Below are 61,491 nucleotides of genomic sequence, written 5' to 3'. Positions count from 1 at the left end.
ATATACAAACCCACAAAGATTAATAAAAGAACCGGAGTTACACAACTATTATATAACAGGAGTAATAGATCAAAGAAAATACCTAATAATGATAAATATTGGACAAGAAGACAATTATATAACTAAAGAACTAGTTAAAGAAAGTGAAATAATAACTACAGAAACAATATGCCCAGGATTACCTAAAAATTTGGTAGGAACAGAAGAAATAACAAAGAAGGAACTAATTATTGGAGGAATCCCAGTAGAAATAGAATTTAATATTTACCAAGGAAATGAAAATATTACCTTAGGAATAAAATGGTTAGAAACAGTTAAACCATATAACCTAGGAGATAGACATCTTATAATAACATATAAAAATAAGAAAATAACAATTGAAAGAACCTTAACATGACAAAAATATATATACTAGCAAAAATAATAATAGAAGGATATTACAGCAGATATTATACACCCATGATAGATACAGGAGCAGGAGTAAATGTATGCAGACATAACTGTTTACCTGAAGATAAATGGGAAAAATTATTAACACCTATTGTGGTAACAGGATTTAACAATGAAGGAAGCTTGATAACGCAAAAAGCAAAAAATATAAAAATACAAATATGGGATAAAATACTAACTATGGATGAAATATATAGTTATGAATTTACAAATAAAGATATATTAATAGGAATGCCCTTTTTAGATAAATTATACCCACATATAATAACAAAAACTCATTGGTGGTTTACTACACCATGCAAACAAAAAATAGGAGCAAAAAGAGTAAGAAATAAAATAAGAAAAACAACACCGTGGATTAAAGGAAGTGAAAAGGTAACCCAAAAATTAGAAAATGAAAAAATAAATGAGCAACAAATAGAATTAATAATATTTGCTATAAATAAGATAAAAATAATTCAAGACAAATTAGAATCATTATATAATGAAAATCCCCTTCAAGGATGGGATAAACATAAAACGAAAGTAAAAATAGAATTAATAGATGAAAATAGTATAATAACACAGAAACCATTAAAATATAATTTTAATGATCTAGAAGAATTCAAAATGCATATAAAAGAACTATTAAAAAATAATTATATACAGGAAAGTAATAGTAAACATAATAGCCCAGCATTTATAGTAAATAAACATAATGAGCAAAAAAGAGGTAAAAGTAGAATGGTAATAGATTATAGGAATTTAAATGCAAAAACAAAAACATATAATTACCCGATACCAAATAAAATATTAAAAATAAGGCAAGTACAAGGATATAATTACTTCAGTAAATTCGATTGTAAATCAGGATTTTATCACCTAAAATTAGAAGAAGAATCTAAAAAATTAACAGCTTTTACAGTACCACAAGGATTTTATGAATGGAACGTTTTACCATTTGGATATAAAAATGCACCAGGAAGATACCAACATTTTATGGATAGCTATTTTAATCAATTAGAAAACTGTATAATCTACATAGACGATATACTACTATACTCAAGGACACAAGATCAACATATAAAATTATTAGAAAAATTCATACATATAATAGAATCCTCAGGAATTAGCCTTAGTAAAAATAAGGCAGAAATACTTAAAAATCAGGTGGAATTCTTAGGAATTCAAATAGATAAAAATGGAATTAAAATGCAAACACATATAGTACAAAAAATAATAAATTTAAATGAAACCCTAGATACAAAAAAGAAATTACAATCATTCTTAGGATTAGTTAACCAAGTTAGAGAATAGATATATTAATAGCATTGTTAATCCAAGAGATTATATAGCACAAATGTAACAAGTATAACTTTTAACAAGACTTTTAAGGGAAAGTTAAGGACATGGCTTAAACTAGGCTAGTAAACATAGTAGTAGCTGACAGAATACACATAGAATCACCACAGCCTTTAAACTTACAACAGAAATTCATTAAAACTTAGGTTAATCACTTTAGGAAACGTTTATCTAGTGGGGTTCATGAGTGTAGCTAAGCAAACACATAAATATGAGGATTAACATAAAACCATTACATAAGGATATTTTTGGGAGTTACAATATTACAGAATATATTTGAAGAGTAGGCAACCTAACAACATAAGCTGGTGAGTTTAGACTTATAATAAGAAGCTTGCATTGGACCCTTAAGTGTACACAACAACCATGATTCTAACATTATCATGGCAAACAAGTCAAGTATATGACATGGATCAGCAGGTAGCATTTCTAATCTAAGGTTAATGTAAGACTAGTGCAGCAGACATGAACTCTCATTAGGATATCAGAAAAGGTCTAAGATCATAATTTAAGCACAATAGACAACTTGAGAGAACATATGTAGAATCATTAAAATCCCTTAATTAACTGTAGAAGTTCAACAAGGCATAGATTGTTCATTTTTAAGAAGCATTTATCTGGTGAAAATTATTAAGTTCACAGAATAATCGACCAACATTAAAATAGTTTCAGATCATCAGGAAAATAGTTGGCTCAAACAACGAGGATAACATACAATATCAAGGCGTGATAATCAGTCATAGACCAATAACATACATCATAAACAAAGATAATCAGCAAAAGAAAACATGGTAAACATGATTACAACTTAAACAATCAAAGAAAGGGAGGGTCTTTCATTTCAAAGATGAAAGCTTTTGTTTAGCCGTTAAGAATTCAAACTCAAGCTCGGACAGTAAAGAAACTCAGAACCGGAGAAAGAAAAGAAAAATTAGTGAGAAATCTAAAGCCTTTTAATTCTTTTAAGTGTTTTTCTTGTTTGCTATATTGATTCTTGGTGGTGTTAGGTGAGAGCAATTAAGCCACTATTTATAGTGCCATTGAATGCCTAGGATTCCAGCCGATTTGAGATTTTAGTGGAAGATCACGATGGGGTTGATGACGATGGGGAGGGAGTAAAAATCAGTGAAGAACAGGGGAAAAGTACAAAATGATTTATCTGGGCACGAGGGAGGCCTTTGAAGACGGAAAACCATCGAACAAAATCTTAATGTCCAGAGGTCACTACGTTTGACCTCTGGACAAAGAATAATGATGATGATGATGATGCTGAAGAGATGACCATGCATGCCATGGATTTGAAATATCACAACGACGAAGCATATGATTTGAAGTTTCACTTTAGGTCTAGGGTGTTTGGATTTGGGATTTCGAACTTTGGTGATGATAATAGAAATATACCGGCGGGATTCACGGCTTAGGGGGCAAACTGGATTATTTGAGGTGGAATCTTGTGACCTTGGACAAATTTGTGCAAGGTTTGATGATTGATGGTTCATGGTGTATGAGAGATAGTAGAGAGGAAAGGGAAAGAGAGGCGGTCGGGCAGGGGAAAATGATTTAGGGTTTAGGGGCTGTCTATGAGCTAAAAATTAGAGACGGAATGCGAGCCGTTGGATCGTTTGATCAACGGCTCTGATTTTTTGGTGGATTAATATTGATAAAAAGATTAATATGTGAAAAACATTGATCATAGGATTAGTGTAATCCAACGGCTGGGATGAGATCTGGTAGGCGTTAGAAATAAAAAGAAAAACAGAGATTAAATATAGATCGTCGATCAATTGGATCAACGGTTCAGATGCATGTGTGTTTCTTGTGTGAATGACATTGGAGAGCTTACGTGGAGGGTTTTGGTTAGTTTGCATGGGCGGGGGAGGATTGCCAACATGAAAGGAGAGGGGTGGATCTGGACCGGGTCAAAGGGTGTATTGGGTTGGTAATTGGGCCGCTTTTGATTTAACAAATGGCCATATTCTGCTTAATTGGGTCTTTTGCAATTACAGTGTTTTAAACTTTAAACCCTCTTAAAATTAATTTAATTAAGCTTAATAAATCCTAATTGAATGTGATAAAAATATAATCATCAAATGCTTTATATATTAAAATAATTATTTTATAAGATACTTAAATTATCCAAATTATAAAATTAATTTCAGATTATTTAAACAATGAACGAATTGATTAAAAACAAGGATTAATTTATTGAATTGGTTATAAAACTTGTGTATCAAAATATAGAAATTATTTTAATAATTCCAAAATAGTAAGAATAATGTGTTGTACGATTGTTTATTACCAAATCATTTATTTAACACCATTAATTACTAATTTATATTATATTTTTATAAAAATATGTATTATTGATAAGAAAATATTTTTAACATGTTTATTATAAATTATTTTATTTTAAAAAGGGAGTGTCAAAATTGGTCGTCAACAGCTTCCCCTCTTTGACCGGAGACGATGAAAGAGTTTCCGGGCAAAGAAATTGACCCAAGACCAATTTTGTCCCTACTTTAGGCATGTATTGTATGAATGGCATATGGATTTGAGAAAGATTATGCGTTGTAGGATTAAGGAAAGATTATGGAAGATTTCATGGGAATTTAAGGAAATTGGGGCCGAATTCTAGCTTTGAATCGCCTACATACATCGGGCTTAATAAGGATAAGGCCTCATGTAGTTCTGGAATGATGATTTAGGGAGGGTGATGCTTGCAGGAGGTACCCCAGTGTCGTGTTATGGCGATACTGTAGGACGAGAAGATCTTGGAACCCAGAATGATTTTACGGATTGTAGCTTGATTATAAGACTTAAAAGATTCGATGATTTGGAGTTCTACTGATTGGACCCGCTTATGAGTTTGTTGTCCCTCATAGAGTTGTAGCCTGTTTTGCTGCTTAGAAGAAGTTAAACGTCGTAATGTTCGATCCTGCAAAAGTAAAGTACACACATACCCATATATCGTAATGCAGATATGTTAAGATATGATGTAAATAATGCAGGAATGATGATGCCTATCTACTGGCTAGCCGTTATTTGGGGTCGGCGGAGAATATTTGAATATGAAGTCTCCGAGCTCTGGAGCATTATTTGGGATGCCAGGGATGGGCCTTTGAATTTGACTTGATTGTTAGGCAGGCTGTGTACCGTTCCGCAGTTGTCAGAGCATTAAGTCTCCACATGATGGGAGTCGTAGACTTGAAAATGTAAAATATCTTCGCATGATGGGAGTAGTTATCTTTGAATGTAAAATATATCCGCACGGTGGGAATGCCTCCACGCGATGGGAGTAGTTGACTTTGAATGTAAAATATCTCCGCACGATGGGAGTATATGACTCGAAATATAAGGTGCATGTAAGCTGCATAAGTGAAACGTCAAAACATTCAAGATAAAACAAAGAAATAAAGGAGCATGCCCAAAAGATACTCTTGACTGCAAAACTAAATTGCAGACGTCGATTGGCGGAACGTATGGCAGAATGGAATGGTCCATCCTTTTATTGGCGAATATGGAAACGAAATTTTCAACTATCTACTTGGAATCTCCGATTTGGCGGAGTGACGATGCGACCTGTGCAAAGTGCTCTAGTTGACGAAGCGAACAATTTGCTATATACAGGGCTTCGATTGGCAAAGTCGATGACTCGATATTTACAAGGCGCTCTAATTGGTTGAGCAGACCATTTGCTATATACATGGCTCCGATTGGCGGGGCCGGTGGCTCGTTATGTACAAGGCTCTCCTCTTGGTTGAGTAGAAAGTTTGCTATATACAGCATGCTCCGATTGTATCAAAGACTTGGTTCCAGAATACCTGCAAAGAATTTGGAGTTAGTCCTTAACCATATGAGAAAATGAATTGAATAATAAATGAGAGATAAGGGCTTGTGAGATTGTATCAGGTCTGTCATTGTTCCGAGTGTGCCCCAGCATTATTTGTTTCCTGTTGGTCCTGATTCAAAGAAAAATTCTTAGTAGAGGGGGGTGTCATTTTGTGTTGATCGCAGGCCTGGCCTTGCCCCAGATCTGGAGAATTATGCCACGAAGTTTTGTAGGTGGAATGATAGAGTTTTCTAAAACATTTTGAAAATTATTTGTTTTTATAGCAAGTGTCGTCGTTCCGAATTATGACATGTTTAGAAGTTTCCTATGTCACGAATGTTGTTTCTGGATGGCTATGTCCTATTGGTGATGATTTTCGGAGATGCCTCTGATGACGTAGCTTCTTGCTGTCATGACTGCATCCTAATCTAAAAAAATACATTACAAAGGCTTTCATATTGTTATGACAACCTTTTCATCTTGACTATGTATCCAAACGGAATCAGGTCTGAACGTAGTTCGAGGGTAATAAAATGAAATGAATTATAATGATAACCGAGCTTGACTCAGACAGCCTACGTGTGCAAATGGAATTAGGTCAAAACATAGTTCGATTACAATATATGCAAAGTGATAAAAAATTGAAATGAAGTGGCCGAGTCTGACTTAGACTACCTACGTATCCAAATGGAATCAGGCCAAAACATAGTTTAATTACAATAGATGACTGAACACGATGTGGATTGCCTACGTATTATTACCAAAGGAAATCAAGTCGTGGCATAGTTTCTAATACATACAAGAATGATATTTGGATTTTCTATTAAAAAGGGGAGAAGGAGAGAAAGGAGACTGGACCCTATATGGGTTGCCTACGTATCCCACCGTGGGAAGTCAGGTCTGGCGTAGTTCTATTATAACCAAACCTTAATTCTACTGTCGTCAAATGCAATATCTCTTTATTATGTCTGAGTTGATGGGCTTCGTGCTGACTCTACCGTCCATTTTGTCTAGGATCAATGCTCCTCCCAACAACACTCGATGGACCACATAAGGGCCTTGCCAATTTGGTGCGAAATTTCCTTTGGCTTATTCTTGATGAGGGAATATCTTCTTCTAAACCAACTGCCCCACTGTGAATTACCGAAGTTTCACCTTTTTGTTGAATGCGCTGGCCATCCTATTTTGATATAACTGACCATGGCATACTGCGTCTATTCTCTTTTCATCGATGAGCATGAGTTTCTCCTATCTGGCCCGTATCCATTTTGCGTCATCTAACTTGGCTTCTTGAATGACCCTTAAAGATGATATCTCGACCTCTGCGGGTATCACATCTTCAATACAATATACCAACATGTATGGCGTTTCCCCTGTGGACATTCTCATAGTGGTATGGTAACCCATTAAAGCATAGGATAGCTTTTCGTGTCATTGTCTGCGATTGTCCACTATCTTTCGTAAGATCATTTTGATGTTTCTATTGGCTTCTTCAACTACTCCATTCATTTGTGGCCTGAAATCTGTGGAATTACGATGGATGATTCTGAACTTATCGCAAATCTCCCTCGTGAGATCGTTGTTGTTCGGATGCATTGTCAGTGATGATTGACTATGGATCTCGAATCTGCAGAATATGTTACGGACGAAATATGCCACCACCTTCTTCATGAAGGCTTTGTATGTAGAGGCTTTGACCTATTTGGTTAAGTAGTCGATGGCTACTAGGATGAAGTGATGACCATTTGATGTGGAGGGCTCTATAGGTCCAATCGCGTCCATGCCCCAAGCAGCGAATGGCCAAGGAGAACCCAGTACATTTAGCTCATTAGGTGGAACCCATATGAAATCCACGTGAATCTGACACTAGTGAAACTTCTGCATATAACGGATACTATCACTTTCCATAGTGATCCAAAAGTATTCGGCTCTTAAAATCTTCTTGGCTAAAGTGAAACCATTCATGTGAGGTCCGCATGTTCCTGTGTATATCTCTTCCAGTAATCTGGTCGCTTCAGAGGCATCCACATACCTTAACAGACCCAAGTCGGGGGTCCGCCTATACAGGACTTCCCCGTTAAGGAAAAAGTGATTTTCTAGCCTTCTGAGTGCTCGCTTCTAACCATTGGTGGCATTCTCTGGGTACTCTATTTCTTCGAGGAACCTTTTGATGTCGTAGTACCACAGCTTACCGTCTGGCTCTTCATCTACATAAAAGCAGTGCGCATGCTGATCTCGAACCTCTATCTCGATGGGGTCAATGTAATTCTTGTCTGGATGATGGATCATGGATGACAAGGTTGCAAGAGCATCGGCAAACTCATTTTGGATTATAGGAACATGTTTGAACTCGATCTTGGTGAAATTCTTGCACAATTCTTTCACGCAGTGCAAGTATGAAAGAATCTTGACATTCTTGGTACTCCACTTGCCCTGAACTTGGTGTATTAGCAAATCAAAATCTCCTATGACCAAAAGTTCCTTGATGGTTATGTCGACGACCATCCTAATCCCGAGGATGCATGCTTCATACTCTGCCATATTATTGGTGCAAAGAAACTGTATCTTAGATGAAGCCGGGTAATGCTGTCCTTACTCAGAAATTAGGACTGCCCCAATCCCTACACCTTTGAAGTTTGTTGCTCCGTCGAAAATTATTCTCCACCCTGGGTATGACTCTGCAATGTCCTCCCCTGCGAACAACACTTCTTCATCTGGGAAGTATGTGGTGAGTGGCTCGTAATCCTTTTCCACTGGGTTCTCTACAGGATTGTCGGTTAATGCTTGTCCCTTGATAGCTTTCTGCATCACGTACACAATATTGAACTCAGTGAGAAGAATCTGCAATTTGGCCAATTTTCCTATGGGCATTGGCTTATGGAAGAAGTAATTGAGCGAGTCGAGTCGAGATATAAGATGTGTGGTGTATGCTGACATGTAGTGCCTTAACTTCTGAGCGATCTAAGTCAAAGTGCAACAGGTCCTCTCTAACAAGGTGTATCTAGCCTTATACGGTGTAAACTTCTTTCTCATGTAATAGATAGCTTGTTCTTTCCTTCCAGTCGAGTTGTGTTGTCCCAACACACATCCGAATGCGTTATCCAGAACGGACAAGTATAGCAACATCGGTTTCTTGAGTTCGGGAAGAACTAACACCAGTGGATTTGACAAATATTCCTTAATTATGTCAAAAGATTTCTGACATTCTTCTATCCATTGTGTAGCAGAATTCTTCTTTAACAACTTGAAAATAGGCTCGCAGATTACCTTTTATTGGGTGATGAACCTGCTGATGTAGTTCAATCTTCCAAGGAAGATCATCACGTCCTTCTTGATCTTAGGCGGTGACAGGTCGTGAATGGCTTTGATCTTTGAAGGATCCAACTCTATCCCTTTCTTGCTAACGATGAAACCTAACACTTTTCCAGCGGGGACTCCGAATGCACATTTCACAGGATTCAACTTCAAATTGTACCTCCGCAAACGTTCAAAGAACTTCTTCAAGTTGCTCAAATGATTCGCACTTCTATGAGAATTGATTATGACATCATCCATATATACCTCAATTTCCTTGTGGATCTTTTCGTGAAAGAGGGTCGGCATGGCCCTCATATAGGTAGCACCGACATTCTTGAGGCCAAATGGCATGACCCTATAGCAATAAACTCCCTATGGCATGGTGAACGTTGTCTTCTCCGCACTTCAGGATCTTGTGGTACCCAGCAAAACAATCCACGAATGACTGCAACTTATGCTTCACACAATTGTCAATAAGGATATGGATGTTTGGTAGAGGAAAATCATCCTTTGAACTAGCCTTGTTGAGATCTAGATAGTCCACACATATACTAATCTTACCATCCTTCTTTGGTACCGGTACGATGTTTGCCAACCATGTAGGATAATTGGTGACTTTCACCACATTTGCCTCTATCTGCTTGGTGACTTCTTCTTTTATCCTCAAACTTAAATCTGCTTGAATTTTCTGGGTTTTTGCTTAGCTGGTGGTCTGGCAGGATCGGTGGGCAGTCGGTGCAAGACAATGTCTGTATAATCCAGGCATGTCGTCATATGACCAAGCGAACACATCTATGTATTGTCGGAGGAGATCGACCAAACTCCTCTTTATGGTCATCCTCTATATGGATGTTGATTCGAGTTTCTTTCACATCTTCTTCGCTTCCCAAGTTGATTAATTCTGTTTCTTCAAGGTTGGGATTTTCTTGGCTCTCTAACTGCTCGATCTCTTCTGGGAGGTTTTCAGGCATCATGCTCTCATTGTACTCCTCATAGTCTGGATTATTTTGCTCGAGGGTTTCGTTACATGTCATAATCGCGGAACGCGGGTTTTTATCGATTTGATTACTGAAAAGAAAAACTGAGTATAAATAAGAGCTAAAAATGAATTTACAATGACTTCAAAAAAGATGATTTTATTTCATCAAAAGGAACGTCTTAGCGTTCAAAAAGGCAATTGACGAAAAAGTATAGGCACGGTTCCGGCCTCAATTGACCATTCCTTTTTTCAAAATTACTACAATTCCACACTACCAAGACTCCCGGTGAACTAGAGACAGCCTAGCGGTCTAATTCTGCAAAGCGTCTCCTAGTTCGACGTCCCGAATAGCCTGTGTCTTGATATCAGCTTCATCTCGGCATTCCTCGATCATAGTCACAAACAATCTTCCCATTCCATCAACAATTTTATCCTCTGGTGCTGAGCTCTGACCTTGACCTGGAACACGCTTTGGTACAAAAGCCTTCTTCCCAAGGCTACCAGTATAAGTCTTCCCAATTGTAGGTTGATATCCTAAGCCAGCGGTGCCCTTATGCCATTTTGGTTCAATAAGCTCTGTTATCCCGTCTGATCGGGCTCCCAACCCGGTCCCTGGACGGTACCCATACTTCATCATCTCTCTCATTGCCATCTTTGACCCGTATGACGACTGCATGTCCGGATTCTGTTCATTCATCTCCATCTCCGTGGTCTGCATGATCTCGACTTCATGAAAGGCAACCACATCCAATCCTTCTATGAAGGGGACTGCATGCTCTAGGTAAGCTAACTGGCTCCATTCACTTTGAATTACAATCTCTTGGCAATCCCACTCGAACTTCATACACTTATGAAGGGTGGATGAAACTGCCCCTGCCATGTGTAACTAGGGCCTTCCTAGCAACAGTTTGTATGAGGACGAAATGTCCATGACTTGAAACAATATTGGGAACTTAGCTACTCCAATCTGAAGGTCTAAGTAGATCTCTCCAATGACGTCCTTCTATGATCCATCGAAAGCTCTCACTCTTACATGGCTTTCCTTCACCTCTCTCAAATGGATACCCAATTCTCGTAGAGTAGAGAATAGGAAGATATTAACTCTAAATCCTCAATCAACAAGCACTCGAGACACCACTTTATCCCCACACTTGATTGTGATGTGCAGGGCTCTGTTATGATCCACACCCTCTACGGGAAGCTCGTCTCTTCAGAAGGAAATCATGTTTGCTTTGACCATCTTTCTAGTGGTTTCTGCTAACGCCTCGCTGGTAGTATTGCTTGGCACACCCACTCACTTAACACCTTTATCAAGGCATATTTATGATTGTTGAAACTCATCAGCAAATCTATGATCGATATGTGTGCAGGGGTCTTCCTCAACTGTTCCTCCACGGAGTACTCTTTAATTGGAATATTCCTCCAAAACTCTACCGCCTCGCCATCCGTTATGTTTCTCTTCTGATTTTGTTCTGTGCTTGGATTTCCTCGGTTTATCTCCTCTGGGGCGTAATACCTTCCTGACCTGGTACCGTGAGCAACTGCGGAATCTGTCATTTTACCCTTTCCTTTCTGCTGGTGCATCCATGGACCTATTTTGTACTCTCGAATTTCCTCATTCTTTACAACAGTGGTGGACCATTATTGGTATGTTTGGACCATCACCGGAGGTTTCAACTGTATAGTAATCAATGGATTTTTTTAGGGTGGAACTCTTGCGGCCTCGGCATTCCCAATCATGACGATGGTCACCTTCAGATCATAATCTGTGTCCAAAGCAATCATACTAGCTCCTTGATTTCTATGGTTCGGCGGTGGGTTACGATTCACATTCGGTGGAGCTGGAGTACATTGGATGGCTCCACTCTTGATCAGCAATTCAATCTCATTCTTCAGCCTGAAGCAGTCCTCAGTATCATGCCCATGAACACCTGAATGGTAGGCACAATGCTTGGTTGAGAGAAAGTATTTGGAAGGTTGGTCGGTAATTCTCTCTTCCATCGGGTATATCAAACCGGCTCTCCTCAGCCTTTAAAACAATTGGGCTAAGGGTTCAGCAATTGGGGTGTAGTTCCTGGGTTCCTTTCTTCAAAATTTGGGTATGGGCGTGGTGCATAGGTGGGTCGATTTTGATGGGTGGTGGTTTGGACTGAAGCATATGATCGTGGTGGGTTTGAATTTGTATGGGCGCGAGGTGGGTTGTATTGAGGTTGGGTGTTATAGTATGGTTATGTGTTGTATATTGGAGCGTAGGTAGGTTAGTGTGAAGGATGGGTGTTCATGGGGTAAGAGTTGTTTCTACAGGGTGGACTGGACTGGTAGTCAGGAAAAATTGCTGATAATTCTTTATTCTTCTTCCCACTGCTAATAGAACCGGATTGAATTGCCTTGCTGGTAGCTTGCAGTTCGGCCATTGACTGTATCTTGCCTGTTTTGACGCCTTCTTCCAAAAAGTCTCCCATCTTAACCAGTTCGGGGAACTTCTGGCCCATCATGCCCATCATCATTTCAAAGTAAATTCCCTCTTGGGCCTTGACGAAATACTTGGTCAGCTCATTATCGTCTAGTAGGGGTTGGGTCCTGGCAGCCTCCGACCTCCAGCGGTGGGCATACTCTTGAAATGACACTGATGGTTTCTTCTACAAATTCATTAGGGCGAACATGTCTGGAGTGATCTCGGTATTAAACCAAAAACGGTTCATGAAGTCCTCTGCCATGTGTTGCCACTCTATCGAATTCTTGGGATCTTGGCGGGTGTACCAAGTGAGCGCCTCTCCTTTCAAACTCCTTATAAATATATTCATCCTCGGCTTTTCATTTCTTCCTACCCCGACCAACTTGTCGCAGTAGGACCTCAAGTGTTCTTGGGGATCACCCGTTCCATCGAAGATGTCGAACTTCGGAGGCTTATACCATACGGGCATGTCTACATCAGGATTTATACACAAGTCTTCATAATCCAGACTCTTGCTCCCTCAAGCAACCTGGAGATTCTTCATCTTCTTTCTCAATACTTGCAACTGCTCTGACACTGACTCTTCTTCCATGTACTTTGCTTCTCACTCCATCTCAGCATATTGATCAATATCGTAATGCACTCTGACCCTGACGGGTGCTGTAAAGGTAGGTTTTGAGGTGTCATATACATGTGGAACATATCGCTCATGTGTAGCGGTGTGTGCCGCAGGTATGTGCTGAGTCTGATTGTTGGAAAAAGTGACATTGTCACGAGAAGGGGTGTGAACTGAGTTAGTTATGACTGGTGGATTTTGCGGCGTTTGGACATAGTTTGGGACATAAGAGGTATGTATAGGAGGATTTTACGGATTTGCGGGGGTTACTGGTGGTATAACTTGGGTTGTAGGACTTGAATGACTGTGGTTGGGTTACTGTTTGTTTGTCGGGTAGTTGAAAGGGAGTGATCGTGGATTGATTCTAATAAAGGGAAACGGGGTAGTTGCGGAAGCATCTTCACGGCCAAGTGCGCCAGCTCCCGAATATGTTGTACTTCTTCTCTCAGTGACTCCATTTCATGTGCCATTCTAGCAACGTTCTCATTATTTCTAGTATCATTCTTTACCCCCCAATTGCCATGGGTTGTCGGCTATTACTAGAGCATTTTCGGTCGGGTCGTCAGTTACAGACATCTTCCCTTTTGATCTCAGGTTGTATGGTGGTTCAGCCAGTTTTACGTATCAACACAAACCAACCTCTATTTTTGGGGAATAATAATAAAGTAATGCAAAAATAAAAAGGAACGAAGAGTAGAAGTTAGTTTTAGTGATTGCACAAATATAAACACATAGAGCAGTTAGTTCACGTATTCAAATAAGTGTGATTCCTAATATGCGAGGGACCTCTCTTTGCCGGAGGTAGGCCTATTTCGTGAATGTTTGACAAACAATCATATTTTGACACATTTAGATCCGAAACAAACTTTGTTTTTTCATTAATAATCTTTGGATTACAATAGGCGGGAGCGATGGTTAGAACATTGTTTCTCAACATCCACAAAGGTTACATGGGCTCATAGGCTTTCCCTTAGGAAAATGAAAAGGGGTACAAGATAAAGGGTGCAAGATAGAGGGAAATCAACCAGCCACTAATAATCATCCCCGGAGTCATCTCCTAAACATTCTTCTTCAGGCTCCTCCTCAGGGTCCTCTTCAAATTCTTCTTCCTCCTCATCGTTGTTGTACTCAGGCTCTTCTTCAGGATTCTCTTCCAGCTCTGTTTCTGATTCAATATGTATGTACTCAATCACTCGATCATCGTCCTCCGGAGGTGGCAGCATGTGGTCGACCGACCCTGGAACCACTTGCCGATGCATGGCGATGGTAACGAGATAGTGAGGCAAAATCTCTCAGCTCGGTCGAGCCAACTAATCCTCCTCATTGATCAATATGAAGTATTCAGGAGTACACCAGGAATTCTGACCCAACGGCATCATGATCAAATCATTCCATTCATCTTGAAGTCTCCTCACCCTGGGATCAGGATTTGTCCATTGTAGTCATCTTCATATGGAGTTGTCCTCGACCACTTGGATCATACCAAACTGCCTTAGAACGCGCAGAGGCGCATATGGATGAATACCTTCAAGTCCCACTAGCTCGATGAAATATTTTGTAGGGCTCCTTAGGATTGCTCTGCCACTTAACCATGAAAGCTTCCAGTTCACCCATTCTCCACTCAGATGTGTCAACATATCTCTCCACACTTCTTGTCCGTGCAATGAGACCTGGTGCCTCATTCTCTTTTTGTGGCTCCTAATCATGATTCTGACTCTCACAAAATAGTCAATGGTGGCCTCCCTCTATAAGAAATGTTCCGTGGCCTATATCTAGAGTAGCGGGTTGCAGCCTTTGAAAAGGCCATACTCTCTGGAACATGCTGACAATGCTCGGAGTGTTTCTGCTAATATCATGGGAACTAGGGTGACTTGGAGATTTCCCCGAAAATTTGCCAAGACCACGGGCAGCAAGTTGATGTTGATTCACCCTTTCCTTTGTGGGAAGACCAGTAATCATAACAATACCAAGGAAAAGGTTAGAGGGCGCATACTCTCCCAGATCGCTTGATCACATTGAAACTTCTCCATATACCACTCGTAACTTTCTCGATGTCTGAATTTGTCGAACAGTTGATCCAAGCCCATCCACCTGTCTTCAATGTTTCTCAGATTCCAGATGTTGGTCAGACCAAAAGCATGGAGAAACCTGTTGTCCAGCATGGTAACTGGCAGTATCGGCTTTCTCCATTCAAATGGCAACTCTCTGAAGCTAGTGACTTCCTCAAGTGTTGCTACCAATTCATAATCGACAAACTTGAAAATCACTTTAGCTGTATCTCAGAATTCTACCAACAGTCTAGTAAGGAATTTGTCGGCCCAGACGTTCATTAAAGCGGTCAATGCTCCCAAGTGCGTTCTAATCTCATCTCCATGATCTCAGCGAATGTTTCTCCACCATTGTTTCAGCTTGTGTGGCGCTCCCATGACCATATTGATTTCAAGGATGATACGGTTGATTTCCATTCTGAAGAGGTAAAAGGGATTTGGTAAGTGTTTTCTCTAGATCTTTAGCATTTCATTTGGATTGGTTCGTCGTTCCACAAAAGGCATGCCGTTGGGTGCATGACCCGTTGACATTAGGGTGTCTTTCCTAATCGTGAGTCAATTGCAAAGACTAGCTCACCTACGATTTATGCAGTATGACCTATGTTTGCTAGAGTAGAGTGTTTCCTAATTCCTAGAGTTGGACTGAATACTACGAGATGTTATGTCAGTTGACCTGACAAAGTCATTCTCTAAAACTAGAGAATTTTTGAAAGAAGGTTCGGAGGGGTGTAAAAGACAACCCTCGCGTGCCATTGTGTGTGATAGTGTACGGTCAAGACTCGATAGGAAAGAATGTGATGACAGAGTATATAAAGCGGTAACAGATAGTTGAGTAATAGTAATAGTATTAAAGCAGGCAGATAAGTACATGCTAAACAAGTAAGACAAGTAAGCGCATATTTAAGCGTAGTTAAAGCACTATATAAACAAATATCCCTGAATTCCAGATCTAGTCTAAGGCTGCCAAGGTTAGAACCTAAGAGTAAAATCCTCAACAGAGTCACCATATTGTTGCACCCTATTTTGCATGAGTCAAAACAAGATTCAACTAGTAGTTTCCTTGTTGTTGATGAAAGAGAGTCACCGCCTAATATTTAAAGGTATACTAGGGTACCTATTTATTTGTTAAATTATTATCCTATTAATCTGCTAACCAGTGAGATAAATTTAGTTAAGGGTTCTTGTTCATCTAAGGGGAAGGTGTTAGGCACCCCCTAAAATCTACCTGAAATAGCTCCATAGGACTTAGACTAAGTTAAGGGAATTAGATGTCTATATTCTACTTAGTTTAGTGTTTAAAATTTGTGGCTTACTCTACGTCTTGTTTAAAATCTACTATTTCGAAAGAAAGTGGCATATGTACTTTGAAAAGAGAACATAGGTTTTATAAAATTTGTAAATTGTAAAAGTATTTTGAAATGTTTACATCTACAAAATTGAAAAGACTTGTAAAATATGGCTATGTTTTAAATACTTTGTTCTTTGAAAAATAAGATGACCATTTGTGTAACTTAGTGAAAGCAAAAACCATGTTATGGGTATGCCTACAAAGAATTGATTTCAAACCGGAACCATCTTTGAAGAAAATTATTCGAAGTCATTTGTTCACAATGAGAAGCTTTGTAGATTTTGTTTGGTTGAAAACCAGCCTCGTAAAATATCCGATCAGTTTTGAATCTTTTCGAAAGAGGAAATTGTGCCTTTCTTAAATCTGTTCAAAACTTCAAAGCTTCAAAGCTTCAATGAAAGGAGGTTAGCATTAATAGAAGTAAAATCTTACGCTGTTAGAAAAATTGAAAATACTTTAATAATCATGACACATGAACTCATATTCCATTTTATTATTTTTCCTATGGGGTTTACTTTGCCTATATTTCCTATACAATCAAAGGTATTAAAGGTCATCCAATAGCAATTGTTAGTCATTCAAGAAACATATATACATATATGACACATTAAAATAGTAACGTAATGAATTTAAAAGGGATAAGAGTAAAGAGCTGGAATCTTGATGGTTCGGGCCCAGTATTTAAGCAGGCCCAAGATCTCATGCACGAACAGCGGATACGACAGGGACACAGCAACCCAGGATCACGACAATGGGCTTAAGCTCCAGATAGGGGCTTGATAGGCCCAAATGGAGTTCATGCGTACAAAGAGATGAAAACAATTAGTGAAGTCCATATGTGGTCCAATAGAATAAACTAAAATATATAAATATGACTAAGATTGCAATAAAATATCACAAGGTCCAAAGAGACAAGACTGTGACTAATAGATACTAATGCCAACTTTTATTTGTATTAATTCTAAGAGGATTAATGAGAATTAATGACCAAGTGCTTAAGATAAAACCTCATTCATGAAAAAAGTACTCTTGGAACCCCTGGCACTTGAGAGTTCACAAGGGTCTCAAAGACCCCGAGCAATGCTTGTGTCAGGGAAGAGCACCTCAACCATAAACTAGGTCCTAACCCAAATACCTTTGGTCACTCATACTCACTTTTTCCCTAAGGTTTAGACACATATGAGGCATCCACTTAGAAGTCAATAGCAGCAGGCACAAAAGTACAAAGTTCAGGGTCTATAGAGAATGCAGGGACATAAGCACATAAGGAATCACATCATTATCCTTAGAATCAAAACTCAGAATTTAAAGGTCAATCACTACAGATACTAATAATGGCCAGGAATGTTGATCCTTCATTTATAGAATGTATTAGAACATTCAGAGAGATTAATCATAGGTACAAAACAGGGAGATTTTAAGAGCAACCAACAGTAGACTATCCCAAGTTTGAGATATTGAGTTTAAGTGATCCTAAAGGTAGGGAAAGCATGCATATTGACTTCTTTGGTTATGTTGGAAAATTCAAGCTTACAAGAGTCCATAATTAAGTTCACAGTACCTCAACAACCATTTAAACTGTATTCAAGAAAATCAGAAGTTCACACCTATAATTAAGTCCTCACTCTGCTAGGTACAGGGACTAACAATCCTTTTTAGATTTTTCTAAACAGCAATAATACCAACAGAGGTACTTATATAGGCAAGAAGGTCAATCTTAATATAATCCAAACTTAGTAGCATGATAACTAGCCTATCAGGTTCCCCATCCAGATTAACATTATGTTATTAATAGCCAAGATATTCAGTCAAGCATAGTGCAGTGTTAACTCAAACAGGGCAAGCAAATATCAATGAGTTTCCCTTAAGTTCATAAGTGATAACAACTAACCTTACATTCCAAATTCTATGTTGTTAAGCTATCAAGATTCAGCTTCTTCTTTATAGGATAATACAGTTTTAAGTGAAGAGTATGAGAGCACAAGCATGAGCATCTCTTAATTGAAAGAAAAACAGAAAGTCTGTTAACAAAACACCTAAGTGTAGAGACTCAACAAAGGATACTCGAATATGTACACAATGATGTTTCTAATGGACTATAAGATTATAGAATATAGCAGATGAGCAGATGATCTAATACCAGACTAATATGTCCATTACAGAGGTTCAGATCATAAGAAAATGTAAGTTTTACATATGTTAAGTAGATATGGTTCTAATAGTAGATCAATCAATCCAGGTAAACAGAGTAAGTGTGATAATATAGGTATCATGATGAAGTTTCCGTGTAGATATATTAATAGCATTGTCAATCCAATAGATAATATAGCACAAATATAACAAGTATAACTTTTAACAAGACTTTTAAGGTAAAGTTAAGGACATGGCTTAAACTAGGCTAGTAAACATAGTAGTAGCTGACAGAATACACATAGATTCACCACAGCCTTTAAACTAACCACATAAATTTATTACAACTTATGTTAATCACTTTAGGAAATGTTTATCTATTGGGGTTCATGAGTGTAGCGAAGCAAACACATAAACATGAGGATTAACATAAAACCATTACACAAGGATATTTGTTGGGAGTTACAAGATTACAGAATATATTTGAAGAGCAGGCAGCCTAACAACATAAGCTGGTGAGTTTAGACTTATAATAACAGGCTTGCATTTGACCCTTAAGTGTACATAATAACCATAATTCTAACATTATCAAGGCAGACAAGTCAAGTATATGACATGGATCAGCATGTAGCATTTCTAATCTAAGGGCAATGTAAGACTGGTGCAGTAGACATGAACTCTCAGTAGGATATCGAAAAAGGTCTAAGATCATAATTTAAGCACAATAGTACAACTTAGATCATGATTGATGGCCCATGACGTGTGAGAGACAGTAGAGAGGAAAGGGAAAGAGAGGCGGCCGGGTAGGGGAAAATGACTTAGATTTTAGGGGCTATCTATGAGTTAAAAACGAGAGATGGAACCATAACCGTTGGATCGTTTGATCAACGACTCTGATATTTTGGTGGATTAATATTGATAAAAAGATTAATATAGAAAAAAATATGACCGTAGGATTATTGAGATCTGGTAGGTGCTAGAAATTAAAAGAAAAACGGAGACTAAATGTAGAACGTCGATCAATTGGATCAACGGTTCAGATGTGCCAACATAGAAGGAGAGTGGTGGATTTGGACCGGGTCAGAGGGTTTATTGGGCTGGTAATTGGGCCGTTTTTATTTAACAAATGGCCATATAGTATTTAATTGAGTCTTTTGTAATTACAACCTTTTAAACTTTAAACCCTCTTAAAATTAATTTAATTAATATTAATAAATCCCAATTAAATGTGATAAAAATATCATCATCAAATTCTCTATAGATTAAAATAATTATTTGATAAGATATTTAAATTATCCAAATTATAAAGTTAATTTCAGATTATTTAAACAATGAACGAATTGATTAAAAACAAGGATTAATTTGTTGAATTAGTTATAAAACTTGTGTATCAAAATATAGAAGTTATTTTAATAATTTCAAAATAGTAAGAATAATGTGTTTTACAATTGTTTATTTCCAAATCATTAATTTAACACCATTACTTACTAATTTATATTATATTTTTGTAAAAATAAGTATTATTGATTAAAAAATATTTTCAACACATTTATTGTAAATTATTAAGTATAAATAATTTAATTTTAAAAGGGAGGGTCAAATTGATCGTCAAAACTTATTTTTGATAGTCTCTTTAATGAACTCTTTTAGTTGATCGATTGGAATCATCCCTTCAAAAGAGACGGGAATTTGCTTTGATGATGCTACTTATCTTGGGGGAAGATCAGTCTCTTGAACTTCTGTGCGTTTGCCAGGTGCATGGATGGATTTTCCTTCCATCAAGACTTCCACTATATCCATTAACTTGTCGATTCGAGCATTTTTATTTTGCATGCACTGGGTCAAGCCAGCAATTACTTCTGTTTATCATTATTGTTTGCATGATTGTTGTGGATGACGGAGAGTAACATGAATTATCAGATAGATTGATCTTTGATTGGCTCACGTTATGAGGTTTAAATGGGAGGAACCTTTACTTGAAGTACTGTTATCTTCCTTCATAATAGAGTTCTTGGATTCAGAGAGGTTAAGATGAGCTAGAGTCTCTTTAATCTTTTCAGCAACATTATTTCCCCCTTCTTATGCGTTGGTAGAGGATCTTTCTCCTTTTGAACATGAAGATATGAAAATAGGAACCGATGTGAACGGCACTTGGGGTTGTTGTACCAGCAAGCTTGCTTTGCTCCTTTGTGTCTGGTCCAAGGCTTCCAAAAGTAACATCGATGATGCTTTCGACATCAGCATAGAACTTGAAATTACCAGTCTTAGAAGAAGTTGATTTGGAGTTGATCTTCTTTGAAGCCATTTTGGTGTTCTTGAACTTTGACGATTGAAAAGATGGGATGAGAGGTAAAGATTATCTAACTAGGCATGCCAAAATTTGTAAACAATAAATTTGCGTCAAGAAATTAATCTAGGTTGAATAATATTACAATATTTGTAGTATTTTATTGAAAATAATATAAGTGTTATATTTTCTATGATTTTTCTTCTTCCTTTCTAAGATAAATTCAAGGGCCTTTGAGTTTGGTCTTGAATTTGAATTTGATCTATCCATCACTAACGCCTTGATGGTCGCCATGAATAATGAGTTTATAAATAAATAGCCTTGATCTTGAACGCCTTATATTTGATTTGACTTCGTTCGTAATCTTGATTACTTAAAACTTGCGTTGAAGTGCTTGAACACTTGCAGTTTATAGAGAATTGTGGCCTTTTGATCCACGAGCTCCCCTGTGTCTTCTTGTTAGATCTCAACTTCTCCTCTCTTCAAATGAGAGGTATGACCCCTTTATATAGGTATGGGATGGAGTAGCCTACAAGGAATGGGAAGTTGCACATTTGGCCGATCGGCCAAAAATAATTACAACTACTAGCCAAATATACAATATATATATATATATATATATATATATATATATATATATGGTCTATCGGAAACAACCTCTCTACCCCAGGGTAGGGGTAAGGTCTATGTACACACTACCCTCCCTAGACCCCACTAGTGAGATTATACTGAGTTGTTGTTGTTAATATCAAAATTATTATTACGAACAAACTGTTCTAACTTTTTTTTATATATATATACAAAAAGTATATGTTTTGCCGGCTATTATTTTTGTGAGTGGCTATACTGTGTAATTTTTTCTCCAAGAATGTTTATGGGTCATTGGGCTTGATCTTCCTGGATCGACCCAGTTAGTAGAAGACCAACATAATGGCTAGCCCAATAGCATTGGACTTTTATTTGAATTAATTTACGTAAATTTAAATAATTATAATAGTCCATAATATTTATTTGAACTAAAATTTATTTAATTTTGGCAAAACCCAAATTTCTTATGAATTTAATTTTATTAAAATTTTCATCGCCTACGGGTCAAACAGGGAAATAAATTCATACTTGAAACACAATCTGATAAGAAAAATTATTGCTTTGTACCAAGTTTCTACTATCCAAGTACATTTGAACTATTTCTTTGCTCCAAGCATCAAGCACTCAAGCCCTGGCGGAGCTAGAGTGTCGGCTTCGAGTTAAATCGAATCCAACAACTTTGATTTAAATTTTGATTTTGTATATCTTTAAAAACTTCATTGGCTATGTGCAAATTTTAAATATAGTTGTCTGTAATTTATTCTTGTCTCTATATCCAAGTGTATAACACAAAAATAATTATATTTTTTATATATCACAGCTTATAACATATCAAATAACGTGTATACTAAAATATATATCACAACTTAATTTTTCTTCTTTGTGTATATTAAAATGTATATCAAAAATTTATTTTCCTTCCTTGTATATCTCAGTGTATAACACATAATTTCTTATGGATATACATAATATATATGCTAGAAATACATTGATATACAAGATGAGAATTCCTTAAATAAAATCAAATCTCAAAAGAAGAGGGGGAATGGGGTCTAATTCGGATCTAACTGAGAATTCCCTATAAATTCTAAAAGCCACCACTTACTTAAAATAAGAGGTTTCCGGGGGGGGGGGGGGGGGGGGGGGTGCAAATCTATCCTCTCCGACTAGCTAGAACATGGGTGGAGGCTATCAATCCGATTTCATAACTAGTTGGTACGTTCGAATAATAACTAGTTCTCTTTTACTTGAAATAAGCTTTATTCCTCCTGGCCCTGGCCAATTCACCACTTCTCACTTACTTACTAGTTACTCAAACAATACCGGCTTGAACAAGGAAAGTGGTCCCTTACCTTCTCTATTTCCTGGGGGAGAGGGGGGAGGGGCAAACAAGGAAAGAGGTTGGGGAGCAGCGATCAAAAGGAGGGGGGACGCAAGCAAAGAACAAGGGAGGGGGGTAGCAAACAATGAGAGAGAATAAATAAGAAAATAGATTTTTTAGGACTTGGTTATATAATGTCAATTTGTTTGGGGCTGCCTTTGTAACCCTATATAAGTCTAAAAATTGTCAATTTCAACCCTAATATAAGGCTAAAAATTGTCAATTTCTCTTATGGATCGTCACCTGGTGTCTTAATCCACAAGTTCTTGAATCCTAGTCCACTGAAAGGATTCACATGGAGGACTGAAAGCTCCAGTCGACGTTACGAAAAGTACCTATTTGCAGTGATCGATACACATCGCTTTAACTTGAATCTCAATTACATCCATTAATCAGGGGCAAATACCATTTGTAGTGATCGAGATCAGCGCTTTAACTTGAATCTCCATTACATCTATTAATCAATATCACATCTATTAATCAAAGGCAAATACTATTTGTAATGATCGAGATCAGCGCTTTAACTCAAATCTCTATCACATTCACATCTATTAATCAGTATCACATCTTTCATGTGAATTCCCAAAAATGTCTACAAAAATCCATAATTTTAAAAGTACAATGAATTCAATATTGAGAACTTTAACAAGTTAAAACCCTGAATCCACCTTTCTATTTCATGTCTGCTTGTAGCAGTTAGTTAATCTAGGTTAGTTAAACCTCTCTGCAATTCTTGATGAGGATCAGAATTGATAGGAGATTGCTGTACATGATTTCTTCTCAACAAAGAAAGAGGCATATAAGACATGTATTAACTTCTCTATGAAATTCGAAAAGAAAATGAAAGCAACCAAAATGCATTTACATTGATGGAGAAAAACTGCAACTAAAAAGGCATGACCTGGTTAGCAAATGTTTAGCTGGGCTAAGTATGGCGGTTAGGGCAATTGAGTTGCTAAACATCAGTCAAACTAAAGGATAAAACCTTCAATAATGATATCCGTTATGGTGATATTGTGACTCGACATCATAGTGATATATGTGACTGGTTTGTTCATATTCATAATGAAACAAGTCCCCGGGTTGTCCAACTTCATAATGCTGGACATTATGAGATGTTTGAGACACCTGAGATGGCTCGTCTTCTTCATGATGTTTCGTGTGATGAGTTGGAGATGGAGAACTAAGTTCGCTCAGCGGGGGGCTTGAGCTGTTGGGAGGTGGCTTTTTGTCGACTTTAACTTCATCCAATTCAACCTCTTCAAATGAGCGGAAAATAGGATGCAGATATGCATCAGCCAAGTATGCTTTCAAGTTGGCATCAGATTCAGAAGATCGGTCTTGCAAGTCCTTTTCCATCGCTTCCTGAAAAGCATGAGAACTTAGGCATATATTTCCATTACTATTATTGGCAATATAATTAAATAAATAATTGTGTGTTTCTCTAATAGCTTAAGCTTTTATATAAGGTGTCCACACAAATCAACATTGTATCAAAACAGAAAAAGGTCCTAGTTCAAGTCTCACTGCCACCACTATCAAAAAGAATTGTTCACGTACTTGGCCAATTAAGAAAAGGAAACAGCCCTGCGCACGAGCGGGCACACTACATATATAATTAAATAAATAAAAGTGTGTTCCCTCATACAACTTAACCTTTTGGATAAGGTGGTCACACAATTTATCACTACTCAAGTCATTGATTGTTTAAGATAAAACCATATTTAAGCAGGGATCAGGTAAAGAACAACAAAGCTGAGGTAGGGCATCTAGCATAGGAAAAAGAAGGTAGGGCATCTCGCTTTTCTTTTCATCTAGTTAAAAGATGATGAAAAATTGACTCCGTGCTCTACAAGAAATGTTCACAAAGATGTATATACCACTAGCAATTGAAGCTTACCTCAACCGGATACTTTCTGAATGCAGGTTCAAACCGACTCTTACAGTACTTATGGAATGTTAAGGTTAAAAGAGGTAACATCACAAGAAATGGAGTGGACTTTGCAGCTTTTTTTGTGCTCAATAGACCCATCAGAAGCAGTTGAGATATCACTAAGCTTGCAATAATGCGTGCATGAACATGGGGCCAAAAAGCAGCAGCACTTTCATATCGTTGGTTATACACATTGATAACCTGTATGAAACACAAACTAATAATCAGAAACCATTGAAGATAAAGTTCTTCATATAAAGCTATCTTCTTGAGTATGATAAAGTTCATCATACTATTTACTGAAAACTTTTGTAAATTGTTAGTATATATCAATTCCAACACTCAGTAGAACTATCATTATGACACTCAAACTACCTTTCCGATAATATTCCACACGAATCCTTCAGTTAGTCAAAGTTATTACCAACACAATGGATTGCTCTTTTATTCAATACAAAAGACCTCCTCCCGGCTATAGACTCTAATAAGGCTAATAAGCAAATCGACAAGTTAAAAAGGAAAGGAATTACAGGGCAAGGACGAACCTGATGACGGTAAACAAGATGAGCAAAGGCAAAGAAAACCAGTATGAAAGGAAGAAGGATTGGAGTAACCACAGCATAGACTATACCCAGAAGAAAGTACAGCTGAAGAGTTGGAAGTGTCTCCGGAAAATCTACACTACCAGGGTCCATTGCCTTCTCCACATCCCTTTCAGTTTTCACAAGGAACATGTTCTTAAGATGAAAAATAACCAGAGGTTTGAATCTGAGAATTTCACCAGCAATACCAGCCCAACCATCAACCATTATGTATGTGATAAAGAAAGTTGCTTTCATTGGTATTGAAACCCCTATATTTCTCGGTATCCTGCATGAAAGATTATAAAACTCAAGGAAACAGCTTTGTAGAACAGAAAGAAACTTCTGTAGCGGAAAGTGTATTTACATATTTATGACTAGTAAAGAAACACTTCTTTTCTCGAGTTAACAGCAACTATGTACAAAAATCTTACAGAACTTTTTTTTCTTTTCTCCACCTTTGAACCCTTCAATTTTAATGTCTTACTAATTAATATGAGTATTTTAAATGGAACTCCATCTAATTTAAATTTTGAAAAAATAACAATCCATAAATTACACCAAGGGGCAGAAAGCAAATGAGAAAAACAATACAGTTGATTCTTGAGTTACGCATATTATCTTTTTTAAAGGCGAAAGCATCATTAGGGTCTAGAAGGCCCATATGGAATTTGACTATGCTATGATGATGTTGGCTATAAGACAACCCGAGTTCTATTATAAACTCAGCATTCCATTCAATATCATCAAGGTTATTGGAGGTACAAAAAATAAGTAAATGAGAGCAAATCAAGAATTTTAAAACATTCCAAAAATGCAATGAAACATAACACAAGTTCACCAGATTTTACGTTCAACTACACAACACAAGGTCAACTAGGTAAATTTAATAAGCATCTTTTTTTCTTTTTTGTATAAGGAAAGGAAATATAAGAAGCATAAAACTGAAAAACTTCTAGAGATGAACTCCAAGAGGTTCAAAAGCGTGTCGTAAATAAGCATCAGTAAGCTTCAAGCAATTGGCATACTGCATAGTGCATACTGTTTTATAATACTTGGATGTGTCAACAGAGCGAAGGCATATGACAAAAAAAAATCCCTCCCTCCAGCAATAAGCTTAATTTGAAAACTTCAAAGATCACACAATACTTGATTTCTTCTCTTCAATACTAGATCTAATCTGGTGTCGCTCCTTCAACTCAAACCATGTGTTGGTCAACATTCAAACAAAATTCTAGTTTTATGTCTCACAATCTTAGCCATTGTGAGAACTTTTATAACACTAGAATTATATTTACAAGCTTTACACAGATAATTCCACATCATCAAAGAATGAGGCTAATGAACATAGTGCAGTCATCATAATTTTGTGAAATGAGCAGAGAGAGAGAGAGAGAGAGAGAGAGAGAGAGAGAGAGAGAGAGAGAGAGAGTGTACTGAGTAGCTGATTGGTGAAGGAAAGCATGAAGTTGCTGGAAAGCTGTCCCTGCTACTATGCTACCCAGGAATACATTGACTAGCATAAAATAATAGTATTTTGCTGCTGTTCTCCTCTCGAGCACTGATAACGCCACATGTCCCTCAATCTTTGACATAAACATCAGAATGGCAGGAAGAACAAGCAAGAAGACTTTAAGAGCTAAACCAGGAAGAAAACCCTGTAGAAACGACTTGATAATCTTCCTGCAACCATTTCCAGAAATTTTGCTTCACAAGTAACTCTTTGAAAAAATACAATAAATGCAGATATGAAGAATTAAAATACTTCTAGTAAATAAAAACAGAAGAAACGAACTTGGCCAGGAGTTGGTGAAATATATAACATGCACATTTGGATAAAAAAGAAGCTTTTGAAGGGGAACCTATATATAATAACTGAGTCCTTTTTCTTTTTCTCTGACATACTACATAAACTATTAAGCATTCATACACAACAAATACAATCTATTAAATTTGCAATTTAGTCTCAAAAAAGCTGCTTATATATTATATATTCATCAAGCCTACTGTGTCTTCGAAATCTGAAATCTATCTGCTAAGATCAAAAGAAGCAGCAGTCAAACACCAAGATCATCTTAGATGCAATTTCTTAGGGAGATCAAACCAGCTGATTGACTATAAGCACTAGTGAAAAACTATAATGTGTAAAGAATACTATGGTTTTACTGTTTCTTAGCACCTGCAGATGAACTAAAGAGAAAGATATGCACGATGACAACCTGAAAAAGGAAGATGATCCATTTTGGAAAAGGTCCAGCGAAATGCTAAATATTTTGAAAAGTGATATTAATGCAAAGTAATGTGTTCATGACAAGTATGGTTGCGAACTTAATCACCAGCCAATCCAGGATGTGACACTGCACACTGATATTTCCTCGTTAAATCAACTTTTTGCATAAGGCAAGAATGAAACAAATTACTGCAATACTACTGCATTCCAAAGGAAAGACAATATATGCATTCTTCTTTGAAAGCAGATAGACAAGAGTGGGTTGCTCTAGTAGTAAGCACCCTCAACTTCCAACTAAGAGGTTGTGAGTTCGAGTCACCCCAAGAGCAAGTTGGGTAGTTCTTGGAGGGAGGGAGCTGAGGGTCTATCGGAAACCTCTTTACCCCAGGGTAGGGGTAAGGTCTGCGTACACACTACCCTCCCCAAACCCCACTAGTAGGATTATATTGGGTTGTTGTTGTTGTTGTTGTTCTTTGAAAGCAGAGAAAATGTTCTTACCATTCAATTAGTGGTCTCAAAAAAGGTGCAACCTTCTCTAAACCTTCCAGATTAGCCAACGATTGCACAAAGGTAATAGGTATCATGTAAAAGAATACCAAAGCAAACACTGCCACAGAAATCAAAAGCTTGCGGAGGCTGAGAGAAAAAAAAGATATAGACAGATTGTTCCAATATACATCTCGCGGTTCAGGGGCCCAATTAGTCAGCCACAATGTGGGGTTCTTGCTTTGCTGTGTTTGTGCACAAACAGCTGCCCCGCATCTTGAATTAAACGATACAAAGGCGGCAGGCATGATAGATTTTGAGTTCTTGAGAATCCCTTCACGTTCCATTGTCAACTAGAAAAGGCAACATAAATACAAAGGATAAGTAAATTGGTGAAAAGTAGCCTGTATTAAAGCTTGACTTAAGATGCGTGCAGAGTAGTCAAAAGTGAAAAGCACAAAAAGGAGCTAAAGTTTGTTGGAGCTTTAAGCGCAAAGCGCAATTGATGTGTGGACTTTAGCAAAGAAGAGTGTTAATGAAGAAAAAATAATAAAAATAGAAATGCAATGCAAGAAAATATAACTACAAACACAAACAATAATTATTTAGACAAATGAATGGAAAAACTATAACTAAGCTTGATATATGATGTTGTACCCTAAAGATAGATCCATTGGTGAAGGTGCGCATGCCTTAGCACGACTACACGGAGCTCCTTTCTCATAGCCCCTCAACCCTTCTCAGAGAAAAGGGGTGTGTGTGTGTGTTGTGTGTGTGTGTGTGTGTGTGTGTGTGTGTGTGTGTGTGAGAGAGAGAGAGAGAGAGAGAGAGAGAGAGAGAGAGAGAGAGAGAGAGAACAAGCTGGATCAAAAAACATATAGGAGGGAGGGAGAAAAAGGATAACTTTATGCAACAAATATAGTAAAGACGTTGACCAGAATTTTCATTTGGTTATGGACAGCAAATAAGCTAATCAAACTAGCAATTATACTCACTCTTCTATCAAGCTCCTTAAGCTGCTGTTTGTAGTAGTCGATAGAATCAACTCTCTCACCCCAAAGTCCGAGGAAGCCTTTCTGCAGAAAGAGGACATGTGATATGGTGTTAAAACATTAATTAAAAAAAGGTGAAAACCATGGCAAGAGAATTTTCTCCTTTTTTAAATCCGTAGCAGTACCATGAGAAAGTTCAAGCCAAAATGTCGCGTTTCCTGAGTTCTATCAGCTAAAAGAGTACCTTTTTAGTTGGCCTCTTTTCTGGATTTCTTTCAAACTTAAGCTGGTTGTAGTCCAGCCAATTTTGAAGTCTAGCCTTTTTTCTGACAAGTTTGGCAAACTTGTTGGCATTGTAGACAGCCTAATAGAGATAAGACCAACGCAACCACATGAAGTAAGCAATTCCAGCTCAAGAAAAGCTAGAAATACTAGGTAAACACCTTCTCACTAAAAAAGACCAAAACCTCCAGCTGTTAGGTGCCATGTTACCTGGTGACAAAGATAGTGGTCCGGATGGTTCTTCTTAAAGAAATTTTCAACACTATCTGTTATTGAGCGCTTAGATTCATGAGGAACATTCCTAACAAGAACCTGAAAGACAAGATATGCAAAGGTTTATTGTAGAATGGACTAAATTTATCTCAAATACAACAAAAATAGAATCTGTAGGCACAAATTTTCTGTCCATGTTTGATAAGCTTTTCAGCTCATGGATTGAGAATTTAAAATTTATGAACAAGGAAACTGATCCTTGTTTACCCACCGTGAACTGTTCGGCATGCCTGTCTTGTGAAGCCAAAAATTTTAATCTCATTGCAGCTACTCTACCATATTCCTTGTACAGCATAAAACAGGTCCAAAACGTGAATAAATATTCCATTGCTATGTGGACAAAGAACCTGATTCATGTGAATAACCAATTGAAGCTCCTTATTAGCAAGTGATCCAACAGGAACACACACACAGAGAAAGGAAATTCAGATGAATAGAGGACGATACAAGTTACATTTCTATTTTGAAATTGCCATATGCATATCTTTGTTCCTCTTGAAAATTATCAACTAGTTGCTCAGTTAAAATTTTCGTTCATTTTACCTTTTAGCATGAACATACATTTTCCTAAAAAGAAGCATGTTGTTAAGAGAACAAGTTCAATCCACATTGTATCATTGTTTCTCCGTGTCTGAGCGTAACCTTCTCACCTAGCCAATCCCCTTGTGGAAAAGTCTCTAGTAAAATTTTCTCCCGTCTGCAGACAGTTTCTAGCAGAAATAAGATCTTCCAGTACCAGAACATCAACATCAAAGGACACTTCTATCACCCAATCTCCAACTCCAAAAAAGAAACTAAGGCAGTTGAAAACTTCCAACCATATTTGAGACACCCAACTGCAGTTGCGGTCAATCTAGGTTTCTTTGCTATGGCCAGTTAAATACATAATTCCAGCAAAAGGTTAAAGGATGTCCCAAAGACTAGACGCTTGTGCATGAATTCACAAGAAAACGTTTAACCCATAAGTCATACTGGACCACAATATCAAAATAGTAGGCTTGTTTTCTTGACCTTATAAACCAAGGACTAACTAACTAATGGCAGTCAGTAGTTAACTCAACCGAATAAGTATGTTATTATATTAAGTCAAATCTGTCAACATATAACATTCAAGACATCATCAACTTGAGCAGTTGGATGAAATGAAATCATTGAATTACAGATGAACTCAGAATCAGATGTTAAGACAACAAAGCTCATACTAGAAAGCACTGCCATAGATGTAAAGGAAATCCGAATCATACCCAAATCACTAGCTTGGAATAACAGTAGTTCAAGGTGCTTCTACTCGCAAACAAGCGCCTACCCGTGTTATTTTGTTAACAGGACAAAGACGGGCGGATTTAAGCCTAATTTGGGGCACGTGAACCCATGGTCTCGCTGCAAAACTAGATATTTTATGTATATATTTCTAAAATTGATCTAATATTATATGCTGGCACCCATGCTCCAAAGAGGCTAAATGGTGCACTTGGTTGAATGTTGAGTTATTTACCTAGAGGAGCAGGGATCAATTCCCACTTACTACTTTTTTCTCTCTTTTCTTTAATGGTGCACCCATGTTATTGAAATTCTAGATTCGCCCCTGGACAAAGATGGTATTTTATTAATTTGGGACCCAACGTTTCTAAAAGACAAATTCAAGTATCATTCTTCTAAATCTATGAACGAGCAATGCACACATAATTTAGATTTGGCTCCTAAAGAACGAACTTTGTGAACACCATTCCCTTTTTTCAGGAACTTAATTATGCCGTTGTATTTTAACATACTTCTGGTACTCCTCAATAATTTATCAACAACAACAACCCAGTATAATCCCACTAGTGGGGTCTGGGGAGGGTAGTGTGTACGCAGACCTTACCCCTACCCTGGAGTAGAGAGGCTGTTTCCGATAGACCCTCGGCTCCCTCCCTCCAAGAACTCCCCACCTTGCTCTTGGGGTGACTCGAACTCACAAACTCTTCCTAATAAGAAAATCTTCCCCTGTATAATACTAAGCTTTTAGACAACAGAAATCAAAGAACACAATAACAGCATATAAGGAGAAGAATCAGAATAAGCAATGGTAAGCACAAATTTAGCAGTCATCATTCCTCGAAACATATATACATATATGTGCTTATTGTATATCAAATGAGAGGTAATGATACAACAGAAGACTTACTTCCAGGATTTGGGTTTAATATTGGATATAGAGAGCTTGTCGATATCACTGACGACCAAATCTTTTCTGAGGAAGAACAATGTCCCATCTGACACGTTAACTGGAATAAGAACCAAAAGTGCCACAAGTGCAGTTGGCCCAAATATTTTTAAGCTGTCAAGGAAAAGAATGCAGGTATATCAGATAAATTTAAAGAAGCAGTTTCCATTGAACCCAAAGAGCTAATCAATTTACATGAAATTGTGGGTACTGGTAGATGTTTTTCACTCTGTTTTTCGGTTCACTCTAGACTACCGTATCTTATGTGGTCAAATATGATAAGTTGTTCTACTAAATTACAAACAAAAATGGATCAGTTGCAACAGGAAAGAAAAAAAGCGAGTTAAATCATATACCACTTGATACTAGACTCTGGATAAGGGGAAAAATTGCAAAGCAAGCAAACAAATTAATTGCCAAAAAATTCTTGAGGCACAAGGTAGAGTTTAATTTATAGAAATTTTTAATAATTAAAAAAAACATTTAACAACTGAAAGGGACTTTTGCATTGGTAGGCCAGAATTGAATTGGGGAAAATTAAACTTTTCATGGTCAAACCTTTCTTCTGAAAAATTCTAATAGAGGATTTTAAAGTCTATCTTCAGATATGTAATTCTTAAGCAAAGGAAGAATCCCAAGTTAATTTCACCATCAATAGCACCCTCCCCTTCCCTCTCCTCTCTCTCTCTCTCTCTAAAGAAAGGGGACAGAGAAGAAAAGGAATAAGCACCATATCCAGATTAAGTTCAAAATTCCAAATTCTGAAACTTTTAGGCAGAAAGACCATTGCAATAGATAAATTGAAAAGGTTTAGGCCTAAAGCTTGGATTTTTACACCACCCCAGATAGACCATAAAGTTGACAACTTTCAACAGCCAAAAACAAAATTGCAACATTCAATCAACAAAAATAAAATCGGCCATACCCAAGAGTGTAAATCCTCAAGAAAACAGCAGAATCAAGGCCAGCATGTTCAATAATTTTAGATTCACTCATCTTCATAGCTTGAGGCATCCAGTTGAGAAAAGTAAGATAAGTCTTGAAATTGAGATTAACAAATTTCCCCACAAAATTACCACCATGCCTAGGAGCACTTCTCTTCCCAGTAATGTACCACTTGGGAAAGTAAACCCTGTCATTGATAGGCTGAATTCTAAGCAGAGCAAAAGCCAACAAGAATGCAAAAGCACCAAGTATGTTTATAAATGCAGACACCCCAATATCACTAAGAGTTGCCATTACTCCAAACAGAACTCAAAATGCAGAATAAAAGTTGGTTAAAAAGGAGATTGGTATATAAACAGCAAGTAAATAAACGAAAAGAAAAGAATAATTTTTTTTCCTTTTTTTCTGGATATAGTACTTTTGCGTTTTATCTAGTGGCAGTGGTGGATGGCCTACTAGGTTTTTTCAGTTTTCAACTATAGTAGTAGTAATTTATTTTTCCCCATGATTTGTATCTTTGTGGGGTTCAAGAAAACTGTTCCATTTTTAATATTGGGATTGTGTGCGAGAGTGGTTTTCTTATGTATAGCTTATTTGGATTCTGGGCAACTCAAGAAAATACCAAAAAGAGACCCCTTTTAAGTTGTTTGCTGACTCAGTAGGCTTCTGGTTTCGTTCATGCTCAATGCGCTGTTTGTGTCGTGTTTTAATTTATTTTGTTTGGTTCTTATTCGGTGTTCGATACCCGTATTGGTATCTGACTAAATTCGGATTTGCATCGGAAAATTCGCATTGACGGTTAAAGCTCTTTCTAAGACCCTTCCTACATCAAATTTACTCCACGTAAAGCCTATAAAAAAAACCATCCTACTCAAAAAATTTCATTCTCAAAGCTCTAAAGAACAACTTTTCATAAATTAGTATATATATATATATATATATATATATATATATATATATATATATAATATAATATAATATAAAAGTATTTTTAAGATTACGTGGTCATCAATATGTTACATAGTCCTATAAAATCATATCGTTAAGAACAAAATTAAATTAAAAGAACTTATACGGTAAGGTGTCAACTTTCCCGAAACTATTCTCACAGTTGGAACTTTAGAGTTATCCATATGTTACTTTAAGAGCCTTTTGGAAAGTCACTTATAAATTGAATTTTGCGTGTAATTGTGTATAATTATATAATTTGGAATATTTGCTTGGCTAGTAATTACTTAATCAGGTTACAATTAGGTATAATCATACCCTCCAATTCTCAAGAGAAAGGTGAGAAATAGTGATAATTATATTGTATAATTACAAGCTAATGTAATTTTTCTAGTTCTCTTTTATTTTTAGTTTTTCAAATATTACGTACTATTTTTTTACACTATTTCTCTTTTATTTCTTTTGTTCTCATTCCAACCCTTCAGCATGTTTTATGATATACTTTCATATAATTTTACAACTTCTCATATTTTGCTCTTTTTCCCCTTAGTTGTTAGATATAATTTTGTATTTTACTAGCTTTATCTTCTAGTATTTCATTAGCATAAATAATTATTTAAAAAAATACCTTCTAAACTCACATCTAACTTTTTATTATTTAAAAAGTATAATAAATCATAGATTTCATATTATATTCATATGAATTGGTGAAAAGCTAAATTCACACTGAAATTTTTAGTAATTATTTTTAAATTGAGATATTAATTATTTGAAAGATAATCAAGATACCGATTATTCTTTACGATATTAGTTACCAACTTGTAATTATTTATTAATTTTGATTAAAGAAAAACATGTAGTTTAAATACCTAGTACACATGTATTTGTCTCGCATGAAAATTGCTTACTTTGTATTCTATTAGTTTTATTTTCTAATCATTAGTACAAATACTTATTATAGTAACTATTTTCTATGCTCATATTTAACTTTCTTATATTCATATATGAGTTGGTTAAAAAATTAAAATTGTTATTAAAATTTTATTAACTAATTTAAGTAACAGTTTTATTGACATGAAAGATACTGTTTTACGACATTATTTATCAACTTATTTGCATGTTAATTTGGAAAATAAATTATTTAATAATGTAATTACATAGTCCAATCAAATATGACAGTGCTAATACACTATAATTATATTGTGGCAAATAAACCGACTATTGTAATTACTATATTATGTAGTTACCATAATATGTAATTATTATTCTGGTAATTACACATGGCTTTTCAAAGAGACAATAATAAATATCGGTCTTCTTTCTGTCAAATTGATAATTATTACAAATCCCTGATTATTCGCCGTAACATTGGCTTCAATTAAGCACTAATATAGGCACAAATATTAAAGTTTTCTTTTAAATTCTCTTCTTTCCTTTTATTTTTTTATTTTTTTTTCTGAGAAAGTTCTCTTTTTACCTTTTATCAAAAAGAACATGCTCAGGTTCCAATAGTAACCAGAGAGGAAACAAGAAAAAAATAAACCAAAAGCTGTAGAAACTACCAAGTTCTTTGCAGTAGCTTTTCAAAGACAAAAGTAATATTTCTACAATGGTATACGAACATCTCATCATATGACACAATTATTTTATAATTCGTGACACACTTTTGAGTTTTTAATTTAAAAATTTAACCTTTTATGGAAAGTTTGTTTTATTATTAATTTAATAGAAGAAAATTGTTCTGTTAAATAAGTTAGTTATTGGTAATTTTGGTACTCAGATGCAAACTGGTAGTTTCAAAACTCTGAACTTGATGTCCCAATTGACTATCGAAGTCTAGCAAAGTCTAATAGAATACAACGCATACTAAACAACATCAACAAGCCACTGAAATTATACAAGTGGAGTATGGGGAGGATGAAGTGTACGCAGACCTTACTCCTACCTAATGAAAGTAGAGAGGTTATTCCCGAAAGACCACCGGCTCAAAAGAAGTAAAAATGAAGTAATAAATAGACAATAGCAACAACCAAGTAAGTAGACATGGGAGCAAATGAAGATACGTGCAACAACGGATATTTAAAAATATGACACTATAAAAATCGATTCAGTCTTGTGGGAAATAATGACACAATATGAAATAGAAAGGGGCTAGGCATAGAAAATACAAGACTAGGACTAATACTACTGGGATGCCTAGACGAAACTCTAGACTACTTGTCAACCCACAACCCTAATCCTCGACCTCCACACCCTCCTATCGAGGGTCATGTCCTCGGTAAGCTCAAGTATCGTCATGTCCTGCCTAATCACCTCGCCCCAATACTTCTAAGGCCTCCCTCTACCCCTTCTCTGATCCGTCATGGTCAACCTCTCACGCCTCCTAACCGGGTCATCGGAGTCTCTCCTCTTCACATGCCCGAACCATCTCAGCCTCGATTCCCGCAACTTTCTTCTATAGGAGCCACGCCCACCTTGTCCCTAATATACTCATTCCTAATCTTATCTCTCCTTGTATGCCCACACATCCATCTCAACATCTTTATTTTCGCTACTCTCAACTTCTGAACATGAGATTTCTTGATTGGCCAACACTCGGCTCCATACAACATGGCCGGTCTAACTACCGCTTTATAGAACTTGCCCTTAAGTCTAGGCGGCACATTTTTGTCACACAAAACACCATAAGCAAGTCTGCATTTCATCCATCCCGCTCCAATAGGGTGTGTGACATCCTCGTCGATCTCCATGTTACCCTGTATCATAGACCCAAGATATTTGAAACTGTCTCTCCTAGGATGACTTGTGTATCCAGCTTCACGTTCACTTCTGCTTCATGATCCCCAACACTAAACTTACATTGCAAGTACTTTATCTTCGTCCTACTCAACTTGAAACTTTTAGACTCCAGGATCTGTCTTCACACCTCTAGCCTAACATTAACCCCACAACGCGTCTCATCAATCAGCACTATGTCATCTGCAAATAACATACACCATGACACATCTCCTTGAATATGTCACATCAACACATCCATCGCCAGGGCAAATAAAAATGGGCTAAGAGTTGATCCTTGATGCAACCCTATCTCCACTGGGAAATAGTCTGAGTCACCTCCCATAGTCCTCACCCGAATCTTAGCTCCATCGTACATGTCCTTAATCACCCTAATGTACGCTACCGGGACACCGCTAATCACCAAACATCTCCATAAAACCTCCCTAGGGACTTTATCGTAGGCTTTTTCTAAGTCAATAAATACCAAATGCAAGTCATTCTTCCTCTCCCTATAATGTTCTATCAACCTCCTTACCATATGAATGGCTTTTGTAGTTGATCGTCTTGGCATGAAACCGAACTGTTTCTCCAAAATAGACACATTCCTTCTCACCCTCCTCTCCCAAACTTTCATAGTGTGACTCAGCAGCTTGATACCTATATAGTTATTGCAATTCTAGACATCACCCTTGTTCTTGTACAACGGGACTATCAAACTCTGCCTCCACTCTTTGGGCATCCTCTTTGTCCTAAAAATAACGTTAAACAAATCAGTAAGTCACTCCAAGCCTGCCTGGTTCTACCAAAATTCCATCGGAATCTCGTCTGGTCCGGTCGCCATACCCTTCCTCATCTTTCGCATAACCTCCTCAACCCTAATATGTCTACAAAATCCGAAATCACGCTGGCTTTCCAAGTCTTCCAACTTCCTAAGCTCAATGGTCCTATCCTCATCCCCGTTCAAGAGTCTATGGAAGTACGTCTGCCACATTCGCCTAATACACGCCTCCTCTACCAAGACCTTACCTTCATCGTCTTTGATGCACCTCACTTGGTCCAGGTCCTGAGCCTTTCTCTCTCTAGCCTTGGCTAACCGGAATAGTTTCTTGTCACCACCTCTGCCCCCCAGCTCCTCATACAAGTGTGCAAATGCTACAGTCTTGGCAGTCATGACCGTTAATTTCGCCTCTTTCTTAGCCTTCTTATAAAACTCCATATTCGTCCTCCTCTCCTCCTCATCGGCACTCTCCATTAGTTTTACATACGCTGCTTTCTTGGCTTTCACTTTTCCTTGCACCTCTCCATTCCACAACTAGTCCTCTTTGCGGCCCCCCGAGTAGCCCTTCGTGACCCCTAGCACCTCTCTAGCAGCTTGCCTAATGCAGCACGCAGTCGTGGTCCGCATACAACTAGCGTCCCACTACTCCTCCAGGCCCCCATAGCCAACAACTTCTCCCCTAATACCTGAGTTTTGTCGTTAGTCAAGGCACTTGATCTTAGGTTACCCGTACACTGCACTTCTCTTCCTTTCTCTCCTAATCTCCAACTCCAGTACCAAGAGCCTATGCTGGGTCGAAATTCAATCACTCGGTATAACCTTGCAATCAGTGCATAAGCCTCTATCACCCGTCCTGCAAATAAGGTAATCAATTTTAGACCTGGCCACCGAACTCTGAAACGTGATCAAGTGATCCTCTCTCTTCTGAAAGCACGAATTAGCAATTACCAAATCAAATGCTTTGGCAAAGTCCAACAACGAGGAACCACCCTCGTTCCTAACTCCAAAACCGAACCCGTTGTGCACATCTCCATATCCCCCAGATGACTCCACAATGTGTCTATTAAAATCACCTCCTATGACTAGCTTCTCGGTGTGCGAAATACCTCTCACCACCTCACCCAAATCCTCCCAAAAGTGCCTTTAAACCTCCTCGTCCAAGCCCGTTTGTGGAGCGTAAGTGCTAATCACACTTAAAGTGTGCCCACCAACCACTAGCTTAATATACATCAACCTATTGTTCACCCTCTTAACATTTACCACCAGCTCCCTCAGATCCCTATCTACTAAAATTTCTACCCCGTTCTTGCCCCTAACCCTTCCCGAATACCATAGTTTATATCCGTTAACATCACGTGCATTAGTACCCACCCACCTAGTCTCCTGAACACACGCGATGTTGATCCTCCTCTTCTGGAGAATCTTCCCTAGTTCTATAGACTTCCCCGTCAACGTCCCTATATTCCAAGACCCTACTCTCAGCCTAGAGGAAACCTTACCCCTTACCCCGCCCCACCCTAAACCCCGCCCGAGGATATGACCTCAGTCCACCATCACTCACCCCAGCCACTCTAAAATGAGGAAATACTATGCTAGTACCACTACAAAATGCAACAAGATACACTAGGAATAGAAAGTAGTCTACAGTTCAACGCACTAAATGAATGCAAGTACAGGGAAGAAATTAAGTGATGCAAGTGAATGTGACAAATAAAAAAACACAAGGAGAGGCAAATCGAACTAAAAAAACTACAAATTAAAGGATGACAGGCAAATACTAAACGTATCAATTACCAAAGGCAAGAAAGGTGGAACCTGGACTACGCCGGAGATGTCGAGGTGCTGCCCATATAGATGGAGAACCTGTGAGAGGGATGCTCGGTACCAGAATAATAGCTGGAATGATGAATGGCCTGCCGAACACACGTCAGAGAGACTGCCGGCAAGTCTACCTAAACCCACATCGGCATAACTGCAGGAAACACCCTCACTGCAGTAGATAAAGAAGAGGAAAGAGTAGGAGTGGGGGCGCCAGTGACAAAAGCAAGCAGCCTCCCTAGAATTCGACCAGAAGAGGGAGAGAAAGAATGGGGAAGGGGGGGAGAAGAAGAAGAGAGAAAGGGAGTGAATGAACGGACATCGGAATACCCACCGGCACCGGAAAACCAGAACATAAAGAGGAGAGAGAGAATAACGGAAAAGAAAAATAAAAGAAAAGAGAGAAGGAGAGAGAGAAGGGCTGATACTCTGGGAAGAGAGGAGAGAGAACTTAGCTTTTATCCGTCAGTAACTCGACGGCGACGAGCGGCGACGATGGGCTAGGGCACATGTGAACGTTAGAAAGAGGGATGGAACATTACCGAGGGCAGAGAACGTTAGAAAGAGGAGAGGAAGATCGAATTTTTCAGAATACAACGCATATACTCTCAAACTTAATTAAAAAAATGTAATAACACTTTATTCACATGACTCAAATTCGAAACCTCTAACTAAATGTGAAAAGATTAATTCATCTCACTACAACCTTTGGTAGTTAATATACTTACATGGTGTTAGGATTGACTTTTAAGCTGGTCAAATCAGCTTTTAAGCTCTTTTTAGTTTTTTTCAGTGTTTGGCAAAGTTAAAAAGTCCTTAAAATAATTTAAAATTGCTTAAAACAAGCCAAAAGCGATAATCTGAGCAATTCCAACTTATTATTTTTTGGCATAAAAGCTATTTCTGCTAAAAAAAGTCATTTTTTTAGTCAATCATATGATGACCCAAAAGGTCATCTTTAAATTTAATATTTATTTTGTGTTCTAAGACCTCAAAAAATACTATTTATCATTTCTCGACTTGCGTGCACAGTCCGTATAATTTTCTGATAAGTTTTTATATGAAAAATTGATTAAAATGTGAAATAGAGCCTTAAAACTCAACTGAGTTTATATTGGTCAACATTTTGAGCAAACAGATCTAGATCAGTGTTTTGACAGTTTTGGTAGGTCGGTATCGTGATTTGGGACATAGGTGTATGCCCGCAATTTAATTTGGAGGTCCCTAGATCAAGTTATAGCCATTTAACGGAAACTAGGAATCTAAAGGTTAAAGATTTCCAAAGTTTGACCACGAATTTGACTTTTTGATATCGAGGTCGGAATTCGATTCCGGAAATTGGAATAGCTCCGTTATGTCATTTATGACTTGTGTGCCAAATTTGAAGTCATTCCGGATTCGTTTAATATGTTTTGGCACGAGTTTTGCAAAGTGAAAAGTTTGAAAAATCAAAAGTCCGAATCGAGGTGTGAAGTGAAATTTCGATGTTGTTTGACGTGATTTGAAATCCCGAGTAAGTCCGCATTATGTTACGGGACTTGTTGGAATATCTGAACGAAGTCCCGAGGGGCTTGGGTGAGTTTCATACGAGTTTCGAACCATTTTTGTAAAAAGTTGCAGGGCTGGTTCTGATGTGTTGCACCTGCGCAATTTTGGCCGCAGGTGCGAGCCCGCTTATGCGAAGGACATGTCGCTTCTACGACGTTGAGGCTGGTAAGGAAGCTTCGCTTCTACGAAGCTTTGATCGCAGGTGTGATACCGCTTATGCGGCCAGCCGATCGCAAATGCGCACCTCGTCGCTTCTGCGGCTCCTTCTTGCGCTTCTGCGCTGCCGCATCCCATTTTCCGCATATGCGGAACTGGGCAGAACATTAAGGGGTCGAAAATGGCCATTTTTCTTCATTTCGTTTGGGTTTTAAAACCTCGGTTTTTTGGGCGATTTGAAGGAGTTTTTCACGACTTTGAATTGGGTAAGTGTTCTATAACCAAAAATGATTATATTTCATAAATCTATGTCTATATTCATCCTTTATTTCGGATTTAGATGGAAGAAATTGGAATTTTTGCAAAACTTTCTAAAAACGAAAAGTTAAGATTTGAAGGTCCATTTGACATCAGAATTTGATAATTTTTGTATGGTTGGACTCGTCTTGGAACGGGTGTTCGGATTTCGTAAGTTTTTTCGAGATTCGAGACGTGGGCTCCACTGTCGATTTTTGAGATGAATTTCAGATTTTAATCCGGAAAATTAGTAAATTCATATGGAATTAATTCCTACGATTTGTATTGAGTATATTGAATTGTTTATGATTAGATTTGAGGATTTCGGACACGAATTCGCGAGGCAAAGGTTTATTGGATTCTTGAATTTGGTTGCAAAGCGAGGTAAGTATCGTGGTTAACCTTGACTTGAGGGAGTAGGACTTATTTGTCTATTTGCTACGTGATTTAATGTGCGGGTACAACGTATATGTGAGGTGACGAGTACTTATGAGTTGTGGTTGAGTCAAAGCATGCGGGTGGAATTTGTTTATTGTGAATAATTGCCAATTTAATTAAGATATTCCTGCTTAAGTTTATTATTGATTATTTGATCATTATTCATAAAATTATTATTCATTTAATTATTGTTGAATATTTTGGAAGGTGAAGTCAGTATTCTGGTATTGAATTAATTGATAAGTGTATATCTCCGCATTTAAATACTCTTCCAAATTTATATTATTATTTTCATGGTAAGGAAGAGTGTAAAAGCACGAAGGGTGATGCCGTGTCATTTTCATTATCTATAATATCATTATCATGGTAAGGACGAGTGTAAAAGCACGAAGGGTGTTGTCGTGCCACTGGTGAGTGTAAAAGCACGTAGGGTGATGCCGTGTCAATTTCAGAGAGTGTAAAAGCATGAAGGGTGATGTCGTGCCAAAAGAGAGTTAAAGCACAAAGAGTGATGTCGTGCCAATTATTATTATTTATTTATTATTTTATGGAAGGAATGAGAGTAAAAGAACGAAGGGTGCTGCCGTGCCATTTTTATATTATCAATTGCTCATTTTATTGTTGATAAATTAATTGGCTACTATGTGACACTTCTCCTACTAAAATTTATATATCACTCCCCTTTGCATGTTCCGTCCCAATTTTATAAATTGTTATTTATTGTGTTATTGTTGTTTCGTATTTGTATATACTTGTACATGTTATTTACTGTAACGACCGGTCGGTCGTTCCGAGAGTTGTAGCCTAGTTTTCCCTATTTCTGCTTATTTATGTGTTATCCAGCTGTGTTAAGTTGTATCGAGTTGGTAGGTTTGGGTTCGGAGTAGTGTTGGAGTAAAACAAGACACTTAGTCTCTTAGTTAGAAAGCTAAGTTTGAAAAGTCAATCGGAAGTTGACTTATGAGTAAACGAATTCGGATTTGGATTTTTATGATTCGGTTTGCTTCGTTGGGTGATTTTAGACTTAGGAGTGTGTCCAAAATGTAAATTGGAGGTCTGTGGTAGAATTAGGCTTGAATTGGCAAAAGTTAGAAATTTGGCGATTTTGGTTGGCAGTGAAAAAATTATGTATCGGGGTCGGAATGGAATTTCAGAAGTTGGAGTAGGTTTGTAGTATCATTTTTGACGTGTGTGCATAATTTGAGGTCATTCGGACGTGATTTGATAGGTTTCGGCGTCGTTAGCGAATTTTGGAAGTTTAGAAGTTCTTAGGCTTGAATCCGGGGTTGATTTGGTGTTTTGGTGTTGTTTTGGGTGTTCCGAAGGTTCGACTAAGTTCGGGTAGAGGTATATGACTTGTTTGAATCATTGGTTGAGGTCCCGAGGGGCTCGGGAAAATTTCGGATGGGTATCGGGGAGTTTGGAAGTTGGAGCTGTTGTTCTGGGGTGGCTGCACCTGCGGATGGGGAGCCGCAGGTGCGATGATCGCAAGTGCGTGGGAGGCTCGCAGATGCGGAGATGGAGGCCTGGGGCTTAGTCGCAGATGCGAAGAGAGGATCGCACCTACGAGCCCGCAGGTGCGAAGGAGGTTGCGCAGGCGCGAAGCTTGGCGTTTAAGTGATGTCCGCAGGTGCGCACCTGGGACCGCCGGTGCGGCAGTGCAGGTGCGAAGAAGAGGGTAGCAGGTGCGGAACCCCTGAGGCAAAACCTATAAAAGTAACCCTTCGCGAATTTTTGCCCTTTTTCCACCATTGTTGAATGGTTTTGAGCTTTGGGGCAGTGTTTTTCAAGGGAGAATCATGAGACATCAGTGAGATAAGTCGCTTGGGTTTATTTACATGCGTTTATGATATTTTTCCACTGATTAGCCATGAAATTAGTAGAGGTTTAGGGTGAAATTGAGGGAGTTAGGGTTTGAGTTTTGGAGAGTTTTATGTGAGAATTTGAGGGTCCAAACGGAGTACGATTTTGACGAATTTTATATGGTTAGACTCGGTTGAGGACGAGGTTTATTATTCTGCCATTTTTGACCAGTTGCGAGACGTGGGCCCGGGGGGCGGGTTTTGGTCGATTTCGGAGTTTTGGCATTTTTATGTAGTTTTTATTGTGGAATTCGATTCTTTAGACTATGTTGATAGTAGTATTATGATTTTAGTTAGATTCAGAGCTTTTGGAGATCGAGTCCAGAGACGAGGGCATCCCGGAGTAGGATTTTACGCTGTTAAGGCAAGTAACAGTTTTAACTCTAGCTTTGAGGGTATAAACACAGATATTTGACATCACGTGATTATTTGAAAGTGATACCCACGCTAGGTGGCGGCGTGTGGGTGTGCACCGTAAGGGATTGAGACTTGGTCCGTCCCGTGAGGATGTGAGGCCTAATGGCTATTATCTGTGGTTATGTGTTTATTTGTTGTTGAACGTGTTTGCCTTCATGTTAGAGATCATGCTTAGGCTTTATTCATGCTCATATTTTTTGGACTCAGTCATAGATATTATTGTACATGTTTACCTCAGTCCCTATTATTTTGCTGATACGCTGTGATACTTGACGTGGGTTATGTTTCCCTTATTTGTTGATGATGGTGAGGCTAGAGAGGTACATGACTAAGTGAGGCCGAGGGCATGTTGTGAGTTATTTGATTGAGGCACGTGAGTTGTCCAAGCAGCACGTGAGTTATCCATCCAACACGTGAGTTGTCCGTGCGGATCCGGGTATTGATACCATAGCACGTGAGTTGTCCGCGTAGCATGTGAGTTGACTGTGCAGATCTAGGGATTGATATTATGGCACGTGAGTTGTCCGTGCAGCACGTGAGCTGTCCGTGCTTAGCGCTTGGGCTTTGGGAGCCCATCCGGAGTCTATACACACCCCTAGTGAGCGTAAGTACCTATTGAGTATTGAGTGCCGAGTGCTGAGTGATGGAGTGACATTGCTGTGAGGTTGCATTTACTTTTGTTGTTATGTATTTACCAGTTAATTTCTTTGTGGCATTTGTTAGTTTTTATGGAATTTACCTGTTTATTCATGTTTATTGTAAATTGTGAAAATAAATAATTAGACTGTTTTGCTTAGCTCGTCACTACTACTCAGTTCCTTAGTTATTTCTGTTATTACTGAGTCGGTTGTACTCATGTTATACCCTGTACTTCATGTGCAGATCCAGGTGTGTTTGATTACGGAGGTCGTTGAGTCCGGGAGAATCAAGTACCGGAGACTACGAGGTAGCTTCCAGCGTCCGCAGGGCCTTGTCTCTCCTTCTATATATTTCTTTATGTCTTGTATTGATACTTAGACACTGGTTGTATTAGTTTGGTTATCTAGATGCTCATGACTTAGTGACACCCCGATGTTTGGGGCCCGTTCCGTATTTTCTATAAATATTTAGAGTTGATTTAGTTTATGAAAAATTCAAATGTTGGAAATATTTTATTAAATTCTTATAATCGATTTAATAGTAATATTTTGGGAAATAGGCTTGCCTTGTAACACGATAGGCATCATCACGACTATGGTTAGATTTTGGGTCATGACAAGTTGGTATCAGAGCCTAGGTTACATAGGTCTCACGAGCGGGTTTAGTAGAGTCTTGCGAATCGGTACAAAGACGTCTGTACTTATCTTCGAGAGGCTGTAAAACCTTTAGGAAAATTTCACATTCTTGGATTCTTGTCGTGCGTCCTGTGTATTCTAGTAACTAAACATCTGTTATTCATTCTCTCACAGATGGTGAGGACTCGTGCTACCGATCAAGAGGGACAACCACCAGTTCGGGCCGCGAGAGGCCGAGGCCGTGGTAGGGGCGGAGTCATCGCCAACGCAGCAGCTAGGGCAGCACCTACAAATCCCCCAGTTGTCCCCGCTCAGGACCAAGTCCCGGAGGTAGAGGTTCCGGCGGGACCAGCTCAGGCACCACATGTGCCTATTGTTATTCTAGGCCTTCGGGAGGTCCTTGCTCAGATTCTGACAACATGTACCGGCCTTGCTCAGGCGGTCTCTATCTCGACGGCCGCAGCCACTTCTCAGGCTGGGGGAGGCACTCAGACTCTCGTCGTCCGCACACCTGAGCAGGTTATTCGGGGATATCAAACACCGGGGGCACCTCCAGCCCAGCCGGTTGCAGCTGCTCAGGACTATGTAGCTCATGTGATGCCAGAGGATTAGCAGCACAGATTGGAGAGGTTTGGAAGACTCCAGCCTCCGTCTTTTAGTGGTGCTGAGGGTGAGGATGCATAGGGTTTCTGGGACAAGTATCAGAGGATGCTTCGGACCGCGGGTATTCTGGAGACCAGTGGGGTCTCATTCACTACCTTTCAGTTTTTAGGGGCTGCACTCAGATGGTAGGAGACTTACGAGAGGCGTAGGCCTGTTGGCGCAGCACCCTTACTTAGCAGCAGTTCTCTATTCTCTTTCTGGAGAAGTTTGTACCTGAGTCCCGTAGAGAGGAGCTACACAGGAAGTTTGAGAAGCTTTGCTAGGGTGAGATGTTTATTACACAGTATGAGACGTGGTTCTCCGAGTTAGCTCATCATGCGGTCTGGTTGGTTCCCACAGACCGATAGGGGATCAGGAGGTTTATAGATGGCATCGATTTTCAGCTCCGATTGCTTATGACCAGGGAGAGAGTATCTAGGGCTACCTTTGATGAGGTTGTCGACATTGCTCGACAGATTGAGATGGTTTGAGGTCAGGAGAGGGCTCAGAGGGAGGCTAAGAGGCCTCGTGGTCAGGGTGGTTTCAGTGGTGCTCCTCAGGGAGGCCAGTTTCAGTAGAGTCAGTCATCATTCAGTGCATTGCCAGCGCAGGGTTCTCATTATGCCCCGCCCACTCAAGTATCATCGGGTAATTCTTTTGGGCACCAAGAGGAGCAGTTTCGTCAGAGGAGGGGTTGTTTCGAGTGCGGGGATTTTGGTCACATTGCAAGATATTGCCCTAGGCTGTTGGGTGGGACTCCAAAGCGGAGTACTCGGCCGACGGCACCAGCACCAGTTCCTCCACCACCCGCCCAGCCAGCTAGGGGTGGAGTTCAGCCAGCTAGGGGCGGAGCCCAGTCAGCTATGGGTCGCCCGAGAGGGGGAGGCAGATCGGGGGGTGGTCAGGCCCGTTTATATGCCCTCCCAGCCAGGTCAGACATTGTTACTTCAGATGCCGTGATTTCAGGTATGTTCTACTGTTAGACTCGTTCGAGAACGAACGTTTGTTTAAGAAGGTGAAGATGTAACGACCCGGTCGGTCGTTCTGAGAGTTGTAGCCCTGTTTTCCCCATTTCTGCTTATTTATCTGTTGTTCAGCTGTGTTGAGTTGTATCGAGTTGGTAGGTTTTGGTTCGGAGTAGTTTTGGAGTGAAATGAGACACTTAGTCTCTTAGTTAGAAAGCTAAGTTAGAAAAGTCAACCGGAAGTTGCCTTATGAGTAAACGAATTTGGATTTGGATTTTTATGATTCGGTTAGCTTCGTTGGGTGATTTTTGACTTAGAAGTGTGTCCGGAATGTAAATTGGAGGTCCGTGGTAGAATTAGGCTTGAATTGGCAAAAGTTAAAAATTTGGCCATTTTGGTCGGTAGTGGAAAAATTAGGTATCGGGGTCGGAATGGAATTCCGGAAGTTGGAGTAGGTTTGTAGTATCATTTGTGACGTGTGTGCAAAATTTGAGATCATTCGGACGTGGTTTGATAGGTTTCGGCATCGTTGGCAAATTTTGGAAGTTTAGAAGTTCTTAGGCTTGAATCCGGGGTTGATTTGGTGTTTTGGTGTTCTTTTGGGCGTTCTGAAGGTTCGACTAAGTTCGGGTAGTGGTATATGACTTGTTTGAATTATTGGTTGAGGTCTCGATAGGCTCGGGATGATTTCGGATGGGTATCGGGGAGTTTGGAAGTTGGAAAATGCAGCTGGAGCTGTTGTTCTGGTGTGGCCGCACCTACGGATAGGGAGCCGCAGGTGTGATGATCGCAGGTGCATGGGAGGATCGCAGATGTGGAGATGGAGGCCTTGGGCTTAGTCGCAGATGCGAAGAGAGGATCGCACCTGTGAGCCCGCAGGTGCGAAGGAGGTTACGCAGGCGCGAAGCTTGGTGTTTAAGTGACGTCCATAGGTGCGCACCTGGGATCGCAGGTGCGGCCGTGCCGGTGCGGAACCCCTAGGGCAGAACCTATAAAAGTAACCCTTCGCGAATTTTTGCCCTTTTTCCACCATTGTTGAACGGTTTGAGCTTTGAGGCAGTGTTTTTCAAGGGAGAATCACGAGACATCAGTGAGGTAAGTCGCTTGGGTTTATTTACACACGTTTATGATGTTTTCCCACTGATTAGCCATGAAATTAGTTGAGGTTTAGGGTGAAACTGAGGGAATTAGAGTTTGAGTTTTGGAAAGTTTTAAGTGAGGATTTGAGGGACCAAACGGAGTCCGATTTTGACGAATTTTATATGGTTAGACTCGGGTGAGGATGAGGTTTGTTATTCTGCCATTTTTGACTGATTTCGAGATATGGGCCCGGGGGCCGATTTTTGGCCGATTTCGGATTTTTGGCATATTTATGTAGTTTTTATTATGGAATTCGATTCTTTAGACTATGTTGATAGTAGTATTCTAATTTTGGTTAGATTCAAAGCTTTTGGAGACCGAGTCCAGAGACAAGGGCATCCCGGAGTAGGATTTTACGTTCTTAAAGTAGTAATAGTTGTAACTCTAGATTTGAGGGTATAAACCCGGAGATTTGACATCACGTGGTTGATTAGAAGTGATACCCACGCTAGGTGATGGGTGTGTGGATGTGCACCGCGAGGGATTGAGACTTGTTTCATCCCATGAGGTTGTGAAGCCTAATAGTTATTATCTGTGGTTATGTGTTTATTTGTTGTTGAAGTTGTTTGACTTCATGTTAGAGATCATGCTTAGGCTTTATTCATGATCATATTATTTGCACTCAGTCATGGATATTATTGTACATGTTTACCTCAGTCTCTATTATTTTCTTGATACGCTGTGATACTTGACGTGGGTTGTGTTTCCCTTATTTGTTGATGATGGTGAGGCTAGAGAGGTACATGACTGAGTGAGGTCGAGGGCCTGTTGTGAGGTATTTGATTGAGGCACGTAAGTTGTCCGTACAGATTCAGGTATTTATACCATAGCATGTGAGTTGATCGTGCAGATCGAGGGATTGATATTATGGCACGTGAGTTGTCCGTGCAGCACGTGAGTTGTCCGTGCTTAGCGCTTGGGCTTTGAGAGCCCCTCCGGAGTCTGTACACACCCCCAGTGAGCGCATGTACCTGTTAAGTATTGAGTGTATTGAGTGCTGAGTGCCGAGTGCTGAGTAATGGAGTGACATTTCTATGAGGTTGCATTTACCTTTGTTGTTGCTGCATTTACCTGTTAATTTCTTTGTGGCATTTGTTAGTTTTTATGGAATTTACCTGTTTATTCATGTTTATTGTAAATTGTGAAAATAAATAATTGGACTGTTTTGCTTAGCTCGTCACTACTACTCAGTTCCTTAGTTATTTCTGTTACTACTGAGTCGGTTGTACTCATACTACACCCTGCACTTCATGTGAAGATCCAGGTGTATTTGATTACGGAGGTCGTTGAGTCTGGGAGAATCGAGTACCGGAGACTACGAGGTAGCTGCCAGCATCCGCAGGGCCTTGTCTCTCCTTATATATATTTCTTTCTGTCTTGTATTGATACTTAGACATTGGTTGTATTAGTTTGGTTATCTAGATGCTCATGACTTAGTGATACCCCGATGTTTGGGGCTCGTTTTCGTATTTTCTATAATTATATTTAGAGTTGATTTAGTTTATGAAAAGTTCATATGTTGGAAATGTTTTATTAAATTCTTATAATCGATTTAGTACTAATATTTTGGGAAATAGGCTTGCTTTGTAACACGATAGGCGCCATCACGATCATGATTAGATTTTGGGTCGTGACATTTACGTACGTGTCCTGTCATAGCCTCTTCACTACTTCGACGAGGTTAGGCTCGACACTTATGGAGTACATGGGGTCGGTTGTACTCATACTACACTCTGCACTTCTTGTGCAGATTTTGGAGTTAGTCCATCGGCGTACCATAGACGTGCTCTGATTCAGCTACTTAGAGGAGACTTGAGGTATAGCTGCACATCGTTCGTAGTTTTGAAGTCCCGTTCTATCTTATCTTAGCTGTGTATTATCTTTCAAACAGTTTGAATTTTATTCAGACCTTAAATTGTATTATTCTAGTAACTCGTGCACTTGTGACACCAAATTCGTGGATGTATTTTGATAATTCGGATGTATTTTGATAATTCGGTATTTATGATCTTCCGCACTTTATTTCAGTAATTGACTTCTATTTAATTTAATTTCCTTAAAAATGGTTAAGATTATTTTAACGTTGGCTTGCCTAGCAAGGGAAATGTTAGGCTTCATCACGGTCCTAAAGGTGGAAATTTCGGGCCGTGACAAATCCAAACGGACTCTTACTATTTAGTATCATCTGATCCGTCAAACTGACATGTTAAGAAGTCCTATTATTTTTTCACGCCAATATGTAAGGCATAAACACAAAATTGGATATCAACTTATCCAACGTGTGGTACACTACTAGAAAACTACCAAAAATCGTCCACAAAAACCGACTGAAATAGGTCAAAAATATAGGAAAATCGACCGATTTCAATTCGTCATAACAACAGTGGTCGCTAAGATATGGCGACCGAAGACGATCGTAATTTTCCGACCAAAGTCGGTCGGTTAATTCAATCTTTAGTTGACCACTTTAACTGACAACTTTTGTTGGAAAAATAAATATATCGACCGAACTCGGTCGATATTATTTAAATTATTTTTTATTGATTTTTCAAAATAGCGACCGATTTCGGTTGAAAATATAATTTTATGATAATTTTGCATTTCTTTTTAAATCTTAACATACCGACCGAAATCGGTCAGAATAATTAAAAAAATAAATTAAAAAATATATTATTTTCGATCGACTTCGGTTGGTAATTTCAAATTTTTGCAGATTTCACATTGAAAATACCGACCGAAGTCGGTCGAAAAAGACAAATTTTTGGGTTTTAATATGAGAATTCCGACCGAAATCGGCAGATTTTCTGGGTAAAAACCTGGCAGAATATGCCTGCTTTTAAGCTACACCACCTGTCAATTACATCCAATAACCATCCTATAATGGCAGCATTACATTGTTGCCATTCAACCACAATTAACTAACTAACAACAACAATTAACCAACAACAACCACAACCGCAACAACAACGCTAATAACAACCATAACCACAACGCTAATAACAACAACCACAACAATAATTCTAAAAACAACCATAATAACAAAGCCAACCACAACAACAACAATAATACAAATGTTCAATAACAAAATAATATCAACAATACAATCATCAATCAAAACTATTCCAACTAAATATTCACAAGTTCAATACTTTGTTTAGCAGTACACATCATTCAATGAGTGTTTTGTATTGCATCACCTCCATCTTCACTACTAGAAGCTTCATCGTCGGCATGGTTCAAAGGATCACAACAAGAAGGATTAGCATCCGGGGAAAGCTCACGAGACCGGGGAATGGGGAAAACACCACTAGCAAGAAGATTGGCCAGCTGACCTTGAAGGAAATTAAATTGTTGGTCCCTCTTTTCTAGCTAAAGTTGAAGGGTATCAAATAGTCTATCTCTCTTTTGTTCTCTAGACTTTGTCTCTTCAAGCTCTGCTATCAGCTTTGCGATCTTCTTCTCCATATATGAGATAGTCGACCTATCAATTGCCTCGCCTTGGGCGAAATCCCCTATACTTTGCAATCCAGCCCTGTAGCGCCGAAATGATCTCTCTAGAATGCTGTATGCTATCCCATTTTTAGGACCACCGATAACATCCAACCATATCTTCTGCGCTTCTTCGTCTGAAACGGGTGGTCGCTCGCCTTGCTCATTCGGTGAAAAGCTCTGAGTGTACTCCTCCACATTAATCTTCGCCCGGTACTTGACCCATCTAATTGGATTTGTCAGTGCCTTATTCTTCCGGATGAGAGTCTCCATGAAAACCTCATCATGAGTCATCTTCCTCCCATATTTTTTTCCTACAAATATAATAAAACATGTTAACTAAATTAAAAATATAAATATAGTTTGATAAAAATAGAATTAAATATTTTAAGGAATTACCAATAGTCTCCTCGTAGTCCCCATGCTCCTTGCACCCACATAATGCAAGGATCCACCCTTCTTAGATGCTCGAGCCTTCTTTCCATGTTCACTCTTCTTCTCAAACTTCTCAGTGGTCCACTGTCTCATCAGATCCTCCCATATGTACGGTAGAACCCATGAAGGCTTCTTGCTCTTCTTCCGAGAAGACTTCTCCCATATTCTTGTAAGTCTAGTCTAGCCTTCGGGTTATCTTTTGTCTTATTCTTATCATCCATCACTGTGTTGAACAAATTATCAAAATAGTTCTTCTCAATATGCATGACATCTCTGTTTTGTCCAGTTATGAGTATCATGAAATCTAAAAGGTGGGGCCTCGGTAACTTTAGTGAAGTTCTGAACCCTCTCCCAAATTTCCTCACCGGACAAAATTGGAGGTGGCAAATCACGTTCAAATGTATTCCTTTTTGAATGCGTTCTTTATCCTTCTGAACTCATGATCAACTGGCAAGAACTGACGATGACAATCAAACCATGATTGCTTTTGGCCATGTATTAAAGTGAATGCTTTACGATTTTCCATGCAATAAGGACATGCTAACTTTCCAGCAGTCATCCACCCAGACAACATTCCATACGCTGGAAAATCATTAATGGTCTACATTAAGTTAGCATGCAAGTTGAAATTTTGCTTAGTTGATATGTCATATGTCTGAACTCCATCATACCACAACTATTTTAGCTCATCAATCAGAGGTTGCAAATATACATCAATCAAACTCTTTAGATTATGGGACCGGGAATAACACAATTTTAAAAAATATATGGACTAGTCATACACATTTCAGGCGGAAGATTATATGGCATAATAAAGACTGGCCAGCATGAATATGGTGTTGCAGAAACAGAAAATGGCGTGAAACCATCAGCACACAAACCCAACTGAACAATCCTCGGTTCACTAGCATAATCCGGATACGTCCTATCAAAATGCTTCCAAGCTTCCCCATCTGAAGGATGACACATAACACCAGGCGACCTTCTATTTTTATAGTGACATCTCATATGAGGAGCGGAACTCATTGATGCGTACAACCTTTTAAACCTAAAAATAAGAGGTAAATAATGCATCGACTTCACAACAACCTTCTTTCCACTGGAAACCCGCTTAAAATGAGGTTTTTCACAAAATTTACAACTTTCTAAATCTGCATCACCCTTATAATACAACATACAACCATTTTCACAATAATCGATTCTCATAGACGAGAGTCCTAACTTAGAAACCAATCTTTTAGCCTTATAGAAATCTTCAGGTATGTTAAAAGTTGGGTCAACTAGTTCACTCATAAGGCCAATGAAAGAATCCACTCCCGCTTGAGAAATATTGGTATCGGATTTGATACTTAATAATCTAACCGCAACAGACAACTGAGAGTGCATACTCCTTTGACTTAGTGGACGACTAGCGGCCTCTAACTATTCATAAAAATATTTTGCCTCATCGTTAGGAGCTTGTTCAACACTTTCATGGGGTTCACACTCGAAGTGCATCCCAAAAGCATCCGTAACCATTTCATGGTATCTAGGATATTGAACGTTATTCCCCACCGACCTACTACTTTCACCAACAACTATGTTATGAAATACATCATCACTACCATCAACCTCTCCATGACTAGTCCACACAAAATAATTATCCATAAACCTTTTTTTATAAAGATGAGTCTTAACATCCTCCGATCCAAAAAAAATACAAACACTTGCACTTCACACAAGGACACCTAATCATCCCTCCGATTTGAAATGGTTCAAGTGACATTGCATGCCCAATAAATTCATTAACCCCTTTTATAAATTCCTCCCTAAAAAGTTGACGATTAGGATAATTCCTATTATACATCTAACTACGATATTCCATCTACACAGAGAACAAATAAATTGCATGATATATTAATTTTAAAGTTCACATATATCCCTAAATAAGTTCTTTTAAAATTCATTTATAAGAAGTAATTTGAAAGTTCACATATATCCCTAAATAAGTTCTTTTAAAATTCAATTAAAAGAAATAATTTAAAAGTTCACATATATCCCTAAATAAGTTCTTTTAAAATTCAATTAAAAGAAGTAATTTGAAAGTTCACATATATCCCTAAATAAGTTCTTTTAAAATTCAATTAAAAGAAGTAATTTAAAAGTTCATATATATCCTTAAATGAATTCAATTAGCTTAGATTGTATCGTTACACTTAGTATTAGATTGAGAACTAGCTTAATATATATGAGTTACACTCCTTCTGCGGCTAATAACACCTAATGATTGTTGGATAATTTTGTATTTTAGATAAAGAAAATTCAATGAGAAAGGGTCACACGCTAAAAAATTATAATAAGATTCTAAAGACCTCTAAAAAATCCATAATCATAAACTTGCTCTTACAAAATTACACAAAATACCAATTCACAAAGAGGGACTAGAGTACAAATATGAACTCTTCTAATATGAACAATCCTAAATGATAAATGATAACACATGAAATATTTCAAAGGTTCAATGACAAGGAAACTACATTGGGCAACTTTGTAAGTGCCATAATAAGATTGATTTATACTTGTAATTTATTTTAAGTTTTAATCATTAACTCACAATAATACAACTAAATTTAATTAAACATTAACTAAACCCTAATTTATACAATTAAAATTACTTAAATTCAAAAATGTAGATAACTAACCTTGAAATGCTAGGATAGGGGGTTTGATTTTGGGTGGCGGAGGAGGTAGTGGTGGCAGAGGAGGCAGTGGGGCCGGCGGAACAATGGCGGGGGAGGGGAGGGAGACTTCTAGCTAGGTGCTTTATTTTTGGATGAGGAGGGAGATAGAAGTTGATTTTGGGTGGGGATTTGGGGGAATCGCAACTGTAAGTAGGAGAAGAAGAGGGATGGAAGAGAGATAGAGAAAAGAGGGAAATGGAAAAAAAAACCGTCTCGTCCAGACCTAATTTAAAAATTTCTGACCGCCATCGGTCGGAAATTTCGGTCGGTATATTTAAGTGGCTTTTGACCCGTTTGACCACGATCATTCCGACCGAATTCGATCGGTAATTTAATGTTAAATTAAAAAAAATTATTTAGTTTAAATACCGACCGAAGTTAGTCGATAATTTAATTTTAGATTTAAAAAAGAAATTATTTAATTGTAGGTACTATATAATATATAATTAATTGTGTATGTATATATATGTATATATTCATATACACACACGCGCACGCGCGCGCGCGCACGCACACACACACACACGCACACACATATATATATATATATATATATATATATATATATATATATATATATATATATATATATATGAGTGAAAATCGTTTACATCCCCCAAGTTTACTCTAAAAATTAAAGTCATCCTCCAACTTTGAACAATTGTCATTTTCATCTTTTTATCCTACACAATGTCTATTTTACCCTTGACATTTTATTTATAAGTTAAAAATATTATATCTATTATATAATTTAATCTACGTTCACTAACATTATAAATAAAATAATTATATTATGAATTAATTCCTACGATTTGTATTGAATATATTGAATTGTTTATGACTAGATTTGAGGATTTCGGACACTAATTCACGAGGCAAGGGTGTATTGGAAACTTGAATTTGGTTGCGACGCGAGGTAAGTGTCGTGGTTAACCTTGACTTGAGGGAATAAAACCCTTAAATTATTTGCTACGTGAATTTCATGTGTAACGATGTATAGGCAAGGTGACGAGTGCCTATACTTTGTGAAATAAATTGTTTGCTTAATTATTTAAACATCTTAAATTATTTTAAGACACGAATAATTATTTCTCTCATATTCCTTGTCAAATATTAATTCTTGAATTCCTGCAATAATTGTTACATGCTTATTTGATTTATGTGTCTTAATTGTTACTTGACATTTAGCATATTAAATATTAAACTGCCTATTTTCTCCGTGATTTTTACAATTAATTGCTACTTGTCATTATTTGTTTCATAAATAAATTATAATTATTGTATGCCTTTATGCTTAATAGTTTCTCATTGAAAGTGGTATTTATTGGAGTATTTTTATTATATTTAAGAGTTATTTAAATATATTGGGGGATCGGGTTGCACGTCGCAACGAAAATAAAAATAAATATATTGGCGGATCGGGTTGCACGCCGCAACAGATTTTATTCTAAGATTATATTGTTGGAGCGGGTTGCACGCCGCAATGGAAACAAGTTGAGGGATTATGACTACTGAATTGACTTCAATTCTTGATAATATTTACCGGTCTTACTACTATTCCTGTTATTATTATTATTATTATTATTATTATTATTATTATTATTATTATTATTATTATTATTATTATTATTATTATTATTATTATTATTATTATTATTATTATTATTATTATTGTGTACAAGTTAATGTAAGCGACCTGCCTTAGCCTCGTTACTACTTCGTCGAGGTTAGGCACGGCACTTACAGAGTACATGGGGTCGGTTGTACTCATACTACACTAACACTTCTTGTGCAGATTTCGGAGTTGGTCCCAGCGGCGTACCATAGACTTGCTCGGATTTCAGCTAGCCAGAGGAGACTTGAGGTATAACTGCACAGCGTCCGCAGTTCTGAAGTCATCGTCTACTTTATTTTAGCTGTGTGTTTTCTTTCAGACAACTTTATTTTATTCAGACCCTTATTTGTATTATTCTAAAATCTCGTGCACTTGTGACCCCAGTTCTGGGATGGTATTTAGACATCGTGATTATTATGAAATATTCACTTTATTTTAGACTTTATTTCCGCATTTGTTTCTTTGTTATTAATTAATTTAAAATTATGTTAAAAATGGCAAATTATATTCTAACGTTGGCTTTCCTAGCAAGTGAAATGTTAGGCGTCATCACGGTCGCAAAGGTGGGAATTTTGGGTCGTGACAGTTGGTATCAGAGCACTAGGTTACATAGGTCTCACGAGCAAACTTTATAGAGTCTGAAGGATCGGTACGGAGACGTTTGTACTTACCTTTCAGAGGCTATAAAGTTTAGGAACAATATCACTTCTTTCTTATTCTGTCGTGCGATCTTATTCTATCATCGATAATTGAACCATTCTATTCTTATTCTCTCGCAGATGGCGAGAACACGTAATACATCTACCGACGGATAGGGACCAGAGCCCCCGGTGGCAACTATGGCCAGGGGTAGAGGTCGAGGCCGAGGTCGTGCTAGAGGTCGAGGCAGAGGTAGAGCTCATTCTAGAGCTTGAGCAGCAACACCTGTTGTAGAACCTCAGGTGGATCTTCAGGAGGAGGTTCCAGTTCAGACTATACCAGTTGGACTAGTTCAGGTCCCGGAAGGATTCATAGCTACTCTAGTGCTTCAGAACGCCCTAGTCCATTTTGTGAGTCTTATGGAGGGCGTGGCCTAGAATGGTACAATTCCAGTGGAACCAGCCGTCCCACAGGCTGGGGGAGGAGCACAGACTCCCACTACTCCCGCTTCGGAGCAGATGGCTCCCCAGTATTAGGCTTTAGCAGCCCCGCCAGTTGGGGTAGTTCAGCCAGTTGTTACGACACAGGCCGGTGATAGGCCCGCCATGTCTTCTGAGACCTTATTGAGACTGGATAAGTTTACTGAGCTTTTTCCAGTCCACTTCAATGGTACACCTTCTGAGGACCCATAGGATTATCTTGACCGATGTCATGATGTGTTGCGAAATATGGGTATAGTTGAGACCAATGGGGTCGATTTTGCTGTATTTCAGATGACGGGTTCATCCAAGAGGTAGTGGAGAGATTATACGCTGACTAGACCAGTTGGATCGCCTGCATTGACCTGGGAGCAGTTCTCACGGCTATTTCTAGAGAAGTTCCTCCCTATCACATTGAGAGAGGATTTTCACAGGCAATTCGAGTGTCTACAACACGACAGTATGACTGTTACTCAGTATGAGTCCCGTTTAGTGGATTTAGCTCGTCATGCTCTCCTTTTACTACCTACTGAGGGAGAGAGAGAGAGGAGGTTTATTAAGGGACTTACTCACCCTATCAGGCTTCAGATGGCCAAGGAGACCGGAAGTGAGATTTCCTTTTAGGCGGTTGCTAATGTCGCGAGGATAATCGAGATGGTTCTTGCACAGGAGAGAGGGTAGGGGTTTGATAAGAGGTCTCGTCAGTTCGGTGGGTTCAATGGTGCCTCGTCTAGAGGCAGGGGTAATTTTGGTAAGGGTCATCCTCCCAGGCCATTTCATTTAGCACTTCAGGCTTCTCACGGTGCTTCAGGGAGTCACGGTCCTATTATGCCTTACTCTGGGTAGCCAACATTTAGTGCACATTCAACTCCTATCAGTGCACCACCACTCCAGAGTCACTACAACGGTTATCCGGCTCATTCGGGTCAGCTTCAGTTTCAGCAGCCACGGCAGCAGGATGAGTGTGGGAACATTGGTCACATCATGAGGTATTGCCCTAGGTTGTCGAGTAACAGATCTCGGCAGGATTCTCGTGCCATCATACATGTACTGGTTGCTTCACCGCCTGCTCAGCCAGCTAGAGGTAGGGGTCAGGCAGCTAGAGGTGGAGGTCAGGCCATTAGAGGTAGAGGTCAGGCCGTTAGAGGTGGAGGCCAACCAGTTAAAGGCCGTCCCAGAGACGCAGTTCAGAGTGGTGGAGCCCAACCTCGATTTTATGCATTTCCAGCTAGGCCTGAGGCCGAGTCATCTGATGTTGTGATCACAAGTATTATTCCAGTTTGCCATAGAGATGCTTCAGTTCTATTTGATCCAGGATCTACTTATTCCTACGAGTCTTCCTATTTTGCTTCATATTTGGTTGTGCCTCGTGATTCTCTGAGTGCTTTTGTATGTGTATCTACACTGGTGGGAGACTCAGTTATAGTAGACCATGTCTATCATTCATGTGTGATTACTATTGGTAGTCTTGAGACTAGTGTAGATCTTCTACTTCTTGATATGGTAGATTTTGATGTCATCTTGGGTATGGATTGGCTGTCACCTTATTATGATATAATGGATTGTCATGCCAAGACGGTGACCCTAGCCATACCGAGGTTACCTCGATTAGAGTGGAAAGGAATTCCTGGTCATTCTACCAGCATGGTTATTTCTTATATGAAGGCTCAGCGTATGGTCGAGAAGGGCTGTCTAGCCTATATGGCTCATATTCGCGATTCTAGTACAGATGGTCCTTCTATGGATTCAGTTCCAGTTGTCCATGAATTTCCATATGTATTTCCTGCAGATTTGCCGGGGATGCCACCGGACAGAGATATTAACTTCTGTATTGATTTAGCTCCGGGCACTCAACCTATTTGTATCCCACCATACCGTATGGCCCTGTCGGAATTGAAAGAATTGAAGGAGAAATTACAAGACTTGCTTGATCATGGATTCATTAGACTCAGTGTCTCGCCCTGGGGTGCACCAGTACTATTTGTAAAGAAGAAAGATGGCTCAATGCAGATGTGTATAGATTATCGACAGTTGAACAAGGCTACTATCAAGAACAAGTATCCGCTACCAAGAGTTGATGACTTATTCGATCAGCTTCAGGGTGCCAAGGTGTTTTCAAAGATCGACTTGAGGTCTGGTTACCATCAGTTGAAGATTAGGGCATATGATGTCCCTAAGATAGCTTTTCAGACTCGGTATGGGCATTACGAATTCCTAGTGATGTCATTTGGGCTGAAAAATGCCCCAGCAACATTTTTAGATTTGATGAATCGGGTGATCAAGCCCTATTTGGATTCTTTTTTAGTTGTATTCATTGATGATATCTTGATTTACTCTAGCAGTTGAGAAGAGCATGAGCAGCATCTTCGGAGTGTGCTTCAGATTTTGAAAAATAATCAGTTATATGCTAAATTTTCAAAATATGAATTCTGGTTAGACTCAGTTGCCTTTTTGGGGCATGTTGTATCGGCAGAAGGCATAAAAGTGGATCCTAAGAAGATTGAGGCTGTTCAGAATTGGCCTAGACCTACTTCAGTTACAGAGATCCGGAGTTTCCTGGGTTTGGCAGGTTATTATCGTCGGTTTGTGGAGGGATTTTCATCTATAGCAAGCCCATTGACCAGACTGACCCAGAAAGGTGTTCCATTCGGATGGTCAGATGGGTGTGAGTTGAGCTTTCATAAGCTCAAGACTACTTTGACTACGGCGCCAGTGTTGGTATTACCTACAGGTTCAGGATCTTATACGGTGTATTGTGATGCATCTCGCATTGGGCTTGGTGCAATATTGATGCAAGATGGCAGGGTGATTGCATATGCGTCGTGGCAGTTGAAAGTTCACAAGAATAATTATCATGTTCATGACTTAGAATTGGCAGCCATTGATCATGCACTGAAGATTTGGAGGCATTACCTTTACGGTGTCTCGTGTGAGGTATTTACTAATCATCGTAGCCTTCAGTATCTGTTCAAACAAAAAGATCTTAATTTGAAGTAGAGAAGATGGTTGGAATTGTTGAAAGACTATGATATCACCATTTTGTATCACCCAGGAAAGGCTAATGTGGTGGTCGATGCTTTGAGTAGAAAGGCTGTGAGTATGGGTAACCTTGCTTATATTCTGGTTGGTGAGAGACTATTAGCTGTAGATGTCTAGACTTTGGCCAATCAGTTCGTGAGGTTAGATTTTTTAGAACCCGGTCGGGTTCTAGATTGCACAGTCGCTTGGTCTTCTTTATATGAGCGCATCAGAGAGCGGCATTATGATGATCCTCATTTACTTGTCCTCAAGGACACGGTGTGGCACGGTGATGCCAAACAGGTTATTGTGAGGGAAGATGGAGTTCTGTGAATACAGGGTCATATTTGTGTGCCTAATGTTGACGGGCTTCGTGAATTAATTCTTGAAGAGGCATACAGTTCCAGGTATTCTATTCATCCAGGTGCTGCCAAAATGTATCAAGATTTGCGGCAACATTATTGGTGGAGGAGAATGAAGAAGGATATAGTTGCATATGTAACTCGGTCTCTGAATTGTCAGCAAGTTAAGTACGAGCACCAGAAACCTGGTGGTTTGCTTCAGAAGTTAGAAATTCCTGAGTGGAAGTGGGAGCGTATCACTATAGATTTTCTTGTTTGGACTTCTACAGACTCGGAGAAAATTCAACGCAGTTTGGGTCATTGTGGACAGGTTGACCAAGTCAGCATATTTCATTCTAGTGGCAGTTACCTATTCTTCAGAGCGGTTAGCTGAAATTTACATTCGTGAGATTGTCCGCCTTCACGGTGTGCCCATGTCTATCATTTCTGATCGAGGTACGCAGTTCACATAGCACTTTTGGAGGCTGTACAGCGTGAGTTAGGCATGCGGGTTGAGTTAAGTACAACATTTCATCCACAGACAGACGGACAATCAGAGCGCATTATTCAGATATTGGAAGATATGTTTCGCGCTTGTGTTATAGACTTTGGAGGTTCTTGGGATCAGTTCTTGCCACTTGCAGAGTTTGCTTATAATAATAGCTACCAATCGAGCATTCAAATGGATCCATATGAGGCATTATATGAAAGGCGATGCCGATCGCCAGTTGGCTGGTTTGAACCGGGAGAGGCTCGGTTGTTGGGTAACGATTTGGTACAGGATGCCTTGGATAAGGTCAAAATTATTCAGGATCGACTTTGCACAACTCAGTCTAAACAAAACAGTTATGCCGACTGTAAGAGTATTGCTCCGGGCTTCACCTATGAAAGGTGTAATGAGGTTTGAAAAGAAGGGCAAGTTGAGCCCTAGGTATATAGGACCCTTCGAAATTCTTGAAAGGGTGGGCGAAGTAGCCTACAGGCTTGCATTACCACCTAGTTTATCAGCGGTTCATC

General features: G+C 38.6%; 3 protein-coding genes across 4 annotated transcripts; all 3 read right to left on the bottom strand.

The window, feature by feature from the left end:
- Positions 1-7,738: 7,738 nt before the first annotated feature.
- On the bottom strand, positions 7,739-8,161 carry LOC104098872 (uncharacterized). Its single transcript, XM_009605702.1, has one exon. The coding sequence runs from the start codon at positions 8,159-8,161 to the stop codon at positions 7,739-7,741; it is 423 nt and encodes a 140-aa protein (XP_009603997.1).
- Positions 8,162-23,556: 15,395 nt separating this feature from the next.
- On the bottom strand, positions 23,557-33,267 carry LOC104098871 (CSC1-like protein At1g32090). 2 transcript variants are annotated; one of them, XM_009605701.4, is made up of 11 exons: positions 32,658-33,266; positions 31,694-31,846; positions 29,738-29,873; positions 29,464-29,565; positions 29,216-29,335; positions 28,975-29,055; positions 27,992-28,332; positions 26,701-26,946; positions 25,228-25,552; positions 24,650-24,883; positions 23,557-24,114 (listed from the first exon to the last, which is right to left on the bottom strand). In XM_009605701.4, the coding sequence occupies exons 1-11, from the start codon at positions 32,969-32,971 to the stop codon at positions 23,737-23,739; spliced, it is 2,430 nt and encodes an 809-aa protein (XP_009603996.1). In that variant the 5' UTR covers positions 32,972-33,266; the 3' UTR covers positions 23,557-23,736. The 2 variants fall into 2 exon arrangements, with proteins under 2 accessions (XP_009603996.1, XP_018627175.1); XM_018771659.3 differs by lacking the exon at positions 29,216-29,335 and having other exon boundaries at positions 32,658-33,267.
- Positions 33,268-36,054: 2,787 nt separating this feature from the next.
- Positions 36,055-37,655, bottom strand: LOC138897569 (uncharacterized). The gene is made up of 3 exons (XM_070183551.1): positions 37,269-37,655; positions 37,091-37,152; positions 36,055-36,454 (listed from the first exon to the last, which is right to left on the bottom strand). The coding sequence occupies exons 1-3, from the start codon at positions 37,653-37,655 to the stop codon at positions 36,055-36,057; spliced, it is 849 nt and encodes a 282-aa protein (XP_070039652.1).
- Positions 37,656-61,491: the final 23,836 nt, after the last annotated feature.

This window comes from Nicotiana tomentosiformis, chromosome 8, assembly GCF_000390325.3.
Source record: "Nicotiana tomentosiformis chromosome 8, ASM39032v3, whole genome shotgun sequence".
NCBI lineage: Eukaryota > Viridiplantae > Streptophyta > Magnoliopsida > Solanales > Solanaceae > Nicotiana > Nicotiana tomentosiformis.
Note: the sequence above shows the minus strand (reverse complement) of the source record. Positions and strands in the feature narration are given on the sequence as shown.

Coding starts and splice junctions, on each gene's coding strand:
- LOC104098872 (XM_009605702.1), bottom strand. CDS start 8,161: ATGGCAGAGTATGAAGCATGCATCCTCGGGATTAGGATGGTCGTCGAC.
- LOC104098871 (XM_009605701.4), bottom strand. CDS start 32,971: ATGGCAACTCTTAGTGATATTGGGGTGTCTGCATTTATAAACATACTT. Junction 29,874..31,693: donor ATTAAACCCAAATCCTGGAA/GTAAGTCTTCTG, acceptor CACATGAATCAG/GTTCTTTGTCCACATAGCAA. Junction 29,336..29,463: donor ACCACTATCTTTGTCACCAG/GTAACATGGCAC, acceptor TATCTCTATTAG/GCTGTCTACAATGCCAACAA.
- LOC138897569 (XM_070183551.1), bottom strand. CDS start 37,655: ATGGAGAGTGCCGATGAGGAGGAGAGGAGGACGAATATGGAGTTTTAT. Junction 37,153..37,268: donor GACATATTAGGGTTGAGGAG/GTTATGCGAAAG, acceptor CGTTATTTTTAG/GACAAAGAGGATGCCCAAAG. Junction 36,455..37,090: donor CCCGTTGTACAAGAACAAGG/GTGATGTCTAGA, acceptor ATCATGAAGCAG/AAGTGAACGTGAAGCTGGAT.